Source organism: Centroberyx gerrardi, chromosome 10, assembly GCF_048128805.1.
Source record: "Centroberyx gerrardi isolate f3 chromosome 10, fCenGer3.hap1.cur.20231027, whole genome shotgun sequence".
In the NCBI taxonomy this organism is placed as follows: domain Eukaryota; kingdom Metazoa; phylum Chordata; class Actinopteri; order Beryciformes; family Berycidae; genus Centroberyx; species Centroberyx gerrardi.
This window is the reverse complement of record NC_136006.1, coordinates 19,515,821-19,587,035: the sequence shown is the minus strand read 5'-3', so window position 1 is coordinate 19,587,035 and position 71,215 is coordinate 19,515,821. Positions and strand designations below refer to the sequence as shown.

Genomic DNA, 71,215 nt, shown 5'->3' with positions numbered 1-71,215 from the left:
TTTTCATTTTGATTATTCCAGTTGCTCTGGAGTGATGTGGTTGTCTTAGTCGGAATGGCAGTGCAGTGCAGTGGAAAAGTACAGAATGGTAATGATATCCTACAGGAGAAGTTCCAGTCGTGCAGCGATAATCATTTCTACAGGATTAAGTCCTGACCCACATCAGCCCAACATATTAGCATTCTGAGAGAGTGCTGCGGCAAGATTCCACACAGACTAAATGCCTCCAGTTGATAGGATGGGGAAGAGGAAGGGAAATAAGGGAAGAGAGGGAGTGAGAGAAGCAAAAAAGATTGAATAACGTGAGAAAGAGCTTGGAGCATGTGTCAGGCCTTGGGTGTGTGTTGTGTGTGTTTATTTGGTGTGCGTTTTAAGATGAGCCTTCCTGCCAGCCTGAGTTGAGCGCTGTGCACCCCGCATTCATTTGCGTCTCAGCTCCTGCATCGAACCAGGGAGGTATCTGTGAAATGTACAGTACCGCTGTGGCATTGGGTGGCTGAGATGGAAATTAAGAGGAACTCTGTGTAAAATCTCGGATGTTTCATTGATTTTCTCTGGTTAAGAGCATTGGCGTTTTAGTGCTGATGGCCTTCGCCAGTGTGAGGGCCAAAATATTGATGTTTTTAACCGGGGCAAGATCAATGAAAGAACTGGATTTAGAAATACAGACAAACAAGCAGGGGTTGCGTGTTTCTCACATAATGCACTACACTTCAAGTGCCTCGAGCCATTCTTTTATTGACCCGTAGATCCCACTTCATGGCACTTTTCACCTATTTGTATCAGTGATGCCCTTTGCTCTTTGATAGTCCTAGATTTCATACAGTGCAAAGAGCCCAATTATCATTTATTTTATAAAAGATTCAATAGTACATCATCTGGTGGTAATTACAAAGTAAGAGAACAGAATTTTAAAACTGGTGGGCCACTGTTTTGGATCTTTCACTTAGATTTGCATTTGTGGTGGGTGTGAGCTGGCAGCAGATGGGTTGTAGATAACACTGAAGATGCGGATCCACTGGCCCACTGATACTACACCCATGAGCAAAGCTATTAAGCAAGTGCACATTCCAAACGAACCAATAAACCATTATTTAATTTATTATAAGACTTCTCTCATGCCTTCCTTCTCTCTCTCTCTCTCTCTCTCTCTCACCCTCACCAATCAGATGAGTCAGATGATTGCTCCCTTTGTGCCCCCCCAGCAATTAACAATTCTATTTCTGTCTCACTCTCTGTTTCTCTCTCTCTGCATGTTTTTGTTGTGACCTTTGTTGCTGATTATTATAACAAGCTACCATGAACACACAGATCATCTATGGGGAGTCGGGGTGTAAATTTGTTTTATACTAATCTCGGCTCTTTTCCTCCCCGGTGGGACATTGCTTGAGATCTTTACTTACAGCAAATACTTTTTACAGTTATGACACTATCTTCTCTAATCATACCCAAAGTGATTGTAAGACTGGATTTATGGGGATTGGAATTCACCAATGCTTGCCAGAGCTAGAGCGTGTGCAGGGACTCACTCGACTCACTCAATCCTTATAAGATATTACTGATAGAATTAAACTGAATCCAACTGACTCCGGTGTGATTGAAAAGATTATTTACAGGTGTTATTTGTGTTTATGCGCATAGTTTATAAGAATAGAGGCAGGTACGATCGGTAGAGACAGTGTTCGCCTGGGAGATGGGGAGCCTAAATGGAAATAAGAGTATGACACACACACACCACACACACACACACACACATACACACAGTCAGACCCCAGCAGGGAAGACAGATTGGGATGCCACAGTAGCAGTATTAATGCACACAATGGGGTAGAAAGGTTCATACAGGGACAGCACACACACACACACACACACACACACACACACACACACACACACACACACACAAGAGAGAGAGAAGGTGAGAGAGAGTTGGAGAGTTTTGTCTCACATATTCCATCAGATTTTCTTTTATGGTTGATTCATCCCAGCCTGAAGGTCACTTAAAGTTGTAAAGTCTCGCGTTTTTTTCTAATACCAGCCCACACTAGCACACACGCAGACACATTCTCTCTCACACACACACACACACACACATGCACGCACACGCCAACACTTGCATACACCCACACACGGCAAAATGCCACTTCATCTCCTTTTATGAATGCTCCAAAGATATCAAAGAGAGCGGAGGTGACAATGCCACGCACATCGAGCTGATCCCGTTTTTTATTGGAGAGGATCTCTTTCCACCTGCACCTGCCTCGCTTGAAGACAGATGTGTTAAGGTTATAATTGTTCAGTCGTGACCACAGTATGTACGCAGACACAGTTTCGGAGGCACACACACACACACACACACATACACAGAGCTCCCTCTATGTAAATGCTGGTGGTGTGTATATTTCTGAGTGTATCTCAGGGCCACTTGTCTCTGTAATGAATTACCACGCTGCCTCACTGGTAATACCTGTCTCTTTATGGATTCAATTATAGTCCGCCATAAGGCACAGCCCCTGTTGTCACACAGAGAATAATCACTCACACTTTCTCTGAGCCCAACAGACCATGGATAAATCTAGAGACTACTGTACAGTTAAGTGATGGAATGGTTCTTATTCATCATTTACAGATTGCCTACCGTGATAAGTGAGTGTGTGAGTTCAGCATTGTGCTCTTATCTCCCTTGAAGATGAATGTAGACGACGGGGCTGCACGATTTTAACATTGAAATGGAATAGATTAACTTTGAGCAGGTTGGTGGTTGCCATGGTACACTTCTGTTTAATTTAGCATGCTGTGTTGAAATTAATATAATAACGTGTAACACCACAGTAATTACTAAATCATATGTAAATTGTTATGTCCCTTTCAAGGTAGTGCTTAAATTACACTGTAGCGATGTGGACGAATAGAGGTTTGGGGAGATGAGAAAGGGACAGTGTCTTTAACGGTGGGTTCAGACTGCCGTCAACTCCATTAATAACAACTCACCAGAAGTCTATTCTATCTCTATTGAGCCAATCAACCTGACAAACTCGACCAACTTCCCAGCTGTCAACTAGCTTGTCGGCCGAGGAAAGTTGACCAAAGCTGAACTCATTGACAGTTGCCAATCAGATCTCTGTGCCTACTCTTTTTCTTACCATTTCTCTGTAGGATGTTACCCTCGTCAGAACTGTGTTGCTGCATGACACCAGTGGGGAACTCCAGCACCGCCCACAATGTATCAGAAGTGGTCAACGCATCAACTGTTGATGGCAGTGTGAACGTAGTGTAAGAGTTTGTAGAAGAAGCTGTGTAGGCGGCCTAGTGCAGGGAAGTGGTAGGCGTTGAGAATGGAAAAAAAAAAAACATCTTAATTTATATGTTGTACTAAAATAAATGGTAAAGTGGGAAAATGGTAAATGCTAATTAAATATAATTATAAAAATGTATTGTCCTCTCACAACTATAATAACATTTATTAAAATTAAGAGGTAATTAAGTTTATGTACTTCATAAAATAAAAATAACTCAAGTTATTAGTATTTCACATAATATCTGTTACTTAATCACAAAGTACTTTGTAATGTGATGTGTAATTTTGCACTGTATTAAAGGGCTGGCAAGTATTTTATGATGAATATATATCTGACTTCATAATCCATAGGCCTTTAGAATCAGAATCTATAGGTCTTTAGCCTGTGACAAAAATCTGACAAAAGACTACAAAAATCAGTGAAAGCTTGTGTGCAATGTTGACCTACACAGTACACACTTGTATAGGTACACAATGTATAACACACAGTAGTTACAAGTATGTATGTACAAGATACGTACAGTACTCAAAACAGTACTCAATATGCTTTGTTGCCTACTTGCAATTAAGCACACACATTGTACACATGCGCACGCACACACACACACACACACGCACACATAACATGTAGGCAAAAGCAGTCTTCATTCTCTGGTGATAATTAAAAGTCAATTTCTCTCTGTTCATGGATAGCCTAAGCCAGGAAAGCAAAGTGAACTTTTCTGTTACCATAGAAACCAGATCCCGGGTTTATTCTTTTAAAGTAATGATCCTCAGACACAAGGGGAGACATATGAAAATAGGATATGATATGATGTTTTTTGATGTCTTCAAAATGTCAGAGTCCTGGCAAAGGCTCATATCTTGGATCAACACGAGGAAGCTTTACTCGATTTCTGCTGGAGAACATGTTGTATCATTACAGTAACAGGACAGTGGAACTCGTAGTTGTGGATAGCGTGACACGATACCGAGGAAACATGAGTCATGAGTCTATGCGGGCTGTGTGCAGTGGGGCTAATTCAAACTCTTTCAGAGCCAAGCAGGCGCTGATTGCTGCTGTGCTCTTCTCCCTAGCGCAATGGAGCATAATATACATTCTGTACGTAGACACACACACACGCACACACACACACACATGCAAACACGCACACAAATCAAACACAGTCTGTATCTCACAGGAAATCATTGCAGTAATTAACGTCCTATTGTGCTCCCTCATGGCCGCTCTGATTGGCTGAAAGTCATCCTGAGGAGTGGCTCTGCGGAGTTCCCACAGGTATTTTTCCAGAGTGAAATTATCCCAGCACTTGGCAAATACCAGGGGACATCATCAGGCTGTGTTAGTGAGTAAACATTCCTCTTCTCCCCAGTGCCCCTGTCCCAGTGTCTCCAGCCCGCTCAGCCCCAGTCATTTGTCAGCCTAGATTTAGATTTATCAACACATAGGCCTCCTGCGGCTGGAGCTTAATCTGCACTCTCGCCCAAAAGCCCCGAATTTACCGGACGTGCTGCTGGTGTGTTGGGAAGAGGGGGGGGGTTAGTGATGGGAAAGTTGGGTAATGTGGGGGGCGATGGAGGGGGGCGATGGAGGGGGGCGATGGAGGGGGGCGATGGAGGGAGGGAGGGTGGGGGAACAAGACGCAGGAACTAAAATGAGGGACGGACAGAGACGACAAGGAGGGAGGGCGAGAGAGAGAGAGAGAAAATGTCAAGTCAGTGGAGTGTGTGTGTGTGTGTGTGCGTGTGTGAGAGAGAGAGAGAGAGAGAGAGAGAGAGAGAGAGGGAGGGAGGGGTGGCGGTGCCCATGTCTCTGTCTAAGCCGCTATTGAAAGTGGCCGAAGTGGTGTGTGGAGATTTGAGGGTCAGGTTCCAAAGCCAGGTGGGCGAGAGGGAGGACAGAGTGCTAGAAGAGCGATAAGAGGCAGGGGCGGGTGGGGGGTGAAGAGGGGTGGGAGCGGGGAGCCTCTGTGTGTTCTGTCTGTGATAAAAAAGAAAAGGAGGGGATGGCTGATAGAGTGTGTGTGTGTGTGTGTGTGTGTGTGTGTGTTGGGGGGAGGGGAAGGGGGGGTCCCCTGAAGAGAAGAGAAAGAGAAGGGAAAGCGAAGGCAGGTGAATGGAGGAAAAAAAAAATAGGACACAGGGGGGTTGGGGTGGTGTTTGGAAGATTAGCAAGGGGCATTGGTTGGAGGAAATAGCTAGATGAATGCCCGGAAAGAGAAGGCATGGACAAAGGCAAGCGGCACAGAGCGAAAGGCAAGATATCTGGACGATAAAGGAGAAGAAGATACAGGAGGTCTCTCTTCAGGAAATCAAGTGGAGAGATGTGAGATGCGTGGCGAAAAGAGATGAAAGAGGAATGCTAAATGAATTCCTTAGATCTGCTATTCTCAAGACAGGGGTGCATGCGTAAACCCAGGGGTACGCGGAAAGCTCCAGAGGGTGTGCGAGAAGATTCTAATTCGTGCATAAAATTATTAGAATTAGATGTGAATAGATTGAGAGAGTCCTGTGGTTATCAAACTGCAAATTAGCGTAATGGTTACTCAGAACTATTTTTTAAATTATGCATGAATGTCGTTTAGTCCAGAATGGCTAGAGTATTCTGTGTGGAAGAGTTTCATTCTTATCGATGCTAGTTAGTTCAGCCATAGGTGAGATATTAAAATTACTTTGATGATTGCTTGATTACTTTCTCCTGTTCGGTTATGAATTCGCAAAACCAGAGCGATAAGAGGGTTCACAAGTTTCAATTGTGTTTTAGCATATGCTTTATTTAAGGGATTTTAACGTACATGCTTTACTTAAAGCAATATTCCACTTAGTTTTAACATGGGGGTTATTTGGCACTTGGCCACCATGAAGATCCGGTCTCCCAAACAGTAACTATCTCTCCTAAGTGGTATCCCTCCACTATGTTTTCTTCTACCAATAAAAATGCTATTTGGCAAAATTATGTTCTAAAATGTTGGACTAACAGTCAGTTGAAAATCACAGTTGGGGGGTCTGTTGTTGAATCTGTTCACCAACGTGTTAAATGTTTTCAGGCTATTTTCGTGGCCTCATTCAAATGAATGGGAAGTAAAAAGCTGAACGCTACGAACTCGTCCAGCTGCATCCGATCTTGGTGAGTAAATTATATTCTGGTTTTCATGGCGGTCAAGTGCTGAATAACCCCCATGTTAAAACTAAGTGGAATATTGCTTTAAGGGAGATTTTTAACCTTTATCTAACATGGGAAGGTTGACTGAGCATGCATCCATGCTCTTTTTCAGCAACATCTCGTTTCACAGTCACACAGTTGCACAAATTCACACCTCGGAGCTTCCCAGTACAACCACAATCTTCTGCTGTCGGCCACAGAGCGGATGGAGTGGAGCATTTGGTGTTTATGCCTTACTCACAAACACCTTGACAGTAATTGTTGGAGGCGAGAGCACTCCTCATTTATATTTCCACCCAAATTTTCCCACCCGGTCTCGTATTCAAACCACTGACCTTTCAGTCACAAGCCTGCTTCTGTAACCTCTCTAACCTCTAAGATATGACGATTGCTTTCTGCTCTCTTCTTTCCCTTCCCGCCCTCTAACACAAACAGCTGCAGTCATTCAGATGCAAGGCTGGTGTCACTAAAACTGAAGTTGAGTAGTATTGTAGTATTGCCAACCCGGAATGTTTATTCATAAAGAAATGCTGTATCATTATATTTCACATTGACTAGGCCTTTCAATAATTATTTTTGATAATAATTATTTCTGGTGGTATTCAGATCTAGTGATATCTCAGTAATTTAAAGTTATTAGAAAGTCATATGAACCTCTTTTAATCCAATTAAAATGGCCTCTGCAAATTCCATAATGCTTTCCACACATCTGGAGAGGTGCAAGCCGTCACGGGGGATACTGTTCCCCATGTACGTTTTGGAAGTGTGGTGCAGTGATGGAGTGGATCGATGATGCATATGACTACATGTCCACATGTAGCACATAGGTTAATAATGGATGTTATGGGTTAGTACGGCCTGGTCTTGGTTAGTGGGCTCTGGTGTTGCCTGCGTTAGTCTGGCCTCAGTTGGTATTCTGGTCAGTGGGTCAGCGCCTGTAGCCAGGCCTCTCTTGGGTCGTTAAAGTGATGTTCCTCGTCAAGTGCTCAAATCACACCATTTAATTGGCCTCCAGCCCCCTGGACATGAGCCAATTACAGCTCTCTCTCTCTCGCTTACGCTGTGTGTGTCTGTCTTCTCAGCAGCAGTCTTTTGCACTCTTGCTCTGCAGCAAGATCCCTTTTCCTCCCCGTCCTTCCCTGCACCACACTCTCCCCTGCACTGCTCTTTTTCTCTCTAAACCTCTTCTCTGTCTCTTCCTTCACGCTGTCATTTTCAGATGATAATCACCAGTATTAACTCTAATGCTCGCTTTCAAAATATTAGCTTGGTCAGAAGCACAAATCTTTTCAGGGGGCAAAGGGCTTCTGCTTTCTCAAGGCAAGCGCAGTGACAACACTTTTTACGAGCATGAGACTCAATGTCACTGAGGAAAAATGGCGTTTGGTTCGGTCTCATTCTGACCATGAAAGGATATTTCACATGAACCCGGTTGCCCGACAGCAGTGGGAGAAGTGGTCCCCAATCCCTCTGGCATAAAAATCAAAGGAGCATAAAAGAAAGGGAGGAGGAAGTGGAGCCTGCAGAGATGATAAGACAGCAGCGACAAAGACACTTTGTAATGGAACAAGACACAGTGGCTTCTGAATGTCTATAGACTTAATTACAGCATATCAGAGTGCAGAGAGGTTAGAGAGGCAAAGGTTGACAACGTGGGTGAGTTGGGGTCTTTATAGGAATTTTATTTCTATTCCCATGGTGCACAGTTTCAGATGGAAGGTTGGAGAGACGGGGTACTTGTTGCTGCGTCATATGTTTGATCCTACAATCGGTCTGTTATTACTGGAAAAATAAGAGAGCGTTTATTTAGTTCATCGTCACATCATCGCATAATCCCCCACAGTGCCTCTCATGGTATAATGGGCCTCTCTCTGCCGCTGCCCCGGACAGAGCACCTATTATGTCATCAAAAAGGGACGATTAGCGGAGGAAAGGGGAGATGAAAGCGAGGGCACCGACTACCTGTTCACAAAAGCCGTAATTTTTACCGGTAATTAAAGGCTTACATTTCCCTGACGGATCATCAGGGGCCACAGAACAAACGGGGAGAAGGAGCGACAGAGAGGAAAAGAAGCAGGATTCTCCTCTGTAAAAAGCTCTCAGGCTTATAATGGTAATTAAGGGCTCGTCTCGGGAGAGGGGACGATATTAGAACAGAAGAGAGGCTGGGGGTGGGGGGGTGCAGGAGGTGGGCCTCCCCCACTCTTTCATGTTCATTGCCCTTACTCATTCCTCCCCCTATTCTGCCAAAATCCCCCAATCCACTCTCTCACTGTACTCCTCACACTGTACCCCCTCCATTTCCCCCACCTCCCACCGACCTGCACTTCTCCGCAATGCAGAGTAAAGAGTAATCAGTTGAGTTCAGTCTGTCTTCATTGTTCCACATCAACTCGCCGCTATGCCGTGAACAAAAACCACATCAACACATAGGGGTTATTTGTTGGTATTGCTGTCTGTTTTTTAATAGTTACTTAATGAAAAACTACTGAAAATTAATTTCCTACTAACCATCCAAACTGGTAGTGTGTTCCTAGAATTTTGCTCTGGCCATTCTACTAAGAGACTGTGTAGCTATTGGATTGCCTCCAATTAGAGCCCATTTTGATTGCCGGTGCTGCTGGCACAAATCCAGCAGGGTCCTAATGTGGTACAGTACCTGTCTTTGTTTTCTGTCCTGACGGAGCCTGCAGAGCTGCTCCTACCCAGCACAGTAGGGGTTGTCATGGTAACCTGCAGCCGGCTAAAGAAAGGGACTGTTGACGGATGGTTTTGGACTTTCTGGGCTCAACACCACACCCCTGATACAACCAAATACAGAAAACACGCTGTTATATTACATTCGCAACCGATAAACACACCCGGTTTTGGTTCCCTGGAGACGGCCCCTGCACTGAGCGATGAGCCAGGAAGACCAAGCAGGATCAGATATTTTTAGAGATGGGGACTGGAATGAGAATTTCAAGAAATCTCAAGTGCATGTTGTAGATGCTGACTAGCTGTCCTTCTGTTACTCCACTGTCATTTCTCCACGCTCAATTTTTTTAATCCCGCCTCTTCACTTCTATTCTTCCTCCTCTCCGCGCATCTTTCTCTTGCCCTTCCCCAGAGGGTGTGTGTAGTGTGAAAATGTGTCATTCTGTGATTGTGGGGTGAATCTGAGGCAGCATGTGCATGCTGGCATAGGGGAAGTGTATGTATTATCTTATGTAACATGCACTAGAGACTCTCTCCACTGTCACTTCCCATGGTGATCCATCCATTTTTAACTGCACAGATGGATGTACCTCCTACCTCAATGCTACCTTCAACACACACACACACACACACACACACACAGCATATACATGCACATGCACTCCATTATTTATTGAAAGGAACCTCAAATACACCACATAGCAACAGTCACATTGAAAAATGTTTGAAATATGTTTTTAATTTTGTTGTTCAGAGCCACAGAAGTTGAGTCTTTTTATTGCTTATCTTTTCCCCTCTCCTATCTCTCCTGTGTGGAAGAGAAGAATTACACAGTAACATGTGCACTTTTTCGTGCTTGTTTCACACCTTGTGGGGGAAGAATCGTGATTGACAGGGCTTGTATCAGAGTCTCCTACAGAGATCTCCACAGGACACCTTCACACACTCACACTGTTTTACAATCTCGCTCTCTCTCTCTCTCATACACACGCACACACAAGTTCTTTCTGCTCTGCCTCTGAAATCTTCTGCCTGTATGGCTTGTAAAAAAAATTCAAAGCCCAAAATACCTAAACTATACATTCAGATATAAGCCTCTTACCAAAGCTAGACTGATATGTAGAATATTGCTGTTGTCATGTGAAAGCCTTGTAACTCCAATTTTGGTGATTTTCGTGCTTTCACTTCAGTTGAAGGATTACATGGCCTTCTGTGGGTTGAGAAAATTCTACCATCCTTGGGTTTTAAATCCCTTTCAAACCCTGCTGGATAAATTCAAAAATGCATGGTGGTAAAGCTAAAAACAAGGCAGCTTTTCTTAGCTCCTGAAAACCTTTTGGAGATACAAGGTGTCATAGGCGTAATCGGCGGGGGGGGGAGCATTGTGGAGCATTACAGATCCACAATACAATGCTAGTGGTCTTTAAACAAGAGAATGTAATATGTGTGCAGTCATGCACGTTTCATGTAGGATAGTTGGTTGTGTTGATCTTTACTCCATTGTTAAGATTTATGTAGTTACCCTTTTTTCCAAGTAGACACATTACACTGTAAAAGAAAAAATATATAACTAATAGAGAAAAGGATGGTATTAAAAAACTGTTTTGTTTTCAAAACTTAGGCCAATAGTTTGTCACTTAGCATTTTCCTCTTTTGGTGAAGGTGATTTATCTTTTATTGTATTCAAGAAAGCTCAACAGTGATGCCAAAGTCTGTAGAACTGCAGGAGATGCATTTAAAATGAGTAAAATTAGTAAAAAAGGCCCCCAGCCCCCTGACCTTCAGTTGGTCCCCCCCAATGTTTTAGACACAGTTACGCCACTGCAAGGTGTTCACCCAACAGCGACAATATGTTATGCTGGTATAGGTTGCACCATTCCGAGTTCCCAATAAAACCTCAACCAAATCTTTACTAGGAGGAATGCTACCTGGCCACCATAAAATGGGCATAGAGAGGAGCTGTAGCATCAAGTGATAATCAATGATAAAGAGGAAATTACAATGTTTGAGTTGTATTCTTCATACTGAAGAGCAGGGTGTGTCGTTAAACATCAAACACACTCTGACTATGACTTATTCAAAAAGTATTCCAGATTGTTGCTTATTCCACAAATAAAACATGGCTGTGCCTGTCACACACACACACACATACACACACAAAAAAGCACAAATCTAAACTCTGCTCCAAACAGTGGCATGTGGAAGACATAGAGCTTATCTATTGGCTGCTAACAAAGACAGAAATTTGACATGCATGTGTGTGTCTGCCTGTTGGTTCATCATCGTGTTTGTATGCACGTTGTTTTATTATCTTCCTGCCTGTCTGTTCATTCATCTGCCATTCTGTCTGTGTATCTGTCTGTCAATCTCTCTGTGTGCTGGGTGCATCTGTGCTGAATTTGGACAGCGTTCTGCAGAGTGTTTTCTGTGTTTTCCTCTCCTCTGGTTTGGAAAGCATTCTTCCTCTGTCTACATCTGAGTGCCAGCTCCGTGAAGCCTAATTATCCCAAATACTGTGAATTCAGCTAAACATGCACAAAGCACTGAGGCAGAGATATTTCATGACCCTCTGTAGCACACTTCATTTTACAAACTCTCTACCCCTTTTCACCATTTTCGGTCACTCGCTCACTCACTCATACTGGAACACGAATACAGATTGACCCATCACCTCCACAGCATGCCCAATAGTAATTAAGTTAGAGAGTTATCCTTTCCAGTTTCACTGTCCTCTACCAAGGACTCATCAGGACTTTGTGGCGGACCCGAGCAGTAAACACCGCCAATGGCAGTCTGTGGGAAATGGAAGGATTCTCAAAGGAGCGTGGCTGAAATAAAAGAAAGGATGGCTCTAAAGTCTCTCTTCCATCAGGCGCCGTGACCAACTCTCAGCCAGGGGGGAGGATGTCAATCATTCAGAAGATTACATGGATTTGTTCCACACCCACACATGCGTGCGAGCAGATACAACACACACACAGACACACATGTACGCACATATAAAGACACACACACACACACACACACACACACACACTCATGCAAACACTTAATCATGCTCTTATGTTGCACAAGGCACACACTCAAGCAGCAGAGAACATTTTTCATGCCATTAAATCTTGCCAAATGCTGTAATGGCACATTTATTTGTGAACTTCAAAAAAGGGCTACAGTGGTAGATTTGATTTTTTTTTTTGGGAGATTTCACCACAAGAACAGAAGCATATTAATCTACTCAGGGTGAGGAGAGGCTGTATCCAATCTAAAGGAATACAGCAACCCATGATCGCTGGCATCCTGTAAAATCTTATTGTGCTTAGGCCTGTTTTCTTTGGGCAATAGCCATCGCAGTGTTTTTACAGGCATGTTGTGTCAACATTTGTAGAGATAATGATATGCTCTCTATTGTGAGTACAGCTGCTCGGTTCAGGTTATCCCATAAAGGAGCTGTGAAGCTGGTCTGTGGAAACGGCTTAGTCTAACGATAGGCTACTGGTTTTAGTTGATGGAACATTGCAGATCTTGTGTTGTGTTTTCTTGTTTGTCCGCGGTGTGCGTTTTAAAGCCTCCCAGCAGCCCAAGGTCATAATTTAACTTTGCTTTTTTTGTTTTCTTCTCTCCCTCTGATAGCTTTGCCTGTAATTTATTGTATTGTTCTAATGAAATGGACTGGTAGGCCTTTAAGTGCCCAGGTTTTAAGACATGTGCGTATTTCTTCTGTTAAGAAGCCCAAGGTTATCAAGGTTTCAACTACCCCCACCCCACATCCCCCACCCCCCACGCGCACACACACACACACACACACACACACACACAACATAAAGACTGTTTACCTCTGTACCTCTGTGTGCATGTGTATTGTGTTGTGTGCCAGTATTTAGAGTCTGCCTTCTCTAAGGTATGTGTGTCCATGTGCAAGAAAGTTACCAGCTGGCTGATTTAAACATAATTAAGTAAATAATAATTCACTCTCAAGATGAATTAAAATTAAGACAAAGGCTATTCTTGTGAGTTACCAAGGGTTACAAACTACTCTGAGAATAACCACGTTACTATGCGATTTGACAGCAGGAGAGAACAGAGGGTTTTAAAGCACTGCCCCTTTTCTGTAACTTGATAGTGTGGGAGTTATTCACCTCATTGTTCCAATCCCAGCTAATAGCCCTCCTACCATCTGTTCCAACTTCAACCAGCTTGTTATCATCTTAGTTTTCTGGCTCACAAGCTAACGACAGAGTTATGCCATGTCTTATATGAAAAGGTCTTCTCTCCATGCCTGGCTAACATTAGTAAATCTTTTTCAACAGGTTTGCAAATGCAGTCCGTTAATTGCTGTTCATGTAAAACTGCCGGAGCAGAGTGGTAGTTCCATGGTCTACATGTAAGACCAGGGCTCTCAGTGAGGAGGAGCATAGGTGTTATTCAGATGGTCTGAAGAGGTGTCGACTTTTGATTCAGATTTAGGTTTTGGTTCACCTGTAGTCTAAAATATACTAGAACAGTGGTTCTCAGCGTGGGGTCCGGGGACCACCAGGGGTCCTTCAGGGGGTGCCCAGCAAATTGATGAATTGTTAAACTTCAGCATTATTTAATTTACAAGAAGTTAACACCGTTAGAGAATGTGGAAGAATTACTATTTTGATCATAGTTTCACTGTTATCCCTCTACCTACAATACAGATAGTCATGGAATTCTGGACAAAATCATATCTAACAATAAAAATATTCACAGATTTGTGTCTGAGAGACAAAATCTCACCGTAAATTAGCGGCCCTTGATATGAAAAAGGTTGAGAATGACTGTGCTAGATTTAAAGGTAGAGCTCTGGTGAGAGGTGGAAGTAGATCTATATAACTAGAGGAAAGGCTAGCATGTAAGCAGGGTAGAATCAAAGTGGTGGTGGTGATGTTGACAATGATGGTGGTGCTGTGAGTGATAATGAAATGGTGGTGACAGAAGTGGTGTGAATTGTAATGGTAGAGGTGTTGGTGGTTGTTGTAATTGGTGGTGACGGTGGTGACAGTGTTGACAGTGATGTTGGTAATGGTGGAAGCAGTAGTAGAGGCGGTGGCGACGGTGACTGGATCCACAGGACCTGGCCAGCCTTGGGCCCCACCGTCCTGCCTGTCTTCTGCACCGGGGAAATGTGAGAGCTTTTGGGAGAGTGCTGCACTTGGATTAGAATGAGATAGCAGGAGGCCATCAACAATTTCCTGTGATTCCCAGGGAGCTCAGTTGAGACTTCCTCTCCAAGCAGGGGCGGCCGGCAGCATGAAATTCCCAGATTGAAACTGATCTCTGGGATAAACTAGCAGCATGGGGGAGGTTGATAAACCAGAAAAAAAGGGGGAAGCTGCTTCTGTCTCACACACACAAATACTCTCTGTCACACACACACACACACACGTACACGGCCCCTTTTATTTTCTTACTTATTTTAGTTATTAGTTTGTTCTCCGTAATAATTAATAATAGCAATTGTAATATTGGCACAGTAAGTTCATTTTGCATCTTTGCTCTACAGATCATTATTTAATTCATAATTGACAGATACTGTATAAGGTTCTACAGCAAAACGTGTGTGTGTGTGTCTATGTGCGATCACAGGAGCCTCCTGTTTTGTAGGTACAGCGTGTAGCCTTTGTAGAGCCTGGATGTGCACAAATACCAAGCTGAGAGTGGCTGTTGAACTTTGGAAATGTCAGCCACTGCTCCTCACAGACGGTGCTATCAGTTCATCCCTTGGTGTCCTCCCACCCTCCTTGCATGTGCGTCTTAAAACTTCCTCTGTGCTGAGGGTGACCTACCTAAATCTTTTGAAGTTGCGTCCGGGTTGCGGGGAGGATGCATGTCCCAAGTTCAAGCGCAAACAGAATTGCAAAAGTAACCCTGTCAGCTGTGTTCTGGAGACTCCCTTACATGTGTGCCACTGGTCAAGGTCAGGGCATTTGAGAATAAGGTGCAGGTGCAGGTGCAGGTACAGAGAACATTGCATCCTAGAATCCCTTTATTAAAGCGGTTTCCTCCCATTCTCCGCACTGGGCTGCAGGGAGCTGTCCACGGTGCTGTAACATGCCAAGCAGCCATACAGCAGGATTAATGAATCCGTCCCCAATACCAGTGCAGTTAACTCACACTCTTCCTCATAATCCCTGCTGTGAAACTGGAAAAAAAAGCCTCTCCCTCATCCCCACCCCCATTATGCCTCTATCCCAGTACAAACTCACATGCCCAGGAGCCAGACACAACACTAGCTCTCCAGAGAGGAGTCTCCTCCACTATGCTGTATATGTAGTGTATGATATGCCTCTGTCATCACCGTGTTGTTTACATGTTGTTGTGCGGTTCACTGTGAGGCAACAGCATGTGATTGCTGCACCGCAGGCCTTCCGAGAATGCCACTTCAGAGGAATGCAAAATAAACATGTGTATAGTATATGCCGAGAGTGTGCTGTCTTCATGCATACTATTACTGGAGCTACTTTGCAGTGGACTCACATGGGAGGTGAGAGGGGCCTCTTTATGCCATCTCTAATTGGCTCACACCAGTGCAAATGTGGTGAAGTCATGTAACATAAGATTTATATTATTCCTATCTCTAGCCCATCAATGACTTTGAATTCATAACATGTCTTGAATAGCAAAATAACACTTCGCTCTTATTAACCTAAATGGCACCGCTCCTTTTTATTACTGTGTGAAATATCACTATTTTACTGTTACTGAACACTAGCCTTTGCTGTTGAACCAAACAGATAATGTCAATTCACTGAACAAAGACCCCATTGGCTCTTCAGTGGCCATTACCTGAAAAGATGATGTGAGCTTCTTCTCCCACATATCAACTCTCAGCAAACTGCTGTTGTTGACTCCTGACCTTCCTTCATACCCAGCCACAGTTCTGAGGAAAATAATGTCATTGTGAGCCTCCTCTCGCTTCCCCTCACCTTCTTCTCTCTCATGGATACCTGATCTCCAGGGGAGTTTTAGGAAGCTCTTGGGTGCCCCCCTGTGTTCATTGCTGTTTATTTGCTTTCGGAGCAGCATGTATGCTTTGTTTTGTGTGCTAGTGACATGGGAAAATCAAAACGTGTTTCCCAGGTCTCCCTCCTCCACTCTATGTAGGCGTGAAAGGCCTTTTAGCATGCTGCCTGCTTCAATCACTGCTGTTTCTTCCCCTCGGTCTGGTGAGGGTGCATAGGGCAAGGAAAAGCTTCCCACTTAAAAATACCCTTTGACATGCACTACAGTATTTTCCTAGATTGTGTATGTGTGTGTGCGTGTGTGTGTGTGTGTGTGTGTGTGTGTGTGTGTGTGTGTGTGCACATGTATGCAAGCATGCGTGTGTGCAAGCTTGTGTGTGATGCACAAAATACAAAGAATTGTAAATGCACATCACTACTTGTCACCAACTAAATGATTTGAAGTGTTTCTGTTGATGTCCCAAGGCACTGATATGATATAATACCACAGTTTTTCAGGCGTGCGCTTGGAACGCATAAACCCTTTACAAGCCAGCTGAACTATTGAGAATGACAGCATGTCGTTTGCTGTCTTTGCAGGAAGTGCTTTGAACCTGACGTGCCGGGCGTTTTTTGGCTACAGCGGCGACGTCAGCCCACTCATCTACTGGATGAAGGGGGAGAAGTTCATCGAGGACCTGGATGAAGAGAGAGTCCAGGAGAGCGACATCAAGTAAGTAACAGATGTAATGGATTTAGTTGCAGATGAGAGTTTGAATTATCATGCACAGTTTTACAAACATTAGGTTTAGACCAGTGTTGTTAGGTTACTGTATACTTTATAAAGGCCATTAAAATGATGAAAAATGTTCGTGTCCACTAAGTGATGGCACTGCAAGAACCAATAGGGCCTCATTCCTACTGTGATGCAGTGCTCTCAGTTGTGGGCTTTGATGAACCATTCTCCAAACTGTCATGGCTGCCAGGTCCAGGATTCTGTTGCTCTAAACACCAGCCATCTTTTATCGCTCCTCTCTAACATACCATCTATCTACTGCATCAAACACACCTGATTTGTTGGTTTGTCCTCATTGCCACACTCATTCTAAAACCAATGTAAACAAGCCCATGTCCAGTTTTCTCTCTGTGTAGTTTGAAAATGTCTCTTTCCTAACCTTTTGTGCCAGGAATGGATGTACTCACTTTTGCTAAGCTCTCCCCTTATATTGTCCCCTCTACAACTGCTGTACATAAAATCATTTTCTGTGGCTCTCCGGTGAAACACATTTCAACAAGGCCATTTCTGTGTCTTGCTCTCCCACACCGCCTCTCTTCAGTGTAACATAGTAAAGTGGGTCCAGCAAGTCTCCCTCTCAGGGCTCTAAGGCATTTAAAACAAGTCCATTTCCATGTCTCTCCCTCCCTATGGTGTAACACATTTAAACAAGTCCATTCCCTGGTCCATGTGCATGTTTCCCATTAGGGGCCAGGCGCTGTTTGGAGAGACTGCAGCTCTGGGGAGACAGCCCTGTCAGATGGTTAACAACCACCATTTTTCACACCGCCGCCACTATCGCTATCACCCTCGCTGCAACCACCTATAGCAGCATGCAGATGGGCCACGGGGAGCTGGGGAGGAGGGGCAGGGCGATGGGAGAGAGGAGACGGAGGAGGGATAGGGGAAAGGAGAGATAGCTGAAACAGGGGAGCGAGGGCAGACGGGGGGAAGTGGAAAGATATGGCAGAAGGAATAAGAGATACGGAGGAAGTCACTGAGGAGGAAAGTAAAGAAGACGCATCTGTGATACTGAGTTTGCACGTCCATTGATATGAACATGCCACAGAAACAAATCTCATTTTCACCACTGCTCTCCTCTCTTTCTCTCTCTCTTTCTGTCTCTCCTCCTCCATCACTCCCCTACTCTAGGATTCCCCCACTCATCAGCTGAGGGGTCATCTGTTCAATAATTCATACCGATATTTCATGCAGCGGATCAATAATATATTTGATCATGCATTCTTTATTCTGGATGCCGTTAGCCTAGGCCCGCTCTGATCCAGCCAATGCCTTGGTTTTACTCCCATGAAGACAGCCGGAGAAAGGGATTGGACAAAGAGGGGGAGCAGTGGAAAGATAAAGAGAGGGGAGACTAAACATGAACAAATCTCTGCTTGCCCCGCAGCCAAGCTATCTCCCATTTAGATGATACAGTGGACATGGATACATTTCTAAGGTTTACCTCTCTTCTTCAGGCCGGCACCCACACACTTTTAGATTGCCTGCTTTATTACTAATGCATCAGCAGCCAAACTTGAGCCTAGCGAAGAGCACTCATACCTTGAGCTCAGAATTTCTGCAGGCGTCTATTTACCCAACTCTCAGCCTATTGATTTGGAGGAGTTCATTTCTATGGTAACAGGGGCCCATAAATTCTCATTTGCGCAGGCCAGGACAAGGCTATTGTTGTTATCATAGCACGGATGACTGGACATTAGCATAGCACACAGAGATTAATAAATTAGCAAAACAAATCTGGCTCAGCATAATAAAGGAGGTGATCAATATTTTATTGACCCAGTTCAGTTGGTGGTTTGTAGGTGTACGTCGAATTGAATGAATAAAAGGAATGAATAAGTTGGAAATTGATCACTAAATGAGCAAACACAGTGGATTTGCTAATGAGGAAGTGAGAGAATATTGAAAAGAAAAAGTGCCTGCAGCCATAGTTTGGGAATACTAGCACAATTTACTCAACAATTTACTGTCGGGTGTCTCTGTATCAATAAAGCAAATCACCCAAAAGGCAAATAGAGGTTTTTACAAAGAGTTTTACAAAGAGTTACATGGAATCCTACTGTAACACTTAGGCTACATCTCCTTCAGATAAGGAGGCTACAATTGATGCAGCTATACCCAGTCTGGGATGGTTCAATCAACTAGTCTCCAGTTGTTATCCACCGAGCTTAGGCTCCTCATCATCTCCAATCGAGGCTCAACAGCGGTCCTTTTCCATCTAGTGGCCGTCAAGTTGTGGCAGCGAGTTGGGTTGGCTGATATTGCGTGATAATGTGAAACGGGAGGCTTCAAAGTGCCCACCACTCCCTGGAGAGACATGAATCATTCCCATGCCTCCTTCTCGCAGCCCCCGCCCCTTCATCTCACAACAAACTCAACTGAAACTACAAATACCATCAGTACTGCCTCAGCCTCTTTACACAAAGCCCATGATACACTTTCAATTACTGATGACAAATCTCCCCAACAAGCTGTCCTTATGTGCAGTTTATTGGCTTGAAGGCGAGAGAAGAGAGATGCCTGAGAGCAGTCATTATCCCCCTACACAGTCAAACACACACACACACACACACACACACACACACACAGACACTTTCCTTTTCTCTCTTCCCACTCTGCTTTCTAAAGCTCACACATAGCCGATATTAACACATAGATGATACATGCGCGCAAACATACACACACACACACACACACACACATGCACACACACAAACAAGACAAAATCTCTTTCTCATTTGCTCTTTGTTTCCTCCAAACTGTCATTTGTGCTGAGGGTGCTGTAAAAGTGGGCTAAGTAGTGTGTGTAAGGTATGAGGGAGCATTATCTCCCCATTCTCCCCTCCATCAGGCTCAACCAGCCCAGCGGGGGACACTCATTTACTTTATGGAATATTACTTTCTCTCCTTCTCCCCGTTACCATGGCAGCCGCTATAAAAAGATTTTCTTCTCGTCGCCATTATTTGATTTCCCCCCCGCACACTCAGAAGAAGAGCCCTTATTGATTTTCATTTCTCATATGTTTGGAGTGCAGAGGAAGAAATTAACATACCGTGAAGTACTTACAGTAGCACACAGGGCTTCACCCAGATATAGTCTTGTTGTACAGAGGCACGCGAACGCACATTTTATCACTAAACCCTAGTGGATTGTAACACGATGCGTTCTGTGATTGCTGCACCCTGGACCACATCTTTTAAAGCCCGATCATAAAAGACTCACACACACACACTGCTTGCCATCCCATTCACCTGCAGTGAAATTCCTGTACATTAATGCAGAAGACTAGCTGAAACGGAGCATCTTTGCATTGGGATCTCATCTATGTAGCATTCCAACACTGATGCTGAAGTGCAGCATTGCTGAGTGTTTTTTTTTTTCTTCTTTTGTCTTGCAGGGTTGTCAAGGAGCATCTTGGCGAGCAGGAAGTGGCCATTTCCTTGACGATCGACTCAGTGGAGGAGGGGGACCTGGGAAATTATTCCTGTTATGTGGAGAACGGCAACGGGCGTCGCCAAGCCACCATCCAGCTCTTCAGACGGGGTAAGGGCTCTTTAACGTAGCCCCACCGCAGCCGCTTAAAGAACCTCGGGGCTTAGAGTGCACACACTACAAACACTTCCATTTCATAAAAGGCGCTTCAGACTTGGGGAATATCCTTTAAACTGGGTAAAGAAGACTTAATGCAGGTGTGCCCCATATACTCCCCTCCATAAGACCTCTTCCTCATAAAACCTCTTCACTCAGGAGGCTGAAAACACATACAGCACTCTCCTCAGCAGCACAGATTTATTCTTCCTTTCTGATCCTTTTTTTCTCTCTACCTCCACCCCTCTTCAAGCCGTCCTTGTGTATGGTGTTTACCACCATAGCAATCTGTGTTTATGCTCCATTTGGTTATGTTGTTTTGTTGTTTCTTTCTACATGCGCCCCAGAAGCTGCATAGCTATTTTGGCTCTCTAGCATGACTTGTCTGAGGCGCTCTTCATGCAGTGGTTGTCACTTAGCAAAGAGAGGTAATTTGATGGCTGTTTAAACAGCAAATTGGTCCTCGCCTTTTCCCAACAGGCCAGTAAGTTTGGCATACATTTACATAGTAAGTCTCTATCTGTCTCTCTCCCCACTTTTAACTCTGTCTCTGTGAGCGCCTTTTGTAGACAGCCCAGTTCTGTTTGAGTTGTCTTTGTAGACTTTCCAGTTCTATTTTATTCTCTCTGTGGAAGCAGCATTTCCGAGGAGAGGGACACCAACTCACTGTGATTAAGAAAGATTTCCAATCATTTTAGTTCTCACTCTCATTATTAGGGGTTCAAGCCTGTAGAAGAAGAGGATTCCTCTTCTTCTTTTTCTTCTTTCTGCCCTAAAACAATCTGTACCTCAGAGACTCTAAGTCCTAGAGCAACCAAATTTGGTGGATAGGTTTCAAATCTCCCACACTACGCAGGCAACAAAAATGGCACTGATTGGCCAGATGATGATGCTATAACAAGCAACTTCACGTTGTGGCCAATAACTTAAACTGTAAAGCCTAGAATTTAAAAAAATGCTCAACACAAATCCATTGCACATATTGGTTTTCATTTTAGTCGTGAGCCTATTTTTCACTATTACTATTACTAAACAAAATTTTGCACATAGCATATATAGACTTCTAAGATTATGGCTATTATGCAGAGTTTTGAAAATCCAAACCGTTTGGCCGTGCTGCACAAATTAAGTTGATGGTGAACATGCACAAACAGTGAAGCATAATTCCTAAACGTTATTTTTTTTTAAATTTATTTATCCTACAAAGTTCCCTTAATTGCCACCAAATTTTACACACAGCATATTTCAACTGCTACCTGCTTGCAATGTGCCCCAAAGTGCGTCAGACCACATTTGGTCATGCTGAATAGCACCACCATCAGGGCAAATTGGCAATTTTGGCAATATGTCAGGCAACATGTCACCTGCAGTTGCAGGACTGTTACAAAAATGTTCTATTGTTGAGATGTAGAACTTTTCCATAATGATGAATAAAGCTTATATTCTCACTGTCAAATCATTTGCCCCATAGGCTTGGACCCCACTAATGGCTGCTTGCAGATATATTTCTAATGTTTATTTCATGTTTCCCCTCCCAGAATGCAGCTCTCATAATCCCTACTTTAGGGCTGTGAATGTCTCTGTAGGCTGCCTTTCCTCCTACCTAAGAAGAAAGAGAGAAATGGAAGGGGGGGGGGGGGGGGGGGTAAAGTAGTGTCAGTGAAACGAAGACGACTTGGAGAGAGAGGATGAATGCTGTTGATCTGTTAAAAGCTATAGAGAGATGGAGAGGCCCGGAAATAACATATAAAAGGGGCAGAACAACAGCGGGTGCCTTTCAGCGTAATTAGTAAGTTGCTGAAATAGAGTGTTAGTTGATGTATATGAGAAACATTTAGGCTAATGTGCAGGCTGTATTCAGGGATTCAGTGGGGGCAAAGCAGCAAATGAAATAACATCTTTCCTTTTTGTTTTTCAAGTTATTTAGTCTAATACTGAGTCATGAAAGCTGAAAAAAATTGCCTATGGGATGAGCTAATTTCACTTCTTTCCAATGCAGTTTTACCTTTTTTCTTCAAACAAGTGACATTATCTCTGCTACTAAGAAAGAAAATTCTTGAAATAAGCTGGTTTGCATTGGAAACAAGTGAAATTATCTCGCCCCATTGGCAGAATATTGTACTTGTTTCAATAAAAATAAGATTTTAAGACTCCATACTATGCTGAATGACTTGTATAGAGATATTTGCTGTGTATATAATCTGTGATAGTACAGAGGGTGCATTGTGGTTGCCATGGCAGCCATGGGGTGTTCCTGTGCGTGGTGACAGAGATATAAGGTGCGCCTGCTCTAGCTGAGGCAGCCAGGTAAATGCTGCTTTAATACACAACATAACTCATCCCTCCCCAAGCTGGGTCTCTGTGGAGCGGGAGAGGAGGCGGAGAGGAGAGGATAGAGAAGAGAAATGAATTGAGAGAGAGAGAGAAGGGGAGGAAGAGCAAGAGAGCTAAAAGGGTCAGCAAAGAGAAAGGGAGCGGTGTGATGGAGAGGGGAGTTAGAGAGATGAGTAAATTGAAGCCTCTCGTTTTGAAAATGCCTCCATCCATGTCCAAAACTGTCAGAGGTTCCACTATGGAAGACAGCCAATGTGCAGAGCCGTGTTGTTGCCGCGCTGCTCCCAGACAATGAACCCAATTTCTCATCATCTTTTTTTCCCTGTGTCTCCCTCTACTGCGCCCTCTCATTTTTCCCAAACTCATTATGAACCTTGTGTCTCTTACCCCCCTGGAGATTGATACTGCTTGGCCCTGAGCTGAGCACTGAAACCTTGGATGATTGTCCAGCCTTTATAGTAAATGTTAATGTAGCCTATAGTGTCTTGCTCTGTGAGTGTAACAGGAAAGTGGTCAAGGGGGGGGAAAGAAAACCTATGAGTCAAACCTGGTGCAGTGACCGCTACCAGAAATTATCGTGTCATAATCATGTCTTACCTCTGTGTATTCAGTCGTTTTAAATATATCTCCTGGTGTGTGTGTGTGTGTGTGTGTGTGTGTGTGTGTGTGTGTGTGTGTGTGTGTGTGTGCGTGTGTGTGTGTACCCCCCCTCAGCAGAGCTCATGTACACCGTGGAGCTGGCAGGTGGGCTGGGAGCTATCCTGCTGTTACTCATCTTCCTCATCTCCCTCTACAAATGCTACAAGATTGAGCTGATGCTGTTCTATAGGAGACACTTTGGCAGCGAGGATGTGGATGGAGGTAAGGGCCGCACAAAGCTTCACAAATGAATCTGGTCTCTGACTCAGACTCTTGTCTCTGTTTGCAGCCCTTTCCCCTCTACTGTCTTGTTCTCATGTTGCCCATGTTCTAATGTTAAAATCTGTTTATGTTTCTTATCTAAAATCTTACGTCAAGATGACTGTGTGTGGATGTGCGTATGTGCGTGTCTATATGTATGCCTATGTGCGTATGTGTTTCTGCGTCTGTACATGTGTATGCATGCGTATGCGTGTGTGTGTGGGAGTGTGTGTGTGTGTGTGTGTGTGTGTGTGTGTGTGTGTGTACGTGTGTGTGTTCTGTCAGAGCTTCTATCCATAACAGGCTCTCTGGCAGACACAGATGCCATCTCCAGTCCTATCTCAGTGACAGCAGCCCATTTTCTGTCTCTCTCTCTCTCTCTCTCTCTCTCTCTCTCTCTCTCCTTCTCTCTCTCTCTCTCTCTCTCCCTCTCTCTCTCTCTCTCTCTCTCTCTCTCCCTCTCTCTGCCTATCTCTCCCTCCCTCTCTCTCTCTCTCTCTCTCTCTCTCTCTCTCTCTCTCTCTCTCTCTGTCTCTCTCCCATACGCACAGACACACCGGCGCTCTGGTGTGGGTGTGCACACACACGTGATTGGTGTGTACATTGACGCAATGGCTGCATGGGGAAGAGAGGAGACAGATTTTCAATTTGTTGCCCATTTAAAAAGAGATCAGTCTCAATATGTCATGGAATGATGCCCACCCTCCGCTGTGCAAGGCCAGATAGCGGGACAGGGGGACTGGGAGGCCTCCAAGCTGCCTCCCTGAAGGACAGATAGGAGAGTAAACAGGCTGAAATTGGAGAGCAACTTTTTGTTTTCTCTCTAGAATGCAGTTTGCTTTTGCCTCAGTTTAGGATTTGTCTGTTTGAGACCCAGTATCTTCCCTTTGTTTGCTGTTTTTACGCTCTGTGTTCTGTTCAAAATTTCAGCAGGACTGAGCTCATTTTTTAATCATTGAATTGAATTCCTACAGTATTATGAATTATCTATTATAGACTGTTTTGTTGACTCAAACCTCCACATGATTAAGTCGGACCGTCGGGGGCCATCGATACAAGCTGTTTTTGATTTTCAGAGTTTGCTAGGTGGTTAATTTGCTACGTCGGTCGCTAATTTGAAGGTGTTGTTTGATGTTGGAATCCTGTTGATCGCAGCCCTGGCCTCTCCAGCGCGTTTCAAAGCTGTGTGCGCTCCTCAAAGAGCTTGTGAAAACGCCCGCTTCCCTTCTTGGCTGACCCACATTCCCCAGCCTCAACTGAGCATAATGACTAGGACTCTCTGCACACATGTTGTCACCAGTATTGCTTTTTTTCCCGTTGTCTATTTTCTGCTTTTTCAGTTCTCCCCACTGTCTTCTGGGAAATCATTTTGAGATGGCGGGAGGGGAGTATTGTATGAATCGTGATTTGGGTATTTTTGTATCTACCCCAATTTATTCCTCACGCACGTCTCTGTATATGTGAGTCATACACACTGGATTTAGAAGTAGCGTGAAGTGCTGGCACTACATCTAAGCTTTGGATTGCGCAGTGAGGTGTCGAGGGTCATTGTGTCTTTTGTGCTGCATATTCCTGACTCCACATCCCATGCGTTGGTGCACATTGTTCACCAGCGATTCTTTGCTGTTTCTCTCTGCTGGGTTTCACAGATAATAAAGACTACGATGCGTACCTGTCCTACACCAAAGTGGACCCTGACCAGTGGAGTCAGGAGACCAGGGAGGAGGAACGCTTCGCCCTGGAGATCCTCCCTGATGTCCTGGAGAAACATTACGGCTACAAACTCTTTATCCCAGATCGAGACCTCATTCCCACAGGAAGTAAGCACTGTGTGTGTATATGTGTGTGTGCGTGTGTGTGTGCGTTTGTGTGTGCAAACGTCCACACATGCACCTACTGTATTGGAGTGTGAGGGCATTTTACAGTTGCTTGCATACTATAGTTGCTGCGATGTTTGTCACATTTCTTACACTTGGTCATAGTTTGAGCTGTTTGTTGTGTGTTGTTTGTCTTCAGTGTTGTTTTTCACTGTCACTGTCTTGTGTTTCAACATTTACTGCTCTTAAAGTAAAGTAGATCATGCCCAGATAATGCATAATGCTGTTAAAACCCAAACTTATTGTCTCCTCAAAGCTTTCACAAGTGATGAGTGGGACCCACTGAGTTGAATGGATCATTGTTCCAAATTTCCAAATAGGGGGAGAAGGAAAGCAATATTTGTTTAACTACTGTATGTGATATACACATCATTTTCTTTCTCGTATCCTCTCAAACCCCTCTGGCTGAAAGCGAAATACCTACAAAGTATTCCTCATTGGCTGCTCCCAGTGAAGTGTGTTAACCACAACATGTGCTAAAGATATGGGAATACTATATATGTAATGGGGAGCTGATATATTGAACACATTTTCTAATCCTCCCTAGTTTTCATCCATGCATTAATAAATGCATGAAAATTCTGTCTGAACGTATTCTCATGCGTGCTAACTCTGCTTAGTAGTCTGTCTGTGCCAGTGGTACAGAGTGCGCTCTAGTTAGTAGTGATGCTGTATGTTTGTAGGCTTCATGTGGAACAGATAAAACGCAAACACATCCTAGTTGGTCCAGACAGAATTAAACATCAGTGTGAAATGTGTGAAGCCTCTGAGCCCTGCTGGATGAGCGGCCTCCTTCCTTTAATCAAGAAAATTGCAGCATCAATGCCATCCGAAATCATTCTGGACTGATTTCTAATCAGGGAAACATGATGTGTGTGAAAAAAAAAAGATGAGTAAGGGAAGACAGGGCCATGTTTACGACTGTGTTGAACATGTTGCTGTGTGTGTGCTGTGTTCTTCCTGTGACCTGAGTTTGAATGTTAAAATGTTTATGTTTAGGTCTCACCAATGAGCATTACCAGGATGACACAAGACTCCTTGGAGGTACTCTCCCTCAGTCTTTTCTCTTGTATCAGCTGCCGTCATTCACTTGCTCCCAGGAAGCAGCAGAGAGGTTTAGAGTGGCGCTGTTGTGTGATCTGAAACATCAGGCCTGGTTCAGTAGACACCGACTGAGCTTAATCCTATAGACTGTGCAGCTTTATCAATCATCATCTTCCATCTACAGCCATTTGTAGTGCAGCGCTAAGCTTAATTTGTGTCTGTGAGTCTGTCCTCCGGTGTATTGATTTCAATACAGAATCTTTACACTGCACATGCACACAGCAGACACACACACGCTCATATTCAAATGCAAACACACGCACACACCATGCATTTGTATGCATCTGCACACATACATACGTGGATTCATACACACTACAAACTGCAGACTATAGTGTTTGTAATAAGGCCTTCAAGGTAGATAGCAATGACCTTAGAACTGTGTACATGTTTCGCCAAGTGTGTGTCCCAGTGCCACCTGTCATCGTCTTGTGTTTTATGTCTGATATGTCCATCCATCATTGTTGAGTGTTATGCCGTTTCTCATAAAATTACAACAAAATGTCTTCAGCTCAGAACATACATGGATCACTGAACTATTACACAACTCTTAAGTCTCCTTTCATTTTTGTTTCTTTTCTTTCTTTACCTCTTGTATTCTCCAGCCTACATAGAGGACGTGGCGCGCTGCGTAGACCAGAGCAAACGCCTCATTATCGTTATGACACCCAACTACGTGGTGCGGCGGGGCTGGAGCATCTTTGAGTTGGAGACGCGGCTGCGCAACATGCTGGTGACCGGCGAGATCAAGGTCATCCTGATCGAGTGCGCCGAGCTGCGCGGCATCATGAACTACCAGGAAGTGGAGGCTCTCAAGCATACCATTAAAACCCTCACTGTCATCAAGTGGCGCGGCCCCAAGAGCAACAAGCTCAGCTCCAAGTTCTGGAAGCAGCTGCAGTACGAGATGCCCTTCAGGCGCACAGAGCCCATGCTCAGCCACGAGCCGGCGCTGGACGTCAGCGAGCAGGGCCCCTTCGGAGAGCTGCAGACCGTCTCGGCCATCTCCATGGCGGCGGCCACCTCCACCGCCATGGCCACCGCCCACCCGGAGCTGCGCTCCACCTTCCACAACACCTACCACACCACCATGAGGCAGAAACACTACTACCGCAGCTACGAGTACGACATCCCCCCGGGAGGGACCCTGCCGCCTCTCTCCTCTCTGGGCAACCAGCACACCTACTGCAACATCCCACTGACACTGCTGAATGGACAGAGGCCGCCGGGGAAGAGCCGCGAGCACAGCCTGGAGGAGGCACACGCGAACAACGCCATGCTGCCTCTGCTGCCGAGGGAGACCAGCATCTCCAGTGTCATCTGGTAATGAGGAGAGACTGACCGTCAGCTGAAGGAAGATCAGGCAGGGTCAGACGAGGTTAGGCTGGGCTCAGTCTGTAGCTCTTAGGAACACACTTCATGGTCACGGGGCTCGCTGCGATTATGGCGGGAAGAGGTTTGGATTAATTTGGTTCGGAGTGAACCCTTGTTGACTGGCAGCGAGGGATGGAGACGGGGTTTTGGACACTGGTTCCCTTGTTTTGTCAAGGGGACAACTCCTCTGTTACAGGGGACGTTTTGTACGTGGAACTACAGGAGATTTACGATCAAACTGACAACACACTGTTTCATCAACCACCGAGAGACGGACTCACAAGAACTCAACAAGAAAATAAAAGAACCCACACACTATGGCATTTGTGCACATGCACACACACACACACACACACACACACACACACACACAATCGTGCATACATACAAACTAAAGGAAAACAGGGTCTTGTACATATATTTCAAATTTATTTGTAGCATCAGTGTCTTCCTGTTGTTTTTTTTTTGTTTGTTTTTTTATTCAATCATGTTTGTTGCCTTCTCTACTGTAGGACTTTGCTTTAACTTGTCACACAGAGTTGTATATTTTTATTGTTTTCTCTTTTTTATTTGTTTTTATCTTTATTTCAATGCGCTTACTTGGGACGCCAGTATGTCATGTACCTGCGCTGTTGTGTTTTTTTTAATCTTGACTTTGTGTAGTTTAAGAGAACGTTTTTTAACACTTTTGGAATTGCCTGGACATTTCAGGAGCTTTGAGGAGCTGAAACTTCTTTTTGTTTACCTGTATAAGGTGTATCTAGTTTAAAAGAAAACACTCTTTAAAAAATCATAGAATATGCAAAAAGAAGGAGGAGCTGGCAACAATATACCGTCCTGTGGGACCGAGGAGGAGGAGTGGTTGGGGGGCAGCGCTAGTCCTCTCCAAGCAGAAAGACAGACTGACTGACTGACTGAGCTCTCTCTAAAGCTTCATATTTTCTATTGAAACAAACAGCCTTGCTGTTTTAGAGTGATAGTGAAATGCCTCACCTTAAAAAGAAATCTGTAGATTATTTTAAAAAGAATTATATTTTTATAACAAAAAAGAGTTTGCTTGAGAAGTCATACTTATTTGCATTTCATCTTCCATGGAAAGGGGAGTTGTGTATAAGTGTTATGCTGGTTTTGTACACTACTTTGCAACGTGGTTCCTGGTTTGTTAAGACAATAAGGTGGATTTTGAGTCCCACATGAAAAAATATGTCCTTTACAGTTCTAGATTCAAAAGTAAATGCATTTTCAATGTTTTGGTTTTTAAAACATAATATTATTCCCATCCTGATAATTTCTTTGGTTCATATGGATAGTTCATGTTTAAGGAAAGAAAAGAATACATTTGTGTTTTGAAAGACTTTTTAATTATATTTGAAGGTGTGATTTCTGAGTATGCATAGCAAATAGATATGTATTCTATATATAATATAGATATTTATATAAATATATATAAACACGATTTTCACTTGGAAAGAAATGTCTATCTTTATAGAAACACAATCATTATCAGTTGCCCTTACTTTCTCACTGCACATTAAAAACATTGATCTCCTCTTGATGTTTCCCTTATGTCTCTCGGTTTGACCATTTATTGGCACTAATTCATAATTTCCCCTCACGTACTGATTGCACTCCTGAAATTCCACATTATTAGTCAGATTAATGGCATGTTAATTACTCTGTATGGCTTCTTCGGGGATGACAGTAGACTAATGGGTAGAAAAGCGAGCTTGTCAGTGTGAATCACTGGTCCCGCTGGAAAATGTGGCTCTGGGGGAAGTGAAGAAGCGCTCTCCTCTCCCTCAACAACTACTGTTGAAATGCCCCTAAACACCACAGAACTAAGCTGTGCATTTAATCCCCAACTGCTCCAGTGGCAGCTGCTCAGTGGATAACTCTACAAGACTGTGGTAGTACTAGACAGCTCGAAAGCATCCGTGTGTGCGTGTGTGTATGTGTGTACACTTTCCTCTCCATCTCCTCCTGCAGACCAAGTTGCCCGGTTAATAATAAGGTTAATAATAATGGAAATCAATAGTTACACTTCATTTAAATTCAATATGAATTAATTTCAGTTCAAAAACCTATGAGGGGCCATTCTGAAGTCTGCTTTGTAAACAGTGAAACATGAGAGGTATATTATACAGTAACCACATCTTATATCTCACATAAACTATATTGGATAGCATGATTAAAGAGGTAGCAGCTAGCCTTTATTGTCCAGATGTATGCAGCATGTTTGGACTGTTTGTGTCCCTCTCCAAATCAACGGCAATGATTCTCCTTTCCGGAAACAAATCAATACAACACTGGCAAACATTTTCCTCTACAGCAGCATGTCAATTTAGAGTGCAAAGCAGAAAGGTGAATGATTAGACAGCACTGAATGCTGGAGGCCATGAAGGCAGTCCGACAGTTTAAAATGTGCTGATATAAGAAAGACGTTTTGGCTTAAAGCCAAGGACTCTCATTTGACGTGACAACTTTCACTTGGCAACACCAACACACTGATGGTTGAGCATTGCCAAACAGTGCCATCTCCTGGGAACTAATATTACCTACAGGCAGGTGCTTCTGACTCAACGCTGATAAGCACAGGATCAGAAATCAGATTTTCTGATCCTATGTCAGTCCTGAGAGAGCGAAGAGAGAGAGAGAGAAACTGACTGAGACAAAGACAGAGAGTTATAGAGGGAAGAAGGGAGAATGTGAGAGTGAGAAAAGAGTTTGTCACCATAAAAGGCCTACGATGGACATTTTTGTTGTTGTCGAGGCACACAAAAGCACCCCTAAAGCTCAGATTGTTTCAGTCAGTCCATTAAAAATTATACAATGCTATAGTAGAAAAAACAACTATAATGGCACCAATAAAAAAAGGAACCAAACCATGATATAAACCATAATACTGGGCTGGAATGTGCCTCAGCTGTGGCTCCTATAATAAAGATGCCAGCAGTAGGAGGCACGCACACACACACACACACACACACACACACACACACACACACGCACACACACACACACACACACACACCATGTTGTTAACCACAAGTAGAGCTGGTGACTGTTGCGTGTTGGCAGCCTCCTGCCTGACAACTGGAGTTTTATTAGCAGCCACAGGATTAATAGACTCTTTATTATCCAGAGCAATTAAGGACTTAATTGGAGAGAAAATAGGCCCCATCGAGAGGGAGCATGGGGAGGAGATAGAGGCAGAAACAAGCATATCTTCATAGGACCGTCCTCAATGGCATATGTGTAAGGCTGTAAGCGTGCGTGTGTTCGTGCGTCCCTTTGTCATTTTTTCCTTTCCTGCGATGCCCTGTCAGACCACCAGGAGGTGTGTGAGAGTTACTATTAATATACTCATATGAACATCCAACTGGTGTCTCGTATGTATTGGTGGCCCCATTTGTTATTGCCTTCACCAACCATTCGCCTTTTCAATGACACTGCATTTTGGTTGCATGTGGGTTTACACGGTACTGAAGAGGAGAGAAAATACACAGCACAGCAGCAAGGCCACCTTCTGCTCCGAGTTGCAAGTGAAAATACAATTATTTTAGGAGTATTTATTGAGAAATTTATCAGAGATGAGATTTGATAAAAAATCATTGGACATTCAGTTTTGTCTACCTCGCTGTTTATATGATTTCATCTCATTTTTGGAATCGTGATAACTATCAGACGGCTGTGCAGAAGCACGAACAGACGAGGCTGCCAAACTGATGAGTTCATAATCAGCGTTGAGCATCAATGATGGAGGAGGAGGGAGGCTGAGCCAGCAGAGGGAGAGCTCCTCTGCAGGCTTTTGCTCAAGCAGACCTATCAAAACACTTGCATCAAGCCTTTCTCACACAGACATGCAAGTCGTGCTACTTTGAAGAGAACGGGTAGAACCATATAACTGTTCTGAGTTAAATAGCCACTTCGATCAGCCTCCTCTTTTCTGTTCATTAGTGCTTTTCACTTTGCATCATATGGGAAGAATAGTTTCCATTAGAACAATCTGTTGTCTGCTGAAAATCTGAGGATATACTGTTCTTCCTCACCAGTCATTGCCACCCTGTTGCCTGTCTCGCTCAGCTCATTCTTGTTACACACACACACACACACACACACACACACACAAAATCAACTTCCACATGCTGTCTCACACAGCCAGTGATGGCAATGCTCCCAGTTATGGAGGTCCAGCCAGCGACAATAGAGGTCACTTTATGGTCTGGTGGCTCTCTGACTGAGCAAAAACACACTTTTTTTCAGTAGACGAGATGTGTTCTATCTCACTCTCGCTTCCTCTCTCTTCCCTGGGTATGATCTAAAAATGAGTAAAGCAGGGCAGCTCTAAGTGCAAAGTAGTGACCTCCTGGCCAGGCTATTTTGTCAGAACGAGCAAAAACAAAGCCACAGGGATCTAGCACAGGTACACGCCATCTGGCTTTTAAACAGTGACTAAGTACTATAGCTGCTGGAAATGGGAATCCAGTGATTTGTCATGGGCTGGGTCATATGTATCTGAATAAAAAAGTCTTTGCCTCATTGTCCTATGCAAACATTCATGTTCGATATCATCACTATGTCTCTATAGTATGATGATGCCATGCTATACCCACTCTTTGCCTGCCTGCACTGGACCGTTCAGATGGTGACTGTCTCTATAGCTGTTTTGTGCCTCTGCAGTATAGGGGTAGATTTTTTTTTTCCAACAAGAAACTCCTCCAGCCTCCCTAGAGATCTTTGCCAGGGGCATTTTAGTGTGCCTCAGGGAAAATCCAGACCATAATGACCGGATTTGGAGGGACAGGTAGAACATTCCCTGAGGCGATTCAACTCCACAGGTAATTTTCTCTTCTTTTTTTTTCTGTTCTGCAGCTGTGTCTCTATGTGTGTGTGTGTGTGTGTGTGTGTGTGTGTGTGTGTGTGTTGCACCATTACTGCTTGTGGTATAATGTTGCCCTCAGGTGGTCTGACATGGCATTTCACCATTATTTATACAGTACCAGTCACAGATCCTCAGCTGAACTCTCCACATTATATTGCATATAAGACTAGGAAATATTCACTAACAAGAGGCTTTTGTAACCAGACTTTTAGTTTTTGAGACTTATCTGAATCTATACTTCACATAGTCAATGTAATCAACTTATCAAGAACTTTTGTAAACTCAGCTGACTGGTTGGAGTTGGCTTGAATCAATATGACTCATCTTTATCAAGGCAACAATCATAAACGTTTTGAGTAGATTGTAGGCTTACAGCGCACTGACGAATGCAGCACAATCTATTGAATAACGATGCAACCTTGCTCCTGTGGAAAGTGTGTCATCACCCAGACTCATAAGCACAAGGATGGCAGAAAAACAGTTCAGAGAGTATTTTTTTATTATAGAAAAATAGTTTATATAAAAAGCAATAAGTTATGAAGTCCAGCAGCTCCTCCTGAAAATTTTTCCTCTCATCACATCATCCATCCTCTCTCTCTCTCTCTCTCTCTCTCTCTCTCTCTCTGTCTCTCTCTCTCTTGCTCTCCCTCTCTCTCTCTCTCTCTCTCTCTCTCTCTCTCTCTCTTCTCTCTCTCTCTCTCTCTCTCTCTCTCTCTCTCTCTCTCTCTCTCTCTCTCTCTCTCTCTCTCACACACACACACACACACACACACACCATGCATGTGTTCACCATTTCACAGTCCTTGAAGATCTACCACAAACAGTAGTTATAAATTCAGTCAGTATTCTCCATCTCTCCTCTCCTCCTGACCAATAGGAGCTTGGTGCTATACAGTCCATCTCGCAGTTGAATTCAGTCCACTGTGGAGGAGACCTACTTCCCATAGAACATCTCCAGCAGCACCTCCTCCATGTTGACGGCCCCTATGACGGGCTTGAAGAAGAGCTGAGCGACCACTGGGGGGCTGATGGCCCGCAGCATGGACAGAGCTATGAGCAGCTTGGCGAAACGCGTCGTGTCCTCACGGTGGATCAGCCTGACGTGCTCGTTGAGCGCCTGGTGCGCCTCCCGACGCAGCGACTGGATGTAATCGAGACAGCGCAAACCCTCCAGATCTGTGGAGAGGAGAGGAGAGGAGAGGAGAGGAGAGGAGAGGAGAGGAGAGGAGAGGAGAGGAGAGGAGAGGAGAGGAACATACAGGAAGGGGCTTAATATTATGTCCATATAAGCATTCTGTATCATGTGAATGAAAATATGTCTGTTAGAAGATGCAATAAACGTTTTGTACCCAAAATGCCAAAGTCTGGTATCTCTGTAATGGTAACTGTCAGGCCCATATTATTATTAGGTGGACTAATGGCATCTTCCACAGTCCATTTCAATGATATACAGTTATTTCTATTAAGGAAACTGGCCTATCTTTGAGGTAAATATTCAAGAAATAAGCTCAACCACCACCTCCTCTGGAATGATTAGGCCTTTTAATTTGCAAATAAAACAAACTTGAAACGCAGACAGGACATATCAATAAACATATTTTCTGTCCTGTACATCTGCCTAAAAAATAAAGCTACACCTTCAAATATGTGATGCTCTTACAATCCGTACTGAAGTCAACTGCTTGCCCCCTGTGTTAAATGGGTGGCGCGCTTTTACGCACAGATCAGACACCCCAGACCTACCTGGGTTGAACAGCACGGCTCCTTTCAGATACGCATACTCCTTGGTACTGATATCTAGAGTCCAGCACTTCTTCAGGAACGCTTTGATCGCCTGGATATCCACGAGAGAGACCCCGGCTGCTCCCCGGCTGTGCCCGGCCGGCAGCTCGCTCTGCCTGTCCGGTAAACCCGTGAGAATGCGCTGCAGCATGCTGGGCTCCGCGGTCTCCGTGGTGTCGAAGTCCACCCGGTCTTGCGCGAGTCCCAGCACGAGCAGAGGCGCCCACCCGCTCCGAACGAGCATCAGCTGGTCGTCCTCCGGCAACTCACGAAAACACGGTACGTTTTTCACGAAGCGCAGGGTCTTGACCAGAACCGCTGACGCGGCTTTGCACGTTACCTGCGGGGAGCGGAGGACGCCGCGGCGCCGCGTCGAGCCGCAGGAGCAAGCCTGTTGCCGGAGCTCCAGCAGCGAGGTGGGAGCAGAGGCGGAGGAAGAGGAGGTCCTGTGCAAGAAGTGGTGCAGCGTTTGTTGTTGTTGTTGCTGCTGTTGTTGTTGTTGTTGTTGTTGTTGCTCCTCGGCGGTCGCAAGGCTGTCACTCTTCAAAATGTTGTAGAGGATGCTGTTGTTATTTCGGCCGCCCGCACCCCGACAGTGGCAGCCCTCCAGCGTGGCCATGGCCGCTGCTGCTCTACATGGGCTGGAGCTCTGGTTATCCCGCTGTCTCTTTGAAGCGCCGGAGGTCAGTGACAGAGAGAGCGCTGTTTTCTTAGCCCCTGATACCCCCGCATGAACGGCAGCACGTTTATATTAGCTCCCGTCTGTCCCCGCGCTTTGAGAACTTGTTCAGACTTTCTACATATTCCGCCTCCCCAGTCTCAGGCGCCTCCTCTTTCTCCTCCCCCCCTCCCCCCTTTCTGTATCTCTCTGTCTGCCTCGCTCTCCCCCCCACCCCCACCCCCTCAATATACACAAACACACCATGGTACAAAATGGCTATTCCATAAGAAATCATATCAAAGTAAATCTGTCTGATATCAAGCGCCACAGCCTGTAATCTGTTTTGTTCACATGTGTTAAATAACAAATCTACAGATGGGTGCCTGATGTGCATCCTAATGGCACAATACGGCCTACAACATCCTAGGTCAATAGGTCTGATTAACAAAGTGGGATATTAAGTGTGTAGGTATGTGAGAGTGTGTGTGTGTGTGTGTGTGAGAGAGAGAGAGAGAGAGAGAGAGAGAGAGAGAGAGAGAGGGAGGGAGAGAGAGCTCAAAAGAGAAAGAGGGAATCAGACCTCGGTTCTATTCTCAGCTTTTACCTTGACTCTCCAGCGGTGCCGTTTATCAGGCAGGAGCCGGTAAAAAATAGGCCACAGACGGATCTGAAGGCTTAATTATTTTAGGGACAATTTATATGATTTTCTATGAGAAAGGAGCAGGGAGAGCCGAGCTGCGAAGGCCAGCCTCCAACCTTGACTCGGACACACTGTTATTGATTTAACCGTGAAAACAGGAGCTGGTGAATTATGATGTCATGACTCAACGCTCTCCTTGCATCTGTCACTAAAGGAGGATGAGCAGGAGGAGGAGGAGGAGGAGGAGGAGGAGGAGGAGGAGGAGGAGGAGGGTCGGGTGTAACGTTAATTTTAAGGAGGGGTGCAGGAGGGAGGAGTGGAGGCCAGCGAACGAGAGACTGAGAAAGACAGGTTTGGATAAAGCAGATGAATTAGAGGTTTATCTTAATTGCTCCTAAGAGGGATCACAGGTTAGGGTTGACTGCTACCAGAGAGAGAGAGTGAGACAGAAGGGGAGGGGGGGCGGCTCTGGGGAGAATAGGGAGCAGATGCAGGGGGAGAAGTGGTTTCAGAGGAGTTGATCCAGAAAAATGGGATGGAAACAAAGAGGAGCAGTGGACAGAATGAGAGAGATTGATGCGAGGTGTTGCAAAGAGAGGTAAAAAAAAAATAGAGTTTGGAGAGGTCCTGACTTATGTGCCATGTGAGGTTTGGGATCCTGCAATTTCGGAAGAGCCACTCGACAAAGCTCCTCGTACTCTCGTGCTGTGGTGTTCATAAAAGGTTAGCATGTGGAGAAAGAGTGGCATTGAGTGCCTGGCTGCATTTATAAAGTAACAGTGAGCAGGACCTCAGTCTCCCCTGCTCTGCGAGATTGAAGGACACTGCCATGAATGGAGGCAGGATGAAAAACTTTCGCAGCAGTACCAGAGCATTGTTCAGAGAGAGAATGTCTTTGTATTGATTTACTGGATAGAGAAAACAGAGAGATTTTTCACATGTTTATACCAAGGTCGCTGTGGGATAAACAGCCTTCGCTCTGCCTGTCTCTTCTCCTGCTCAAGGCCCAGCCAGCACAGGTTATAAAAATCCTTCCGTCTCAAGGAGAGATTACATTATGTCTTGTTGCAAAGGCACAGAGTTGAAAAGAGGGCTACAGTGCTCTCTCTCTCTCTCTCTCTCTCTCTCTCTCTCTCTCTCCCTCGCTCTTGCTCTCCCTGTCTCACCCTGTCTCTCCCACGCTCTCTCTCTCTCTCTCTCTCTCTCTCTCTCTCTCTCTCTCTCTCTGTCATGCTCTTGGGTCTTCCTTTTGTTCCTTTGTTCATTTATCCAATTTGCAAGGGATGGGACTTAAGTAGCTCTCCACTCCATCCCTCTTCCCTTTTCCTGTGAGCAAATGTAATGTTTCTTTAGAGGACACATTAATGAAATGTGAATTTTTTGAGTGCACAGTGCTTCGCCTTTTCCATGCAACAGTAACATGTATAGTTACCTCATCACCAAAAGCATTTTTTGCCAGGTGCTTGTCAATTCCAGGAGATTTCCCAGTGACTAAAGGAACAGATTAAAAAGCAAAAAAAGAAAGGAGAGGTTGTGGTATCAGCTCCACAGGTCCAGTGTGTTCTCCTCTGCTCTGTGATATGGAACAGAGTCTTTCTCTGGGCCGGTGCCTGCTGGTCCTGAGCCCAGTTTAACATGGCTCAGCATGGGGTGGCCCTCTCACAGCCCTCGCCCATACCCACAGGATCCCAGCCAACATACCGCTCACAAAACACAACACTGTGTGTGTGTGTGTGTGTGTGTGTGTGTGTTTGTCTCTACAGCAAGTAAACTGTCATATCCCAACATCTCTTACATGTGTTATACCTGCAGACTCCACAGACTCACCCTGGGTCACGACGGCTAAATTTATCCAGAGACCTTCACTGCTGCCTCTGATGTAAGAGGGCCTTGTTATAATTTAACAGGAAAACACACTGCTCCATTCCCTCGCCCATCTCCCATTCTGCGTAATGGTGTCAGTAAAGTGAATGACTGTGCTGCTGTGAAATACCAGCACATAGATTCACCCACACGATCCCAGACGGAGAATGGAATATAAAAAAGTAACGCAGACACACACACACACACACACAGAGAGAGAGAGAGAGTTGTGTGTCTGTGATCTGCAGTTCTCAAAGTAATTGGTGTGACACCCAGACAGTCCGAGTCAGACAGCATCAGCCACGCTGCAGCTTTGTGTCTACAAGTGAGATTTAGAGCAAGGTCGCTACCAAAGAAGCGACTCAGACAGGGGGCATGGGAAAGTGAGAGAGAGAGGAAGAAGAGTGGAGTAGGGTAGTGGAGAAAGATAGAGTTAATTGTTTGTGTCCCAACATCCAGTGCTCATGTTTGCCCAACTTCTCAGCTGAATCAGCTAAGGAGTTTTGTTGTGGCTTTTGTCCCGTCTCTGTCTAATTTAACACTAAACCCGACACTTTGAAACTGAACTTGTCCAGTGTGTGTAGATTGCCCAAATGTTTTCAATAAGTGTGTGTTTTTATGTTGTGTGCTTTTGCAGCAGTAAGCTTTCCTGAAGGCTGATTCACACAAATGAAACTCTGAGGTTGCCATGACCCAAGAAGACAGCTCTTTGGCACATTTCAGCAGCGCTGGCCTTGAAACACAAGTCTGGAGAAAACACAAGGTTTTTACCAAACACTTGGGGCTTAGACACCCACAGACACTCCAAGACAGGCCTCAAAAACTTAAGAGGACAACTTTTGTAGGATTCAAGGCTTTGCATTAAATGGTTCTCCTGGAAAAGTCTTGCACTGCTTTGTTTGTTGATTTGTTGTGCGCTCTTCTGGCGGTTGCTATAGTGACTGCCTCCATTTTCTCTCTGTGGCTGCTCTCATAAAGGACTGTGTCCTTGTCTCCATAAGAGATACAAATTGAATACTGCACTTTCCAAGGACTCATGTCTCTAACTTACAGCAGAGTGAAAGTGTGTGTGTGTGTGTGTGTGTGTGTGTGTGCGTGCACACATATGTGCATGTGTGTGCATACATGTGCACGCCTCAATGTGTGTGTGTGTGTGTGTGTGCACGTCTGTTTGTTGGAGAAGAAGAGAGATTTGTCTAGTTTACTTAGATGACGCTTGATAAAAGCAAAAGAAAATGTGCAGTTTCTAAGTATGTCAGAACACAGGAGCTGTGTGTTGTATTGTGTAGTGTGACCCTGTGCTGTTGGTAGCATGTAGTAACCCCAGTAGCTAATGAAAACAACTCAATGACACAGAACTTCTCTCTGAACAAGCAAACAGAGCTTTGCTCATTGTTTACCTCGGCTGCAGATCTCTCAATATCTGAACACTGACAAACAACACGCACACAGACACACCCACACACACACACACACACACACACACACGCACGTCTTGTCTTACCTTGTCTTACCACAATCAGTGGTGGTTATTCAAGTGAAAACAAGCAATGTTCAGACTGTGCTGAATATTGCATTCTATTCGACTGCGCTTTTCCACAGTCTGTCTGTCTGTGTCTCTCTCTGCTCTTGTAACGGTTCACAAGGTCGGTATACAAACTCAAGGTCACCCTGCTTACAGCAAACAAAGTAGCAGATGCTAGCTTTTCCGCTTGCAGTGTAAGCCAATGCACAAGTGAACTTTATATTTTGTTATTATGGCCTACTGTTTGGTTGTGTTATAACATGCTGTGTTGTGTCATGTTGCATTGCATTGTTCAGTCTTATGGTGTATAGTGCTGCATTACAGCATCGGTTTGTCTTTTTCATTTGTTTTTATTGTTTTGTTTTATATTGTTTCCTTTCATCACGCAGGCAAATTTAGATTTTAGATTGTTGATATTCCAATGCCAGACAAAGCCCTATATTACAATTCTTTTTTAAAAAAAAACATTCAAGTAAAATTTATTCATTTTTGTTATTATAGGGAACACAGATTATCATGGAAGCCTACTGATGGGAAAAATGATCCAGGCAAAACCACCAACTTGGGGAATTTAACAATTTCTAATGAAAGTCAAAAATTCATTATAATCATTGATATATGAAAAGTCAATAAATTGTCAAAATCATCTATACGTCACTACAGTGATAATAAATATAATGAAATAAATAAATGAAACCTTTATCAATCCGTAACTAGTCACAAGAAGAATAATCAATTGTTTGATAGAGGGAATGATAGCAAACAAAGAAATGGTTGAATCATAACAAGCCAAATCTGTATCACATCAAAAATAGAGAAACCTAAAAAGTCATTGACTCTATGTCTAAATATCAAGAAAATATAAAAGTATAAAAAGGTAAATCATAAAAAAAATACAAAAGTAAATCAAGTAGTCACTATCATGAATTAATAACGCAGACATATGAATAATAATAAAAAAAAATGTATATTTAAATGTATCAAAAGTCTAACTCAGAGAAGCAAGCGAGCAATGATGAGTAAGAAAATTATAGTAAAAATAAGAACAAAGTCTTTGATCAGAGTGACAGAATCAGTCAGAAGCCCCAAACTCTGCAAACTTCAGGGGGTTTTATACAGTAAAACCACAAACTACATGACCTACATGACGCCTACATGACCACAGACCATGCTTCGTCTCGCTCTGTCTGCTGGAAACTTAACACCTCTGCTCATATCGCTCTGGAGCCTTCAGTGAGACATTCATTCTAAGAAACTCTGTACATTGGACATCTGGCCTGTACATGAACTCATTAATCGTCATCAGTCCTGCAACTAACCCCTCAAACGGAAGCTTCTTCCTTGATATGCTACACTCCAACGATGGCAATGCGGTTTATTTTAGCTCAAGTCAGCCAACAAGAAACCACATGGGTGCCTAGTGTGAGATAAAGCCATATCTTATTCAGAATATGTTTAAATTCATTATTCTCAGCTACCGCATTTATTTGTACAGCAGGTGCACAGGAAGAGCCAGACGTGAAGGACAGGATAACTCTAGGATAACTCTTGACTACCAGTGTTTTATCCTCACAAACACACATAGAGGCAGACATACAAACAAACACACCACAAAGTGCCAGTAAAATGAGGGAGTGTGAGTGTGTGAGAGGCATTGCAGAGGCGGGGAGTTGCAGTTGTAATGTCCTTGTTGTGGATAAACTGTGTGTTGAACATATCCCACTGGGATGTGAGCTAATTAGCCAAGGTTGAGTGGGACATGGGGGAGGAAGGGGAGGGGGGGGGGGGGGGGGGGGTGTAACATGTTAGGGAGGAGGAGGGAGGAGGAGGAGGGGGAGAGGCAGCCAAGGTCAAACCCATGAGTCTGCATGCGCTACTGAATCCATACAGCACAACAGTCCCCTAGTGCCACTCTGATGGGTTCACTTCAATCAGGCCCCTCCATACTCAAAACCGCCCTCACTTTATCAATAAACACTCTCATTCCTCTTATATCACTTGGAAATATGTCTTGAACACATATCAAGACATAAAAATGATTAAAATGCAGAACGCCTCACCCGACTCCCATATGCATATCCCATTTTCCTGTCTCCATCCCTCAATTCTCTTTCCCCCTCTTGCCCTTTCTATCTCTGCTTGTCCTTGCTGATCTATTTATCTTATTTAAAACATATGTCACACTATGAAATATACCTTTTTCATATGTATAGCCATTGCTGAAACCACACACAGACACATGCACACATCACATTACCCGCTACCTGTGTGTGTGTGTGTGTGTGTGTGTGTGTGTGTGTGTGTGTGTGTGTGTGTGTGGGTGTGTGTGTGCGTGTGTGTGTGTGTGTGTGTGGGAGGGCTACTGAGTGAAATATGAAATAGCTGTGTAGCGATAATTTATGTCCCTCCTATCTCATTCTTTATTGGTCTCACGGTGACTACAGTATGAATATTTTGCCTTTGAGCATATCGAGGACAGGGTCATGTTTGCATAAGGAGGTAAATTATGACACTAATAACAATGTTGGTGTGCCAGGAACAGTCATGGGAGGAGGGGAGGAGGGTGGGGGGTGGGGTTGGGTGAGGGAGGGAGAAATGAGAGGAGGCTGGTTGCAATGGAAGGCCGGGACGAGGATGAGCTTACATATGTGGATAGTGTGTTGAAAAAAGGAGGTGAGGGAAAAGAAACCAGGTAATGGTGGAAGTGAAGGAGACCTTGGATATTAAAGTGAAGGAAAGTTAGGAGTGTGAATGTTTCCCTTTTCAAGAGGAAAGACTGATTTGCCATTCCCAGTCCTGCTGAATTTTTTCAGCAAAATATTCTTGATGCCTAAGTACCTTGTACAACAACAAATACACATTGTGACTCCTGTTAGTGAATCACCAGCAGGAAATGAGTCATGCTGTCTGCCCAACCTGAGAGACACTTGATATTTACTTCAAAACTAAGAGTCCGCAAGACCTTGAACAGGCAATGTTTTCTATCTTTCAGTGTGCTTACTTGGAAATATTTACGTTACTTTTTTTAAGTGCTGTGCAATTCCAACCTTTATAACCTCTGAAAACACTTACGGACAAAGATTTCTTTGCCATTGATTGGTTGTATTTTCTCATGGCATGCAATAAGTCTGTACCTGTATGTGACCTATAAGAGCTTTCAACGTTCTTTATCAAAAAAACAAAAAAAAAACAACTAAACAATCTGTAGCAAATCAATACTAGTGTTTTAGGATCAACAGCCGCATCCAGACTTGCTACACATCCACCATTCACATGAGATACATTAGGCTCTTAAAAAAGAGAAATTGTAATTGTTCACAGAGACCAGTCGAAATGTAACTAATGCCTAATAGCTCGTGACATGCAGAGGTTAGTCACTGGGAGAAAAGTGGTGCACCTGGAGGAAACACACGTGGGGAGAACATGTAAACTCCACCAGGGCTGAGATTCGCACATCACATTACCCGCACATCACATTCGAACCCAGGACCTTCTTGCTGTGAGGCCACAGTGCGAACCACAGACACCATGCCGCCCTGGCTGAGACTGAGCCTGCTCAACAGCATGGAATACATATGGTTCATTTCTGGCTGTGGACTGATCATTTTCATCACTGATCTATCTGATACATTTTGTGTTTAGATAATGTCAGCTTGTCAGCTAACCATAGTAGGCTATCTGGTAAATGTCACTGCCTAGTGAACACATTTGATCATAGATAGTGGTGGCTTGTAGTTGCATGCATGTAAACATTAACATTAGTTTCTTTGCTGAATTAGATTGCTTGCTAGCTAACAAGCTAATTCAGCCAAAAACAACAGTTTGTTCAGGTGCTGTCTATTGTCAACGTACAACTTTTGTGCTTTGGAGCAGAGGCTAGGGCTAAAGACAATTATACTGTGTCACAGCAACCCAGTATATTGTCACTGAATGGACCCACGCCCACACTGCAACAATCTTTTTCAGATATCTCTCATTTTCTACCCCAGTTGTTGTATATTCAGCCATTATTTGTACACAGTTAATTCTCCAATTGACCTCCATGATGGCACCAGTCACTGTTGCTACAATTATGACACAATTGCAAAGCCTCTATACACAGGACCTAATATAACTATCCCTTGTGCTACATAGGGTGAATGCCTATATGGAAACTTGGCTTGGATGTTAGAGGAAAGGGAGTTTGGTGAGAGCAGGTATTATCAAATCCCATCATAAATCTTTCATCAAACTGAGCCCACAACACCTCCAGTTAATGCATCCCAGAGCCAACATCCATTAACATCAGACCTATACTCACCAGTACTACACCTACACTTTGGCTTACACTTAGCCCACAATATCTCACCCGTTAATGTCCACCCTTACCATCAATCTCAACAACTGGCTAATGGGATAGCTGACCATGCTGGCTTGAAACAGCCCACTCAGCAGTTCAGAAACCAAATTGTCCTTATAATCATAGACTAAAGGGGTGACTGACGTATGGTTTGAAACAGCCCACTCAGTAGTTCAAAAACCAAAAAGCATCAACAAACAATTAAACTAACATAACTATTCTAACTATCATACCAGGAGCTAAATACATGCATGACTACATATTTCTTCTTCATGCCATCATATAAACTCCAAACCATAAACTCCTATCTTAGTCATGAAAAGGATTTACATACTTTTGACCCAAATCGGCATCCTTTTTTTGCAGCCAGTGCCACTGGCTGCTTTATCAGCTGCTTCAGAAGTTACCTTGCTGGCTCGCCATAATCCCTGACCATGAATCCCTGAGTAAACTGGTAGTGGATGCGGCTACAAATCCTTGGCACACAGCTTCCAGAGGGTGTATCCTGGCTTTCCAGCCACACCGTTCAGTCTCAGCTGTTATGTCAGTGTATCTAAGCTTCTTCTTTTCATATGCCTCGTCTACCACATCTTCCCATAGCACAATGAGCTCTACATACAAAACAGACCATGGAGTGTTGGACCACCATACCAGGTCAGAATTAAGGCTGATGCCAACTATCTCTAATGGGAGAATGGGGAATCTGTCTTCTTGCATTTCTCAGTCCATAGCTTCCCTTGTCTGCTCTAAATTCCTTCCTGATCTGTTCTCCTTCACATACAAAGCCAAGTTGATGTATAAGGCTCTCCATCCCAGTAGGTTAAGAAGTCGTTTGTTTTCGTTTGCTCTAAATTGCTGGGCAATGCCAGGCACTTCAACAGGTGTTTATTCCAACAAGTGTATCGACCCTAGTCAACCTACATCCTGACAGGACATGTCTAACACTGCTGTGTCTGAATAAAGATGGCATGCAGGGTCTTCACCTATAGCAAATGACTGAGGTTTTTGGCTAGCCCATCATAGTTTGCTCCAGTGACTACTCTAATACTAAATGCCTCCATAACAAGAAGTTCTTTCCAAACAAGCGTCTTCCTTTCTACACTTTCCCAATTCATCCATTGTCCTTGCTTAGCTAGAGAAACTGCTTTGGCACATGCTGCCTCCCTCAGACGATTTATTTGTTCCACCACCATTTCCCTCTTTTCTAAGGGTGTTGCTTTGTTCCATACAGGTTTGCTTTTGCCAAGATCAAGGCCTCCTCGACTGTGTTGCACAGTGCTGCTATTTCTAAGTGTTGATTGTGTTTGCTGAACTTCCTCTTTAGGGGGTCCAGAGTAGGCACCATACTCCTTACTGTTGTGTCTTTATACTCTGTAAACATTAAAGCTTCACTAGGCATAATTTTTTATATAAAAATCCAACCGTCTTATCAGCCTAACTCACAAAGTAAGGCTGCAACAGAGAAGAGCATCCCATGTCCTTAATTGAGACCCTGTAGATTCGCTCTATTTGCCCAAATGAAATTCTGGTGTCACATATGGACACTGGCAGGAAATCCGGCCACAGGAAGTGATGAATTAAAACTTGAGAGAAAAAAAAAATGTGTCTCCTAAGCAGCAGCAAGCGAGCACTCCATCCAGAGTAAGTGGGACTCACCAACATGAGATCTTTTGCCTTTTACTTCGCTTTACTTTATTTGTTTATTTGTCAGGGACAGCACACATATACAGTACATATTGCATCAGAGTATAGCCAGAGGCTAATTTGCATCTGTAGTCCCTGGGCAGGCCCATTAAAATACAATAATACAAAGCACATTAATACATTATACAATAATTCTCGTCCCTTTAACCTTTGGTATAAAGTGATCACATGATAAACATGAGCATGCTGTGCGCAGATTACTGACATCATGTTACATGATTTCTGGGTTTTGAAGTCCTTAAATTTCAAACAGTTACCTCTAGTAAGTTCATGGGTCACATGGGCTGAACTACAATTTTAGCCTGCCTGTGAACATTGATCTCTCTTCTCTGTGCACTTTAAAAATCTTATTGTGCCTTGTCTAAATCCCTGAATCTGAATCTTTATCTGTAAGGTTCACTTCATACTATCTTCTCAAGCTGTTGACAAGCTTCTCCAATATTGTTAGAATTGCCTCTTTTTTTGTGTGACAGGTTCCCCTAACAATGGGGTTGCTTCTTGATTTGCATGATTTTACTTTCATCTAAGCTTTAGGTTATCATGCAACTTAGCAAACAACCTTTTTTTTGTAGAGGTACAGAGCTCAAACAAACTTGTTGGGTTTTTTTCTCACAACTATTACATCAGGTAAAAAAAAAAAGGATATCCAACTGTTACAAAAAATAATTTTAGCTCAGAATGCCTACACTTTCACCTTATGGAGCATTTGGTCCAAATTAGTTTAAGCTTCAAGTCTTGTTAACACAAGAAATCTGCAACACTTTCAGCTTTTCTCATTCAGGCGAATACATTGACAGTGCACACTGGTCTGCCTGTGTTCTTCCCTCCATGTATTGTGATGATGTCACCATGTCAGGAAATAGGGGCAGAGTGAGATATGAGATTTTTGCTATTGTCAAGTCATGTTACTTCAAATTTATTCCTAAAGCTCTTGTAACAAACAAGTTTGTTGTGAAGTGTTTTATGGAAAACAAGGGGCACAAAGGCAGATAAAAACAAGAGGAAAAACAAGGGATTAAAAGAACAAGTGTATTACAAACTCCAGGAAATGGGGTCAGAACTTTGTGTGTGTGTGTGTGTGTGTGTGTGGCTGATATGAAAGCATGTCATCATCCACTCCATCCTCACTTCACCCTCATCCCCTCTGGGTGCAGAGACTCCTACTGGGATACATGGATTGCACGATATTTACAACACAGCATAAAGTTATAAATATAAATTTAAATATAGCCGCAAGCGGCTATGGGACAAGTGATTTAACAGTGAGAATATAAGCTTGATTCATCATTTTGGAAGTTCAACATCTCATACATCCATCTGACACATTCTGGGGCCCAGTGCAAACAGGGACTAGTGAAGTTTGGATGGTCTAACATTAAACATTTAGGAAATCTACCTCCCTTCCCATTTGATCGTCTTCACCGTCAACTTCTTTTGTGCGTCAAGGCCAAGCCATTTGGATAATCAGAACTCTGGGTAATATCCATAATAACTGTAATCTACGAAGTCCATATATCCTGTGTGTAAAATTTCGTTGAGATTGGATTCACTTTGTGGGAGAAATGGCAAAAGTTGCCTAAAATTCAAAAACGCAGAAAAACTATTACGGATGAAATGAAAATCCATATGTGCAATGTTATAGCACCACCATCTGGCTGATGGTGTTAATTTTTGTTGCTTTAGTAATGAAGGAAATGTGAAACCTATTTTCCCAAATTTGATTGCTCTAACATTGAAGCATTTAGGAATTACGCCTCCCTTCATGTTTGTGCATCTGCATCATCAACTTTATTCATGTGTCAAGGCCAAACAGTTATGAGTATCAAAAGTCTGTTGTAGCATGATGTAGGCAGATGAATCATGCTGTGTGTAAAATTTGGTGGAGATTGAGTCAACTTTGTAGGAGAAAAAAAAAAAGTTGCTATTGTAAGGTAGAGCTGAAGGTGGCACTCTGGAGCTCAACCAAATGTGGTCTGTCACACTTTGAGGTCCATCCCATATGTATCTGAAGTTTGGTTGCTCTAGCATCAAGTGTTTAGGAATTATGCCTCACTTCCTGCTTGTTCGTCTTCGCTGTCAACTTCTTTTATGCCCCACGGCCAAACGGTTTGGATTTTCAGAACTCTGGGTACCAGCCATAATCTAGGAAGTCTATATATGCTGTGTGCAAAATTTTTCTCAGATTGGATCAATTTTGAGGCAATAAATAGCGATAAATGGACATGAATTTGAGCTTTACATCTATAATATGTGTCCCAGATGGATATGTGAAGTGAGAAAAAAAGAAAAAAAAGAGAAAAAAGTACTTTAAAAAAATAAAATAAAATACTGTTGCACAAAAATACATTATCCACAAAAAGAATTTGGCCTAATAATGGTTTCAGATTTTTTTGTGTTTACCTTTAATTCAATAAAGGATAGCAGTATTTCTAATGTATTGGCTGTCGGCCCATGTCCTGAACGAACATGGCATTTTCCATTCCAAGGAGAAGGCCGTGGGAACGTGGGAAAATATTGCATCAAAACATGTAAAACATCAAAGACCACTTTTTCCTGCAACTTAAAAGTTATAGTTTTTTGAAAATTTCACTTCATCCTGCATCACACCCTTTGCAGAAGCTTATGGGTAACTACGACACTTAAGAACTCTGCGATCCACAAACCCGCTTACAGTTCAAACCACACCAGAAATCATTTATCTCTCTTTTTTTTCCACAATCTCAGCTGTAAAGAAAAAAGAGAAACATGTGAGTGGATAAAATCTGTTTGTCCAGCCAGTTGTATGCTGTCCACATTCACATGGGTACCGGGTGGTGTGATATATAGCCATGCATTATCACATTATGTTCCCCAGCTCTTTGAGAGCCAGATCCCGCCGCCCTGCTGTCTCTCAAGGTCTCTCTCTGTCGGCTCCAGCTTAGCCAAGGTCACTCGCTCCGCTACAGGCTGCCTGCAACCTTGAGCCGCTAACTGCCCGGGAAATGTGTGTTCTCCTGTTCCACCACCTACGTGTCCCAGTGTCAATCAGCCGGATACAGAGCAGAGCTGTCATGGATGCTGCCACCTCGACATTAGGTCACTCCAATAGATGTAATCACAAACAACCGCCTTCTCTCAAGGCCACCCAAGGAATCAGGAGAAAGTGCTCAGCTTCTGAACACATGTAAATTACTATTTAATTGAATAAAGTGCCTTTCAAAAGAATACATTAACCTGCGTCTGAAATGCTTCCACCTGCGTATGGTATTAATGTGTGTGTGTGTGTGTGTGTGTGTGTGTGTGTGCGTGCATGTGTGTGTGTATGTGTGTCAATGAAAATGTGTCAAACACAAGAGCACCATCTCAGCTTTCTTTGGTCGCCTGGCCATGTGCATTCATGAGTGTCAAACATTCCAAAACCATTTGAATCCTTTGTATGGGCATTGGAATTTAAATAAATAATTCAAACTGTTTGAATGTGTGTGTGTGTGTGTGTGTGTGTGGGTGGGTGGGGGGGGGTGGGGGGGGTGTATGGGTGTGTGTGTGTGTGTGTGCCTGTGTATCTATATCCATTCCAGAAGAAAACCCACTCTATTACTCAAAGGGATTTGACTATCAATAAGTAAATAGTACATATGACTGTGCCAATTAACTAGACTATATACTAAAAGCTTTATAAAAAAGCAGCCACAGAGTGGTACAGCGCATTAGAGCCACAATAGTCACTCTGTGTGGCCTTGGGTTTGATATGAAATCTTGTGTCCTTGCCTCTGCCGACCCCCATGTTAAAAGCTCTTTGTGACAAGGAAATTACTTTATGAACTCCTGAAAGACACTCCAACACAATTCAGCCTCCCTGATAGTTTCATTGCTGCATTGGGAGAGAAGTTGCTTTTTCTTTTTTGTTCAAATCACTTCAGCTTGCCATTCGCTCATCCGTCTCCCTATCCTTGCTCTTCTTTTGTGGCTTCTCCTTGTTCCTTTGACCTCAGGCTGTCTGGTTTTTGTTAAAGAGAAAACTACCACTAATTAAAGAAAAATAACTTAATGAAATGAAAAACTTTCCCACCATGTATGTGCACCATAATAAACGAAAGACAGTGAGTCACTTGTTCTTATGGAGAGCTGAAAAATGATCTGAGTATAATTTGGTGTGGATCAACAAGATGCTGATATTTCTGGCTGAGGGCTTGTGTGATGCTCTGCAGTCTGTTTCATGAATAATCATAACTGGTGTGTGAGACAGCAGGCCACAGCTTTACCTTCAGCCCTTTCTACAATTCTCAACCTCTGCTGGAATGAGAGGTCTGTTTTTCATTTTCCCAAGGTCTGTGGAAATTAGTTTGTTTGAATATGCTCGCAGTGTTGGGGCCGGTGGTGTGTGAATCATATTTATGTGTGAGTGTGTTTTTGTTTAGGTCTGTCAGGACTCGGTTCCTTTAACATGTACCTGGAATGTTCAGTCCAGATAGAAGCAGAAATACCAAACATGTGTCTCCGCGGCCTTGAGACTTCACAGGGCTCCGACTGCGGAGCTCGGCTCTGTAAACACAGTTTCCTCCTGTGGCTCTCTGTTTGGACAGGAAACAAGGAAGCTGATCAAACACTGGCCCAGAAGGCCACGGCTGCACTGAGCCGGAATGGAGTGGTGGGTCTTTCAAAGGACTCTAAATGGAGGGAAATGTGAAAAATAACATGTCGCCTTTGGTGTTCAGCTCCACTGGCTTTCAACCCTAGCGGTTTCTGTTTCTCATTTGTACATGTGAAAATTTTTCCCAAAATACATCATACAACGTAGAGACCCTTATCTCTGCTATGTATTTTTTTTTTTTTTGACATAGTGGAGTATGCAGCATCACACACACACAGTGTAAAATTTGTTGTTAGTGCCTGGCTGCTTCTGTGCTACAGATTTACGACCCAGTCATGATGACATCATAGATTAGCGGTAGCAGGGAGTAGCTGATAGGAGCCATTAGCCAGATGGATTCAAGGTGGATGTGTCAGAGAGTAGAAAGAGGGTGGAGGAGACAAAGAGGAGAGGGAGATGAAGGAGGAATAAAAGAAAATAGAGGAGTAGAAGGTGTGTGTCATATTCAGGGGGGTTAATAGGTTGGGTGATTATGCTCCCCCCTTGTGACAGATTATTAAACTGCGGCTAATGTGCCACCTTTGTATGAAGTCATGTATGATCAAGAATGGGAATAAACATAAATATCCAAAAGATCTATGTCTTTGGAATCATATGTTTGGTCATAAAAGTTTCTCTTCTTATTTTACTAGTTATCAGCTACCAATTCTATAGTGGTATCCTATGTTATACTGTTATGTCTGTACTCTGGACATCAAAGATCCCACTTCAATTTACATTTTACTTTACAGCATCAGGTGTGATTATTTCATGCTAATCCAATTAATCTATAGTGCAGCAGGCCAACTGATTTTCAAATTCAGGAACTATTTATTTATTTTTAGTTTGGATTCATTACCTTGAGAAAACAACAGGGGCACATTTAAAACACATACTCTTTTGCTTTACAAAAGCCATTTATTACAGATGAAGAAATAACAATGAGTATCTATGTGTTAATCCTTATTCAGGCATGTGGTCAGAAACACAAAAAACAGGAACATGGTGATCTCCCATTAGAAATTAATGACAATTTAATGTCCAAAATACTGAAATCCTCAAGAAAAAACACAGATTACATCCCTGCTTATTACTAATCCCATAATTCCTCTTATTTGTTTTTAAAATCCACTCAACATCTTAAAAAAAAAAGGCTGCTTGTGCTCTTTAGCTAATTAATTGGGTAAGTCTTCAATCAGTTTTTAAGTTTAATTATTCCTTTTATTTTTATAATAGCACTAAAGTGAATGGGACAATATAATGGAGACTGAATGGGAAAATATATTGAGATTGAAAAGAGATAGATACATGATGATTAAACTACTAAATAATAAATTTTTTCACTGCAGTATTCAACTCCTTTCTGCCTGTCTCAGTAAGGTCACGGAGGCAAGTGCTACTATTGTTATAATTTGTATTTTGCTTTTTTATTTTAATTTTTTTGATAGGGAGTGAATGGGCATACTAGGTAGGAACAGAGACTGTCTTTAATCAAATGAGATGAGAGTTCCTCACATTGGAGTTATTCCTCAGTATCATCAGCAGGCTGCTCCCTGGAAGCCTCATTGGAGATCTGCAGAAAGGGAGTGCTAATCTCACTAGACTGCATGTCGCCGGCCACCCGCAGCAGGCAGCTGAGGACCATGTCTTTGGCCAGGCCCGCCTCCAGGTTCCCTTCGCGGCTCAGCTGCAGAGTGATCTGGTCCAGGCTGGTCAGGACCAGCTCTGAGCCCAGCAGAGGGCAGGTGGAACCACTGCCCCCTTCCCTGGCCATGTTCTCCATCATGTATTGCTGGTACAGATCCAAGAGTTTGTGCTCCAGGTAGCGGTTGAGGAGGGAGTTGGAGAAGGGCCCTTCGCACCCCTGGAACAAAAAGCTCCGGTCCCGGCCACTCCCCAGTCTCCAACGCGTCGACCCCCCCCTCAGTGGACACAGAGGCCCGCCCTGAGACGTCTGTTCTGGGGGAGAATCCTCTACCGCCGGGGGTACATCACAGGACTGGAGGAAGGGGCCGACAGCCTGGCTCTCAGGACAGAGCCGGAGCTCACCATTATTGGCAGAGAGAGGCAGCACCTGGTCACCTCCAATATGGAGGTCGCTGTAGTTTTGGCAGATGCTCTGACAGAAGGAGGGCACCAGGAAGGGGACATCGCCGCCTGAGCGAGCCTGGACTGGGATCTCTATCTCTGGAGAGATCTGTCTGCCTGGCTGGACTCTCTGGAGATCCGGGGCCTGCAGTGGAGAAATGTGCAACCCGATGGAGGTGCTCCTCTTAGACGGCCTGTAGTCCTTACTGCCTATCTGCTCTTGTGGTGGATTGTGGAGTATGACCGGAGAGTGGCTGGTGGAGACTGGCATAAGGGCAGCAGCAGCTCTCTGTAGCCCACAGCTGGCAGCAGTCTGGAGAGCCTTCTGAGGTGGGAGCAGGTCCACCTCCTCCAGTTCACCATAGGTCATACTCCACAGTCTGCTCTCGCAAAGCATGGCTGGAACAAGGAACACATAGAGAGCACCGCTGTTACAAAGTAATCTCAACCCACAGAGCTGTGAACTGAGCTACTGAAACACATACATGCACACTGCACTGCACATTCAACACAACTTGATATGATGCAACTGTTACCACGAGTCTAATAACCATTAAAATATATCACATCAATATTTTCTATCCGCTGTAGATATCGTCCTACCTTGGAACAGTCACACCTCGAACTCAGGCAGCTGACAGCTTGTTTCTCTCACAATCTTCAGCTCAGAACAGGAAGGTAGCTCTTAAAACCAGATTATTTTCTAGCAATATACTCTGTCCAAATATTTGATTCAAAAACTGTGCATGAATAAGAGAGCGCATTCAGGTGTGATAGTTTTATACCACACTAAGAGGAAGTGGGAATGCTTGATTTTTTATTTTTTTTGTGTGTTTTGTTTATGCAAATTTAAATGTTACAGCTGGGCTATTTATATGACTATGATATTCCAAAACACAATCTGGCCAAAACTCACTGCTGATAAGGAATTATTTTCAGAGGACTCACAGTTATGCACAAGTTGGAAGTATTCACGCATTTAAAATTCTTAGTTATGAAAATTTTAGTTATTTTACAATATTTTATGACAATGCATTTCAATATCAGTCTTCTCCCTTCTTGCTAAGCAGAGCATAAATTAGCAGATGTAAGATTACTGGGAGCTATCCGCACTTTAACAAGAAACACCTCAACTTTTGTTTCTCTGTAAAAGAAGCAGGTGTGTGGTTTAAAAGCAGAAAAGAAAGTCCCATTTACAGTGAGAGAAACTATCACTCTTCAGAAAATAGAAAGCTTGAGAGATACTGATTTCTGTTTTAATTTTTCTGGTAGATGGGATCACAATAACACAAATTGTATACCAAACAATTGATCAATTTCCAAACAATTGTGCCATTTCCAATGATATAATGTGATGGTTGGTCGAATAATTGCTGTTTGATGCTTGCCTCTACTTCTGTTTTCCTTGTCGGTGCCAAAGCAGAAGTGTCACTTCACACCCAATCCGTTATGTAACCACAGCTCATCATTTCCTCCTTGAAACTGTACTGAGCATGTTTGTTTTTAATGGACTGCAACTAATAGCCAGAGTGCAGAAAAGTACCTGAAAGGCTACATTTTTTTCTTTACCAGTGCGATTTTGTTTTTCCTTACTTGTCTTGAGCTCCTGTGTAGACTAATACAGACTCAGGTTTGAATCTGGTCCGTTTCATAAGCAACTGCAGGTCTATGTAGTCAAATTAGACGTCTGGTGAAAGTGATGGAAAGTTTCAGTTGGGCCTATAGGCTACTTTGTGTCCGGGATTTTTCCAAGTTGAGAGTATTGTCTGCTCTTTGGTTTATGGCTCCCTCATGTAAGACTCTTTCAGACTTCCCCCGCTTATGGCAGACCAGCCCAACAATAGAAGCGCTTGAAACACGAGACAACATCATTTATTATTAATTAGGCGGGGAAACTTAGACAGATATTATGCGTAGGCCAACCTTATCCTTCACAAGTTCGTCATCAGCTCCAGGTCGTGCATTCAGTCATGTCAAGCCCGTATAATTGGGGCAGAAGTCCATCCGCAGTTTATGATATAGTTTTGTGTCTCGTGCATATAGCCCTTAAGACCGCCTGTCTTATGCAACATCATTAAGCAGGTGTGTCCAGTGACAACAAGTAGTAGGCCCACAGCTAGATGGATTGCAGTGGATAATTTGGCCATAAACAAAGCCGGGGTGTTTGAGGTCCCAGTCAGGATATCCGACACGGGACTGCTGCTCAATAGTAATGACAGCAGACCGGGTAGAGTTACCGACCCGTTGCTATGGTGCAACACCCCATAACACTAAAGACAGTTTGAGAGCAGGTTAGACATTTGTGTCAGACCGGCTTTTGCTTTTCTGCCACTATAGACAGCTGTTATGCAATTTCAGCACCCTGGACAGCGACGGGCTACGTTGAGTGGCTCCAGACCAGTTTGAGAGGATATTTCTTGTTTTGAGGAACAGGCTGGCCTCAGGAGCCGAATATGGATAGATGCATCGCAGGGACTAAGGAATCCAAGGACCAGCTTGTAATTCTGAAAGGCTCCATTTAGAGGAATGTTCAGGAAGATAAATAATGTGTTTCGTCCAAACCATCACGGACACAAAGGTAGAGATGGTGGCCTTCGGTCCGAGCAGGATTACCACAACGCCTGCACCGTCAGGTTGGTGCGCAGCACCTCCATGCTTGTAGTGGGAGAGAAGACACAGACAGCTGTGAGCTCAACTTTAAAACGGAGCAAAAGTACAGTGAGTATCGAGTCGACCTTGTACTATTACCAGAGGCAGGAAGACCGGATATGGCTCTACTCTCAGAACCAGAACTGCTTAGAGTACCTGGAAGAACTGGTAGCTTTGAGACGACAGTACACAAAGAGTGTCAACAATCTGAAAAGTAACGACACCAAGGCCACCGTTTCTTCCAAGAAGAAGCCCGCACCCCCACCGCCCACCAAGGACGCACCGGTAAGATAAGTAATACAGCACTGTGTGCCCGGCAGTCCGTAACCTGCGGCAAAGCAATCTATCCCTGTACCAAATAGTAGGCTACACGTGAGGGGCAATATCAAACACAATATTCTCCCATTATTTAAAGCAGATATCAAGAGCCAAACCATCTGCCCCTCCAATTCCCAATGAGGAGGACAGTTTACAGTTCTTTGATGAGGTCATCGCCAGCTGCGACAACGAACCTCTGCGCAAACCCCATATAGATGATGGACACGCTGACGTGGATTTCATTGGTGAGTTTGAAATCTTAACATTAGCTTTTTAAATTTTGGTGAACTTGCAATTTATTCTACGTTACACTCTGGATAAGAGCAGTCAGCTACATGTCTAAACAGCGCTTTTCAGTGCTGGTCCTCGTTACGGAAGGTAGGCTGCTGCTGCTTCTCTATCCCACCAGGTAGTTAATTGCATTCACCTGGTGTCCCAGGTGTAAATTAGTCCCTGATTAGATAGCTAAGATGAAAACCAGCAGGGCAAAAGGAGTAAAAACTGGTCTAAAATGTAAATATAGTGTCTCAGCGGAGAAAAGCAAAAGTTGGCTTAATATGTAGGCTAGATAATGTCTTTCGATATGGTAGTTACAAGTTCAGCTGAGGCTCTTTCTCTCTCTCTCTCTCTCTCCCCCAGTGGCCACCAGCTCCAGTGAACACGACCTCCACTCTAACTGGGTCTTGCGGGTTCCTCGGGTCCCGGAAGAGTCCAAGCAGAAAGCGGTCCGTGTTTGTGCCAATGACAGCGTCCCGAAGAAGAAAAACAGCAGCGGGTCCACAAGCAGCCGACTGCGGCTCCAGAGGAACCCGATCCATCTGCCCAAAGTGGTGGAGAGTGCCTTGCAGACTCTCCGCTTCAAGCCCAAATTAAAAAAGCAGTAAAGCTCGATAAGACATTTGAAACCACCAGCACTGCCAGTAATTCTCATTCATTTTTAAAATCTTATTTTTCTTAAAACAAGTGAAAAACCCTGCCCAATGGGTGAGAAAATTCCTCTTGGTCCCAAGGCAGTATCACCCGTTATAGGGAAATTTCTAAAATCATTGCAGAATAAGGCATCCACTACACTCACATCAAGAGGACGTCACTTAAACTTCTTAAAAACAAGTGGATTCACTTTGAAAACAAGTGGAAAATCTCTCATCGGCAGATTGTCACTTGTTTTAAGAAAAATAACTTGGATGTTTTTGCAGTGTAGTCTGTTGGATGAAAGTTAATTTCTTCTGAGATCCAAAGATGACCCTCACCCTTCTGTTAAAAGCATACCATTTGTATAATTCAAGTGCGCTTTTGAATCGGTTTGAATAGGAGGAATCTTATTATGCTGGCAGGGGCAGGACAGGTGGGTTCAAGACCAGGGAGAGTTACCCGTAAAGAAACTGTGTTCCATACCAGCATGAATGCCACCTGTAAGACTAACACAAAAGTGTGACCCCCTCCTACCACCTCTTCACAGCAACTAGACTAGCTGAAGTGTTTCAAAGACTTCTCTTGTATTAATGCCTGTTTCACTTAGGGTTAAGGTTAGGGTTCTTTGACTATAATTTAGTCCAAGGGCTGATTTGACTGAACAGTTGAAGCCGAGCTGTGGTTATTCTGCTCATCTTGGCTCAAGTTGAAATAGGCACAAATTAAAGCCATGACACAGTCCTTGTGTTTTGTAAAACAAAAAAGGAATGTTAGACCTTATACTAAAAATAAAGCAAAATTGTATGCCATTATTCCTTTACCTTACAGGGGAGTACATCAGTTCAGTGTATTGTTTATCACATCTGCGTAATGCATCTCATTCAAACTGCGTAAAAATTAAAAGGATATGACTTTAAATACATTTTCTTTTCTTTATTACAAAAAGTGTCATATACACACCAATCTAAAGGTACAAACCAGATACTGTACATTTCAACATTCACTTCTTTTCTGCTTTGACCTTGGGGCTGAAGAAGGATGACATAGTCTTCATGCCAGTCTTGTCCACCTTAGCCAGAGTTTTCTGAGCTGCAGTCATTTTCTTGGGTGGCTGGAAAGAGGGAGAAAAAAAAAAAGAAAAAAAAAATCAATAGAACAGCTCAACAACCTTGTGCAGAGACAGCAGGGAATTTATTACATATCGTGAACTTCATTTCAAACTGAGCAAAAAGAAGTTTTCACAAGGTGAGCCCCTTTGACCCATGTGTATTTTGCGATCTCTGCAGACAAATCTAAAAAAGTATTTCACAAACAAGAACTCCACTAACAATCACTGAAGGTCTTCTAAAAAATGCCTCCAGAAATGAAAATAAACAAATGACCACTTCAGCAAAAGATGATTCACACAACAGAGTTTGTGATCAAAGCTGCTCAAGGCCACAGATTCCTCCAATAATTATTGGGTCCATTTATGCAGACTGCTCTATATACACTCACTTTCCGCGCAAAGTCTGCACTGTTGAATTTGGTGTAGTCCTCTCCGGCCTCCACCGGCATGTCTGAAAGTTTCCGCTTCTGCCAAACGAGGAAGTAAGAAATGCTTTCCATGACTCAATGCACCAAACATTTGTTGAGAAAGACACACTAGCTACTGTGAATGAAATTATTTCTGTGCAAGAGTCCTCATCCCATAACGAGTAAATGTTAAAAACACACAGCAGTAAGTGAGGATGTCTTGCGATGAAAGTGAGGACTTTCATCGCAAGACCGCAATCAAAAACATGGAAACGCAACAATGTTAGAGTGAGGTGGAGGACTACAGAAAGAGTGCTCTGCGGTTTCAAGAGCATGCAGAAATGAAAGAATACGCTGTACATGGCAACAACAGAAAGAAGAGAGGGAACTGACTTACTTGGCTGACAATGTGTGCCATAAAACAAGTAAGCTCAGCAAAAACAGCAGCATACCTTGGAGGGTGGTTCTGTCTCCTTTGGGCTTGTGAGTTCTGGTAGCCTGTGGAGTAAGGTGAGAGGCATGCCTCAACTGCACTGTCACACACATTATCCCTAATAATGATTATGACTTAAAGTATTTAATGCCAAAGTACATACTGCAGGTGTTTGAGGAGGGCTTTGCTCAAGTCTTCACTGATGTAGTCGGATATCAGGCCATGGGCATAGCGCAGGTAATCCTCTGTATCATGAAGACAAGAGCATGGAAGTGATACTTGAAAACACTCTAATACACTACATTAACTAATACTACTAATAAAATTCTACTTTCCTTGTGTAACCTAAGGCTGATTGATTTAAAAAACTAATTGAAAAAGTGGGTAAATGTTATGTCAATGTTATGTGATTATAACCCTTACAATAACTATAAACTATTACAACTACAGTGCCATCTATTGGTCAACATCATATTTGCTGCAAAAAAACAAAGAAGAAGTTGGAAATGCTGGAAACATTAGAAAGGGGTCCAAACCCAATGGAGTTCTCTTTCTTTCCATAGAAAGATGAGTGCCATTTCAGAAAATGATAAGATGGGGTCTATCTCTGAATACTGATGTGAGAACCAGTCAGGACCGACTCACCCTCATGGGCATCAGACTCCAGCTTCACTCTGACGTATGTTGTGGATTTCACTCCTTCTCCCACAGAGATGTTGCTCTTCCTGAGGGCATTCACTGTCCTCTCCACCTGCACCAAGACGTTCCAAAAACAAACTACTTTGCAATTCCGCTATGCAAAAACAAATGAACTTTCACATGAAGGCGAAATAATATTTTTTTTCTGATATTAGCATATAGGTATTTTTAAACCACAGGGGGGATTTACAGCTGAGATCAAGGGTTGTTTCACTCACCGTATTAGCATGGCTGAATACCAAACGGTTCAACTGAACCATGTGCAATAGCAATTGGCTAGCGTTGTCTATAGACAACAATAGAAGGGTACGTTCATATTTAATATAAAAAGGACATGATGAGTAGCCTACCTTTTTCTTTAACCAGTCCATTGTCCTTTCCTGGCTGTATCGATGAAACTTCCGGCTTCCCACCTCTGAAAGAATGAAACAGAGCACTTAAACACAGAGACCAGCATGATCTAACTGCATGATAGCTACAGTAATAACCTCTGACCTTTCTCCTCTGCAATGTGGTGCAAGGAGACTGGGGAGCGTGTGCAGCTAAGCAGCCTTGAGCAAGCTGGGAAATCCTCATCCATTATCACCTGATCCATAGGCTGGAACTTCCCCTGAGGAGCAGATGGCATCAACATAATAGGAACAGAGAAAGTAGATTTCATGTGCAAGGTGTAAGCCACAAAATGAATAAGATTAAAAAGTCCCAGTCAGAGCCTTTGATAGATTTTTGAGGTTATACTAGGGGCATCATATTGCTGCTGTATAAGTGTTATTTGTAAGTAGGTGACTGTGCCTTCCCTCACATTAAATTGAATGAGACAGCCACCATTCTGAAATGGTGGATGCTGGAGCGAGACTGTGGTGAGAGCACAGCTTCCAGTAATAACTGAAACAGCCTTACTGTCTCCATATGGATGTGGTCCAAATGATTACAACAGCAAAGAGGGGGGCTACAGATGAGTGATGTCATTATTAAGACAACGGTTGAATGGGGCTGATAAGCAAGACCGAAGTGTGATGTCAAAATATGTGTGAGGTCAAAAGTAGTGAGATTACACAGCAAAGATTGCTGACTTATTATAATTGTTATGTTGTTGACCTGCCCGGGGACTACAGATGTAAATTAGCCTCTTGGCTAACTCTGACACATTTACATTGAAGTGTAAACTAAAATGTTGATTGATGTGTACTGTCCCTGCCAAATAAATCTTAAAATAAATAAATAAATAAACATATGGTTGCAACGTTACAATAACACAATCAGCACAAGTAGCACAATCAGTGGCATTATAACACTAACAATAAGCACAAGCATCACAAACAAAAAAACACATATGAATTGACAATAATAACACATTTATAAAGCACGGCAAATGAATAGGAACACAACAACCACCTATAATAAAGGCAGGACTTGTGCTATTGACTCCCTTTTAGTCCATAGCTTATACTGACTCAGCAAAATTCAAAAACCATACTGGACTCCCAAGAAACAATACATGCATACATTTTAAGCATAGGTGGCCCCATTGTGAATCACACCCTTAACTCTGGCAGAGTAGTGTCACCTTCAACCCATGGAGCTATATCAGCCCACATTACACCAGATGATGATCAGTATGCTAACATCACTGAAATAACAGTGTCTTACCTCTTTACCAGATTTCATCAAATAGGGCAAAATAAGAAAGAGAGGATCCATTGGGGTAATATAGAGAAGTCTCCCATCTGTTTCAAAGAAGAAAGAGGAAATTAAAAATCCATAGACACTTGATTAACAAATGGAAAGATTCTTAGCCAAGACTACAGCTTGTAGTGCAGTACAACCTACTGACAATGTCTATGGGTGTTAACATGCACACAACTCTTCCTTAAGTTAAGGTCTTATTTGGAATAAGTTGTATTCTTGAACACTGAACTTACACAGAATGGTAAAAAAAAAAAAAAAAAAACAGTAACAACACATGTATGCATTTTTCAGTATGTCCGCTAATGTCGGCATAACCCAGGGAACTTGTTTGGTAATTTCATGAGGGATATGATCGTAGCATGTGGCAAATCAAATATTTCTGCTTAAGAATCCTGAAGAATTACAGTATATATACCTGTGTATTAATATGTGTATTAATATTCAACAATCTTTGCAGAATAAATTGGTTTGCTGCACAAGAAAGTGTAAGCTTTCTGCTCATGGTAGGTTATGTAACATATGGCATGGTTTAAATGCAATATTAAAAGTCTAAGAAACATAATTCTTCATCACATACTTTCTGATAATACACTCGCAGAATTCATGACTTCTGTCTGAGGGCACTTGGTCGATATCAGTTTCATGTAACGTTAATACAGAAATGAGACAAACCTCTCTGTACAGTCTGGCCAATAAACCAGGAGTGGAAATCATCTTGAAACGCTTTGACCTCATACAGCTGCACGTCACCACGACCCAACATGTACAGAGATGCTGTATCTGGAATGGTATAAAAAGATGAGGAACTGTGTTACTTTCACTGCCACATCTGCAGAAGTGGTTCTTAAGATGGGAAGAACTCTACTGATATGCATTCAAACATAATAGCAACATAGTAATGGGACTGTTGTTGTTGGTGTGTGTGTGTGTGTGTGTGTGTGTGTGTTTAAGGGCACTTTTAAATATTGCTTTCCTTTGGTTGCTCTTTTATGTGGCTTTGACTGGATATTCATTGTGTAAATGGATGTGCTTTGCACTTTCTTGCAAGTGACTTTGACTTTATACATTGTTGTATGTTGTTGGTCTACAACTTGTGTTTGTCATGATGGCGCTTTCTTAGCAAGCTCTCCTTTGAGAAAGAGATTTTTCATCCCAATGGGACTGACCTGATTAGAAAAAAGGTTAAATGAAAATATAAATATAGACCTGTTGAGGGATTCCTTAATCTCACGAAAGCAGGGTCAGTGTCATGCTTCTGTCTGTCGATGGCAGATTCTGTGGACAGCAAAACTCAGATTAGTCCTGCCTAAAGGTGTAATCTTGAGATAATAGTATAGAAATGCCATTCTAAATGCAACCTTTCAAAGTCTGGCTAGCTGGGGGCGAGCCGTCTTTAGCTAATAAATGTGTACAAACTTTGTTCGAAGAGACTTTAAATATCGATTCAGTTTCTTAAAATAGAGAAGCAACTTAGCTAACTTTTACATTCCAGGGTAAAGCAAAAATAATTAACTGCAAGATCTGGGTAACGTATGCTAGAGTTTACTCACGTTAACTAATGGCTAGTTAGGCTAGTTAATGTAGCTAGCTAGCTCAGTTAGCTAAGACTGAATCAGAGAGAATTGAAACTGAAAGTCTTATCACACTGACTAACTTAGCCTAACGTTACCTGCAGCAATGACAACCCAGCTGTCATTCTGTGTGCGCTTCTTTTTAGTAGTCATGCTTTATAAGTAAATTAACAGTTTACAACAATTCCTAATGTCGTACTTTGCTATTTTAGAAATAGCTAATGTTACTTTTAGGCTAAAAACAATGCCGCCCCACTACATGTAATGGCTACTTTTTGCTAACCACCTGACAACATGAGCTCAGAAAAGGCGCCTATCCCTGTCAGTGTAGTTCCTTCATTTGTTTCACGGGAGGGAAAGTGACTTTTATCCACGTGTTATTAGTGCATTATCATCATTTTTGTATATGAAAAAATACAAAGCAAGTTTTTCAAATACAGGTAATATTCTCGTGGCTGGAAATGCTGGTGTAGGTGCAAACACCACAGTATGATACAAGGTTAATCAATCCTGTTCCCACTGTATGGAACTGCAATGGAACGTTCCAAGATGACGTCAGCCTCTAATGCAGTTTTACAGTCACGTCGCTAGAGGTCGCCCGAGAACTTTGATAGGATTTTGATGGCAGCATATTGGTTTGTGCTGCATAGTTTACCTCCTTATACTCATCTGATTTCTGAAGTCGTTGGGCTTGATACAGAGCCAAAAGGGTTCTGCTCTCAGGTGCAGGATGTAGATGACCAGTTGTCCTTTGGCACATTGGCACACAACAGATTGGGAGATCCATCTGTCCCTCAATAAGAGGAGGGCATCTATTTCTCTCTCTCTCTCTCTCTCTCTCTCTCTCTCTCTCTCTCTCTCTCTCTCTCTCTCTCTCTCTCTCACACACACACACACACACACACACACACACACATACCATGGATGTCTCATGCAGGATATGACACTCTGTGTCCCAGTTGGTTTTCTCTGAGTCACTTGTTTTTTTCCCCTGCACTGTGTGTGTGTGTGTGTGTGTGTGTGTGTGTGTGTGTGTGTGTGTGTGTGTGTGTGTGTGTGTGTGTGTGTGTGTGTATGCTCAAGTGGGCATGTGGCCATATGTGTGCATGCATGTGTGTGTTAATTCTCATCTGATGGGTTAGATGGCTACTATAGTTTAGTACTTGTCATCAGTTTGTTTTGTTGTTCAGGGGTCCCTCTGATATGTTTATAAAGCTTTGTTGTGTTGTTGATCTCTCCTCTCCTCTAAAGACACCCATAGCACAGCCCATTAACGAGTTCTTAATTAGCTTGTTTTGCTAACGAGGAAGGGAGGGGTTTGTGTGCTGGGTTACTGAGCTTTGAAGCAGTGCCATAGAGCGTCCCTACGGGGGAGCGGCATGGTGCAGAGGAAAACTACAGTCTGCACAGAGGGACTTACGGCTTCATGTTTTCACATTTTCACTTTGTGTCTTTCTTTCTGCATACTTGCCTATTGTTTCTTTCAATTGTTGTACATTGTGTCATTACAATCTCCTTTTATGTTTTAAAGTTAATGTTGCAGTGCGTGAGAATAGGAATGGGCCCATTTGCCCAGAGTTGAACATCACATGCCGCGACGTTAAACACCGTCCCGATTTCCCCTTGAAATCAGTTAGATTTATGTTGGTGTAGTCTGTGGCAGAGAGAGAGGGGGTGAGATATTGTCTATGAATTACTTGTTTTATGGCCCCCAGGAGTATTGCACACAAGAGTCTGAGACAGCTAAACAGAATATTCCATGAAAGCTTTCTTTCTTTTGGGCTGCTTGAGGGAAAGTCTGTGTTTCTGACTGCCAGGGAGAACAACAGCGGCCTTTCTGATAGACCGGACCGCAGACAACCCCAGAGAGCGGAGTCCTCTGTCACCAGCATGCAGACGAGAACAAAGTGGCTCTAAATTTAGGTCCTGATATGGCTTAGTGGACCCAGACTCCTAGACCCCTCTACCCTCTCCCAAGCCCAACTCCACACTCATCAATCATACAGCTACAAAGAGAATTTCAATACAACCAAAGCTATTTCTCTTCTTGCTTTCCTCCCTGCCGGATCTGCTTCCCTCTTCCATTTGTAATTCACTTTTGAGCGTGATGGCTAGATATTTTTAAAAAAAAGTTTGGAGATCATTCAAATGAAGTATTTTGGGAAGGCAGGAGTTTTCTACTGCACTCTAGTGACCGCACTGAACTGCCCATGATCCTCTCTCTTGTGGCCTCATTTATGGTGGTCCAATGCAGTGTGACTGGTTACAGCTTATGTATTGAATCAGCCCCAAGCTGTCATGTTACCATCATGTGCTGACACCATGGGTGTCCAATTTCTCCCTCATCTATCCTCAAGACTTTTAGGTTCTGTCTGTGAGAGGGATTTACGGAGGAAGGAGGTGATTTCAAGAGGATAGATGTTCACTGCAGTACATACTTAGCCACAATGGCTGCCAACTGAAGCAGGTTATTAGTTAAAAACCCCCAGCAACTTTGGGTTTGCACTTTTTGTGTATAGATGCAGACGTAGGCTATTCTTTTCCACAGTTACACCACAGTTGTGAATGCCAGATTACCATTTAGCTGAAAACTCTATCTGCAGCTCAAGAAAGCTATGATGCACACACTGATGCACTCATAGACATGCACACACACACACACACACACACACACACACACACATACACGCACAAACAGATGTGGAGAGAATTCCCCTTGGCAGCAGAAGCCCTTGAGTCATCATCCGGGATTCCCTTCCTCTCGCTTCCAAATATGGGTGGGATTGTGAGAGAGCGGGAAGCAGAATGCGGAAGGCAGAGTGGAACCCCTTTGTGATGTCAGAGCTTTGGAACAGTGAGCCTCACGCTGCCTGGAAATACACGGAGGAAGGAATGCCGGGAATTCAAGAATCACTGCAACGCTATTCCCTCATGCATAGTTGTAAAATCTGAGTTTCGGCACACATGCTCGTGCATTCAAGTGAGTGCGTGCATGCACACACATACACACACGCACACATACACACACACATACACACACACACACACACACACACACACAGACAATGTTTCCCCCCAGTCCTCTCACTGGAGAGATCTTTCTTCCCGTAAAGAGTTTTTTCTCCCCCCCACCCCACAAGATGTTGACTCCTTATTCCCAGCATCAGTTGCTCTGTGTGAGGCCTCTGGTTGAATGGTATTTCCCCTCTCCCTAAATGGAGAGAATGGCTTGACCACAAACTGTTGTGTGTTCAGTGTAGCCCTGTGCATTGAAAAATATGTATATTTTAATATATTTTTATATACATATAATGTAAACACATTTTATATCAGGTAAAAACGACCTTTTAAATCAATTTTATATTGTAGAAACCAAGGTTTTCTTACATGAATGAATTATATCTCTTACACCTTGTGTTTTTCTAATCTGTTTTTGTAGGAGTAGTAGTGTTAGTACTAGTAGTAGTATATTAATCCCACTCCCAAACTCAACCTTTACCCTCTCGGGGGGGGGGGGTGCCTGTCCTAGAAGGTTTCATGCGCCCCATGTTTCTTGTCTGTCTCCTCTCTCCCTTTTCCTCCTCTCTCTACTGTGTCCCGCCAAGTAGACGTCCCACAATACACCATCCCCAACCCTAATTATTGTTTACCAGGATCAATCTCACTCCCTCTCTCTCTCTCTCTTTCTCTCTCTCTCTCTCCCCTCTCTCTGTCCCTCTCTCTCTCTCTCTCTCTCTCTCTCTCTCTCTCTCTCTCCCCTCTCTCTGTCCCTTTCTCTCTCTCACTCAGTGTACCAGGGAGCAGAGATGATGTGGTAATTACATCTGCCGACTGCTGGTCTGCCGCAGACGGCTCCGCAAGTCTCTCTGCTCAGAGAGAAATTAGAGACTGCTCAGCACATGTCCAGGGCTGTAATTAGAATAAGTACTCTGTGTATGAAATGTGTTTATTTGTTTATTTATGATACGTCAGGATTCCAGGGCACTACTGTTGCCGTCTACTCTCCAAGGTTGGGTCAGGTCAAGAGATGTATGCCAGAACCACTGTGATGGAGGCATGAGAATACAGTAGTGTTCTGAGTGTACGATTGTAGTGGTGGCACCTCTCCTAAGCACCAGCGTGTTCTTTGTTGTAGCGCGTGCTGCAGTTTGTTATTGTTCTGTTATGATGGAAATTGTTTCCAAAGATGTGCCACATAAGCAGTAATAGAAGTTGTGGTGATGGCACTGGGTGCTGTGTTTGATACCAGTAGTGTGGATCATGATGGACTTCAAAGTGTTGCAAACTTACTGATTCTTGTTAAGATGTGGAGCATCTTGAGAGAAAGGGATTCCATTCCCATCACACCCACAGGAGGATTAAGAGGGGATAGACATGGACGGCATGCTCCCCTGATAGCACAAAATATGTTATACATTCCATAATTTAGGGACATATTGAGAGAAAAAGCTGCTTTTGTTTCCAACCATCCCACTTATTCAAATTGAACAAAGAAACAACTGCCTACACTTTCAGTACCTCTGGAGCTACTCCTTCCCTTGGCTACCAGTCTCTGAAACTGGGGCTTTCAAAGACCATAAAGTCTCTTGGCCAGACCAAAGACCCACTGCTTCCTCCTCTTCAGTAACAGCAGTGCTTCTCGCTTTTCACTTTGAAGGGATTCGTTTTCAGACACAAAGTAGTCGAGGGCTCTGGTGCTGCTGAGGGGTGCTTTCTCCACTCCCAGATTTACGAGCTGCTCAATGAGACAGTCGACAGCTCAGGCCATTAAAAGATTATCTGGATCTTTCACAGGCGTACTGGGATAATTTGGGAACAAAATCATTATGTGCATTCCATATAAATCTACAAGGTGGAGGATGGCACATCAGGAAATGAACAGTCCATTATACTGTGTGCTTGTGTTCGCACATGTGTACAAGTGTGTGTTATGTAGCTTGTGTATAGAATTCATATCTTACATCTGCATGTCTGTATCTTGGCTTTTATAGATGACGGTTTAGTTACCGCACTATTCTCCCCATATACAGTATGTCATCTCTCTTACCAAGGAAGTTGGGATGGATTGAGCCATGAGCGTTTATCAGCAACTTTCCCCTTGAATCATTTGTGCCTCTTTCTCAGCACAAATGATTCAAATGTTCCCTTACACCCCATAATCTGAGAGTCCGTCCTGGTAGAGGGAGGCAGGTGCTGGGCAAGGCAGGAGGACAGACAGAAAGGCGAACGAATGAAGGTGTCCGTGTTGAGGGAGGCGGAGTGACTGAGTAGCTGTGACGGACAGATAGCGGATGCCGGGGAGCGTGCAGTGTGGCCTTTGGACTTACCTCAGAAGATGGATTGACCCAGCGCCTTCATGAAATAACAAGTCAGTCTTTTAGTGAAATTGTTCCCATGATGGATCTATGCTTTAATGTCAGAACTGTCATTTGGCCACTAAACTAAAATGGCTCTCGTCATAGTTCCATGTGCTCTGAAGGACTCAACATTAGAGCAATGTTGAATGCCTTGACCCAATGTACATAATCAATAAACACATTGGCATTTTAAGCACAATTATCTTTAAGTAATGCATAAAATGGTTTATGTCAGCGAATATTTACATAGAGACAGAACTGGAGAGACAGTGTGTAAGACCACTGACATCACCATTCGTGACCAGAAAGACAAAAACTTGATTCATATTACATAAGGGGTTTGGCCACTTTCCGTGCTATAGGCAATGACAACTTTACTTGGCAAAGTAAAGTGTGAGCAAGCTCTTTCATCTCTACCAATAAGACCTTATGACTGGAAAACAATAGTTGAACCTGAAGCCTTGATCTCAATAGTCAAATTGGTAATTACTCTCCTGACTGGACACAGCCTTTTGTCCTTGGCTTTTCATGGATAAGGGTCTTGGCATGGACTGGGCAAGTGTAATGTAATCGAAAATGCAAGACCGTGAATCTGGCGGCGTGATGTCGTCACTATGAGACACTTGTGTGATATCATAATTATGAGGTAATGGCGGGAGGGGAGTGTAAGTTTATGGCTTTGGCACACGCTCAGTTCACCGTCAGCCGACTGCAACAGAGTACTAATGAGAATAGATGGCCTGCCTCTAGCTATCCGTGTGTGTCTGTGTGCGTGTGCGTGGGTGTGTGTGTGCGCGTGCGAGACAGAGAGCACACATGTTCGTGCGGTGATAAATTAATGGTTATTGGCTGAATGATGTAGTGAAGAGGGGGTTGATGCAGATGACCTATAGGTGGGAGGGCAGGAGAGGGAGGGAGGGCGTTGGAGGAAGCGTGTGAGTTTTAAAGTCAACACTTGCTGACAGCGCCTCAGCCACTTACAAGTTTGGCATTAACTGAAGAGTTGTATTGTGATTTATTTCTCCATCATGCTATTGACACTCCATATTTCTCCACCAATGTCTCATGGAGCAGAGAGACAACGCAGCAACATCACCCATCAGTTGATCAGCAAAGGTTCAGCCATGCTATCTCCACATTAACTAATTGTGGTCTGAGCAATCCCTCTTATCTCTCTACATAGAGCTTATTCTACTTCTTTTCCTAACACTTCACTCTTACATGATCGTTCTATTGGCACAAGTGTTGTAAGGGCAGTGAGGCCCTGACCTTTGCAGTCCAGATTTTTGATTGCTTGTCATTTTGGTGATAAAGGAATTAAAGCTTCTTCTACTGTTGCACTCATTGTCAGTCGTCAGCTAAGCGCCAAAAAGTTTGGTGATAGGCTTTGGTTTCTGAGTGCTTTGAGACAATTCTCCATTATGAAAAACTACTACTACTACTAGGAGTTCAGTGTCTTGTGACGGTTTGGGTTTAAATGGTGAATTCTGATAAGATATGACAGGAGTGTATACCAGGAGTATTAAAGGAATGGAGTGTTTGAGCTATAAAAAATACACATGCCTACATGTCATATAAAACATCAAAATAAAATGGAAATATTTATGTGAAATACCTATAGCGGAGTGGCCACATCCATGTTTGGACCAAAATTCTATAAAACTTTTGGATTCCATACAACATGAATGTTTTCCATTAAAGACCCAGTGGTCATGTGTAGATGCACTGATATCTGATTTCTTTACATATAGGTAACAAATTGTTTTTATATCTCTTGACATTACAATTATTGCCATGCTATATAGCTGATAATTTAGGCAATTATCAGCCAATAGTATCTACCCCTAGTTTGTATAAGAATTTTCTAAAATCTTTTAAGGTAAGTACATAGATGGACCTGGGGAAACATTTAACCTCACAGTTACAGCTACAGTTACAGTGCAGTATATAGGCAATTGGGAGTAGTATAAGGAGCACGGAAATACACAGATGTGAATTCATTTGAATTTTTCAAATCAATACAACCTTAACGATTTAATAATGTTTGATGTACAAATATCAAATCATCATCATGCCTAGTTGTAGGAAGTGTTAAAATGATTATTCCTGTGCTTGTTGAGAGCAAATTCACAAATCAGTCACACATGTTAAAAATGTTATTTCTGACAGTATCAAATTGGCTGCCTGCTTTGACATGGCTCAATCTTTAAGGGTGACCTGCTGTTTCATTGTCAATTAGAGTGACTTAGAAGTGATGTGTGACCTCACCCAAACGATCACATGTGCCAAAGTCACCCCGCAGAAATGACATCATGGATAATGATGTCATCCCAGGATTCCAGACCCTCTCCCATTCCCGCTTAAGCTTTTAGGCTTGGCTACACAACCATGCACACACGCACGCACACATACACAAAACTACATGCACGTGTACATGCTTGCACACACACACACACACACACACTCACGTATACACGCACACACACACACACACATAAAACCCACTCAAAGAGCCTCACCCAAGACTGAGTCGTGAAATAAACAAGACAAACACACAACAGATGCGATAAGGATGTCATTTGGCCTCAGAACAAATAAAGCAAGCCTCCAGAACTAAATATGTCTAATAATAAGCTTGTAGACCTTCAGGTTTCTGACAGAAGCCAGACCGCAGCTTCTCATATTCTGCCCTGCCAGGAAAAATCTACTTTAAATCAGCCTCCAAATGTAATCACACTGGGGCTACTTTAAAATAACCAAAAATAGTATTGTAGGCCATTGTGTTAATTTTCTTTAGCTTATATACAGAGTGCCTCACTGAGTTAAAACCACAACTGGAAGTAAAACAGGACCTTCCCTCTGACTGTGAAAGAACCATGTGTGTTTCGGAAGAGGCTGAATGTGCTTTCTGACATCCACAGAGCCTGCTGTCTTGTCTGAGCAGGCAGCCGCTGTTCTCTGAATATAAAAATGACTATATTATCCGGATTTATTTGGCATTTCTATGTTGCACAGACAACAATTTGTTGAAATAAGTTTATGTTTATTTTTTAGAGATGGGCTAAACTGAAATTTTAGCCTAAGCCTTGTGGTATTATGGTGGCAGCAATGTAGTGCAATTAAACAAACTTTCCCCCCCACCCCCCGACCTCTCTCTCTCTCTCTCTCTCTCTCTCTCTCTCTCTCTCTCTCTCTCTCTCTCTCTCTCTCTCTCTCTCTCTCTCTCTCTCTCTCTCTCTCTCCCAAGCCCATACATAGGCTCTGTGCCCATTGCCTGACCTTAGTAAATACGTGGCTAATTTGAAGCATGTGGCGGCAAATTGGAAACACTGAGCTTTTAAAACTGTGGACTTTTCTTTTGCACATGGTAATTCCTCCCAGGAGATCCCATCAGATGAAATGACCCAAAACATGTCAATGTTAAGGGGACATTAGGGCCCGAAGGGTGGGGGTGGGGGGGTGAAGGGTGGACAAAGGGAGGCTGAAGGGAAGAGGAGTAAGATAGAGGGTGTGTTTAAAAGGGGAAATTCAGTGAAGACATCCCTTAATAAAACACTGTTCCCGCTCCCTTCCCTCTTTCACTCACTCTCTCTCTCTCTTTATCTTTCACTTACACACACACACACACACACACACACCTCCCACACACAGGTGGAAATTCTTACCTCCTGTTCAAGGGAGAGTTCCATGTTCCATCGGACAACAGGTGCGTGCAAGGCAGGAGTGCGTGTGTGCTTGAGCACGTGTGTGTGAGTGTGTGTGCGTGTTCACACTGCGTGACTCTTTATTTTCAGAAGAGGAGAGAGAGAGAGGGAGTAAGCTTTTGGCCTGGGTCCGTATCTCACTCTGGGAGGACTCCTTACCCAGCCCCCTCAACACTGAAAA

At 43.4% G+C, this 71,215-nt stretch overlaps 5 protein-coding genes across 6 annotated transcripts in view; 2 read left to right on the top strand and 3 right to left on the bottom strand.

The window, feature by feature from the left end:
* The window catches only part of LOC139927173 (interleukin-1 receptor accessory protein-like 1-B), a 118,469-nt gene extending 90,422 nt beyond the window's left edge, over positions 1–28,047 (top strand). Inside the window, exons 6-11 of the mRNA XM_071919213.2 lie at positions 16,721–16,853; positions 20,315–20,460; positions 23,554–23,700; positions 25,389–25,559; positions 26,616–26,660; positions 27,326–28,047. Coding sequence (XP_071775314.1) covers positions 16,721–16,853; positions 20,315–20,460; positions 23,554–23,700; positions 25,389–25,559; positions 26,616–26,660; positions 27,326–28,047 — 1,364 coding nt within the window. The remainder of the gene's footprint in view (positions 1–16,720; positions 16,854–20,314; positions 20,461–23,553; positions 23,701–25,388; positions 25,560–26,615; positions 26,661–27,325) is intronic.
* Positions 28,048–33,817: 5,770 nt separating this feature from the next.
* LOC139927174 (nuclear receptor subfamily 0 group B member 1-like) lies at positions 33,818–35,377 on the bottom strand. Its single transcript, XM_071919214.2, has 2 exons — positions 34,720–35,377; positions 33,818–34,152 (listed from the first exon to the last, which is right to left on the bottom strand). Exons 1-2 carry the CDS (start codon positions 35,375–35,377, stop codon positions 33,911–33,913), a joined length of 900 nt encoding a protein of 299 aa, XP_071775315.2. The 3' UTR covers positions 33,818–33,910.
* A 15,644-nt stretch (positions 35,378–51,021) lies between these two features.
* Positions 51,022–52,584, bottom strand: LOC139927189 (TLR adapter interacting with SLC15A4 on the lysosome). Its single transcript, XM_071919237.2, has one exon. It carries the CDS (start codon positions 52,582–52,584, stop codon positions 51,622–51,624), a length of 963 nt encoding a protein of 320 aa, XP_071775338.2. The 3' UTR covers positions 51,022–51,621.
* A 2,129-nt stretch (positions 52,585–54,713) lies between these two features.
* c9h13orf42 (chromosome 9 C13orf42 homolog) lies at positions 54,714–56,038 on the top strand. The gene is made up of 3 exons (XM_071919190.1): positions 54,714–55,121; positions 55,255–55,399; positions 55,794–56,038. The coding sequence occupies exons 1-3, from the start codon at positions 54,714–54,716 to the stop codon at positions 56,036–56,038; spliced, it is 798 nt and encodes a 265-aa protein (XP_071775291.1).
* A 939-nt stretch (positions 56,039–56,977) lies between these two features.
* On the bottom strand, positions 56,978–62,262 carry rnaseh2b (ribonuclease H2, subunit B). 2 transcript variants are annotated; one of them, XM_071919229.2, is made up of 11 exons: positions 62,072–62,262; positions 61,609–61,677; positions 61,075–61,182; positions 60,364–60,440; positions 59,209–59,323; positions 59,064–59,128; positions 58,660–58,765; positions 58,178–58,259; positions 58,034–58,079; positions 57,564–57,641; positions 56,982–57,177 (listed from the first exon to the last, which is right to left on the bottom strand). In XM_071919229.2, exons 1-11 carry the CDS (start codon positions 62,124–62,126, stop codon positions 57,067–57,069), a joined length of 912 nt encoding a protein of 303 aa, XP_071775330.2. In that variant the 5' UTR covers positions 62,127–62,262; the 3' UTR covers positions 56,982–57,066. The 2 variants fall into 2 exon arrangements, with proteins under 2 accessions (XP_071775331.2, XP_071775330.2); XM_071919230.2 differs by lacking the exon at positions 57,564–57,641 and having other exon boundaries at positions 56,978–57,177.
* Positions 62,263–71,215: the final 8,953 nt, after the last annotated feature.

What these genes read in the sequence shown, in the direction of transcription:
- LOC139927174 (XM_071919214.2), bottom strand. Translation starts at nt 35,377, where the DNA reads ATGGCCACGCTGGAGGGCTGCCACTGTCGGGGTGCGGGCGGCCGAAAT. An exon ending in AGCCGTGCTGTTCAACCCAG is followed by an intron (nt 34,153 to 34,719) that starts GTAGGTCTGGGG and finishes TCCTCTCCACAG; the next exon opens with ATCTGGAGGGTTTGCGCTGT.
- LOC139927189 (XM_071919237.2), bottom strand. Translation starts at nt 52,584, where the DNA reads ATGCTTTGCGAGAGCAGACTGTGGAGTATGACCTATGGTGAACTGGAG.
- c9h13orf42 (XM_071919190.1), top strand. Translation starts at nt 54,714, where the DNA reads ATGTTCAGGAAGATAAATAATGTGTTTCGTCCAAACCATCACGGACAC. An exon ending in CGCCCACCAAGGACGCACCG is followed by an intron (nt 55,122 to 55,254) that starts GTAAGATAAGTA and finishes TATTTAAAGCAG; the next exon opens with ATATCAAGAGCCAAACCATC. An exon ending in CGCTGACGTGGATTTCATTG is followed by an intron (nt 55,400 to 55,793) that starts GTGAGTTTGAAA and finishes TCTCTCCCCCAG; the next exon opens with TGGCCACCAGCTCCAGTGAA.
- rnaseh2b (XM_071919229.2), bottom strand. Translation starts at nt 62,126, where the DNA reads ATGACTACTAAAAAGAAGCGCACACAGAATGACAGCTGGGTTGTCATT. An exon ending in CTGGGTTGTCATTGCTGCAG is followed by an intron (nt 61,678 to 62,071) that starts GTAACGTTAGGC and finishes TGCTGTCCACAG; the next exon opens with AATCTGCCATCGACAGACAG. An exon ending in GCCCTCCTCAAACACCTGCA is followed by an intron (nt 58,080 to 58,177) that starts GTATGTACTTTG and finishes CTTACTCCACAG; the next exon opens with GCTACCAGAACTCACAAGCC.